The sequence below is a fragment of the Rutidosis leptorrhynchoides genome, chromosome 10, assembly GCF_046630445.1.
Source record: "Rutidosis leptorrhynchoides isolate AG116_Rl617_1_P2 chromosome 10, CSIRO_AGI_Rlap_v1, whole genome shotgun sequence".
Lineage (NCBI taxonomy): Eukaryota > Viridiplantae > Streptophyta > Magnoliopsida > Asterales > Asteraceae > Rutidosis > Rutidosis leptorrhynchoides.
The window spans coordinates 66,846,882-66,918,970 of record NC_092342.1 but is presented as its reverse complement, the minus strand read 5'-3'; the positions used below and the strand labels follow the sequence as shown (position 1 = coordinate 66,918,970).

The 72,089-nt window shown below is 34.8% G+C and overlaps 11 pseudogenes; 1 reads left to right on the top strand and 10 right to left on the bottom strand.

The window, feature by feature from the left end:
- Positions 1 to 30,811: 30,811 nt before the first annotated feature.
- Positions 30,812 to 33,112, top strand: LOC139872588 (uncharacterized; annotated as a pseudogene).
- A 1,536-nt stretch (positions 33,113 to 34,648) lies between these two features.
- Positions 34,649 to 37,424, bottom strand: LOC139873504 (origin of replication complex subunit 2-like; annotated as a pseudogene).
- Positions 37,425 to 37,724: 300 nt separating this feature from the next.
- On the bottom strand, positions 37,725 to 39,742 carry LOC139870353 (origin of replication complex subunit 2-like; annotated as a pseudogene).
- Positions 39,743 to 40,042: 300 nt separating this feature from the next.
- Positions 40,043 to 42,059, bottom strand: LOC139870352 (origin of replication complex subunit 2-like; annotated as a pseudogene).
- A 192-nt stretch (positions 42,060 to 42,251) lies between these two features.
- On the bottom strand, positions 42,252 to 44,324 carry LOC139870351 (origin of replication complex subunit 2-like; annotated as a pseudogene).
- A 300-nt stretch (positions 44,325 to 44,624) lies between these two features.
- LOC139870350 (origin of replication complex subunit 2-like) lies at positions 44,625 to 46,639 on the bottom strand (annotated as a pseudogene).
- A 300-nt stretch (positions 46,640 to 46,939) lies between these two features.
- On the bottom strand, positions 46,940 to 48,955 carry LOC139870348 (origin of replication complex subunit 2-like; annotated as a pseudogene).
- A 288-nt stretch (positions 48,956 to 49,243) lies between these two features.
- LOC139870347 (origin of replication complex subunit 2-like) lies at positions 49,244 to 51,258 on the bottom strand (annotated as a pseudogene).
- A 300-nt stretch (positions 51,259 to 51,558) lies between these two features.
- Positions 51,559 to 53,570, bottom strand: LOC139870346 (origin of replication complex subunit 2-like; annotated as a pseudogene).
- Positions 53,571 to 53,870: 300 nt separating this feature from the next.
- LOC139870345 (origin of replication complex subunit 2-like) lies at positions 53,871 to 55,887 on the bottom strand (annotated as a pseudogene).
- A 308-nt stretch (positions 55,888 to 56,195) lies between these two features.
- Positions 56,196 to 58,236, bottom strand: LOC139870344 (origin of replication complex subunit 2-like; annotated as a pseudogene).
- Between the last annotated feature and the right edge of the window lie 13,853 nt (positions 58,237 to 72,089).

The following is a 72,089-nucleotide window of genomic DNA, read 5'->3' as shown; positions in this document are numbered from 1 at the left end:
ATTAATGTGAAATCTAAATATTCCTCGGGTATTACCTACCCATTAAAATATTTTCACCATTAACAGTTTGTACGAAAGAATTTTTAATTACAATCTTTATGAAAATATACTTACATATATATTTTCTTCAGATATAATCATAGATTTAATGAGTTAATATAATATCAATCTCATTTGATTTACCGTTATAATTAGAATACATAATCTCTAAAACATTAGAGATTACATAATCGCCATGAAGAACGAAGATAATTGATGTAGAACGATACGTAGAACTTTGATTATACTCGAGGTACAGAATGAGATGTTGAGGCGTGTGATGTTGAAACTTGGGTTGTTGGTGGTACTGGTGTTGCCGGTGCTGTTGCTAAAGCTGGTAGGTTTTGCACCACGTTTTCCAAATTGATTTCTCGAGCGTGAAGTTCGTTGACTTCTTCCATTATTCCGGGATGATTGTCGGTTCGGACGAGCGGATGAATAAGATCTAGAATTTTAGATAGAATATAATCGTGGCGAGATACTCTGAAAATGAATATGAGAATGGTGTTTCGAATAGGTTCGCCGGTAAGTGCTTCAGGTTCTTTGCCAAGAGTGCAGGTTGGTGGGTGGAAAGGGTCGCCTTTTTCTCGTCTCCATCGATTAAGTCGACTACGAACCCATCAGATGAATTAGGGATGGCTGGTTGGTTGCTCCATTCTGGTTACACTGCTTTCGGAGTTCGAGTGGAAATCCATATCGGAATAGTTGTCGGAATAACTATCGAATTAGCTATCGGAATCTGAAGGACTCGAACTGGTTGAGGGATTCATCTCATACGATCAGACAAAGGATTTTCGATAAGAAATAGATTATAGGAAGTAGATTAGTACCCTGCAATACATAATTTACATATGCATATATAATACTAAAATCCCATAAGTTACTGAGGAATCTACGGAAGCTATTAGGCAAAGGTAACAATAACAGATACGCTAAGATATATATTTATCTATACACAGTCTATGCAATAGAGGCAGTAAGATGTGTCTAGACTTTAAGGATGATAAGCAAATAATTTTTGACACTAATGATAAGCAAAAACTTTTGACATGCAGACACGGTCAAAGTCCAGACTCACTAATGTATCCTAATGACTATCAGTTAGACACACTAATGCAAGACCTGGTTCGCTAAGACCACCGCTCTGATACCAACTGTAAAGACCCATCCTAATCCATCCAGACGAAGTCCATATCGATTACAAACGAATCACAATAGTTGATTACATTGCGAGGTACTTGACCTCTATATGATACATTTTACAAACATTGCATTCGTTTTTGAAAAGTCAAACTTTCTTTACAACGAAATTTGACATCATGCATACCATTTCATAATACATCCAACTATAATTGACTTAATAATAATCTTGATGCACTCAACGACTCGAATGCAACATCTTTCGAAATATGTCATGAATGACTCCAAATAATATCTTTAAAGTGAGTAAATGCACAGCTGAAGATTTCTTTAATACCTGAGAATAAACATGCTTTAAAGTGTCAACCAAAAGGTTGGTGAGTTCATTAGTTTAACATAAATAATCATTTCATAATTTTAATAGACCACAAGATTTTATATTTCCATTTCTCATAAACATACGTCCCATGCATAGAGACAAAAATATCATTCATATGGATTGAACACCTGGTAACCGACATTCACAATATGCATATAAGAATATCCCCATCATTCCGGGATCCTCCTTCGGACATGATATAAATTTCGAAGTACTAAAGCATCCGGTACTTTGGATGGGGCTTGTTGGGCCCGATAGATCTATCTTTAGAGTTCGCGTCAATTAGGGTGTATGTTCCCTAATTCTTAGATTACCAGACTTAATAAAAAGGGGCATATTCGATTTCGATCATTCATCCATATAATGTAATTTCAATTACTTGTGTCCATTTCGTAAAACATTTATAAAAACTGCGTATGTATTCTCAGCCCAAAAATATAAAGGGTAAAAAGGCAAATAAAACTCACCATTTGTATTTTGTAGTAAAAATACATATAACGACATTACACAACTGAACAATGCAGGGTTGGCCTCAGATTCACGAACCTATATCATTTGTATATATATTAATACAAATAATAGCAATCGAACAAATTTATATATTATGACTTAAATTTTGTATCATATATATTTAAGTTGTGTATATAATTAAAATGACCAATATTTATATAGTTATATCAATATATATATATTAAAATACATAATTTGTAAAAAAAAATTTAATATGATTAATACCTACTCATATATAATATTACTATAAGTATATTTTTATATCCATGATAGTAACAAAGGTTATATTTGTTTATAATGATAATATTAATAATAATAATATTGATAATAATATTAATTATAGTAATAATAGTAATAATAATGATTAAAAATAATAATAATGTCTCTAAAAATAATACTACTAATAATAATGATAATAGTAATAATAATAATCCTAAATGATAATAATAATGCTTATTATAGTATTAGTAGTAAAAATAATAGTAATCTTAATGTTAATGCTAATGATTTCAATAATAATTATAGTTATGATAATAATAATAACAACAATTTTGTTACTTGTAATTATAATTATAATACTAGTAAGAACAATAACAAAAATAATCATAATAATAACAATTATAATCATAATAATAACTAGTAACAATAATAATAATAATAATAATAATAATAATAATAATAATAATAATAATAATAATAATAATAATAATAATAATAATAATAATAATAATAATAATAATAATAATAATAATAATAATAATAATAATAAATATAAATAACATAATGATAAATATAATAAATAAAGACTACCTTTGAAGTTTTTCACAAAAAGATTTGCACCAGACCGGGATTGAACCCATGACCCCTCACTAACCCGCACACCATCTAAACCATTACACTGATTCTGTTTTCCTGATATTACTATCATTTTAATTTTATTTATCTCAGCCATTTTGTTTTCCTTCTTCTTTGATTATTATCCACGATAGCATCCAACCACGATCGACTAAGAAACATATAAGCTGATCATAATACAAATTAAATGTTGTTTTTAGACTTATTAAACCGAAATATTTATCAAGAGGATGTGTTTGAAATTAATTAAAACTGAAAAAAAATAAAAAAATAAAAACAGAAGCAATAACAGCTCGCTGTTTAGTTGTGAAGAACTCCAAATCGATTTCGGATTTTTAGGGTGTTTTAGGTTATGATTTCTAAATAAAACAAGTTCTAAATCTTCTTTATAAACTATCTGTAACATCAATTTAACTTTAAACATCAAAACGTTTTCGAATTACCTCAAGAACAAATCGGTTGACTTTTATAACATTAACTTTGACTCAACAATTTGAATTCGTTAAAAGAAATTGATACTTCAAATCTTGCAGAAAGATTTCTTAGATCATTCCTAGCAAATCTACATTGATACAATTTGAAATCAAATTCGAATTTAAGCTGTTGCTAATCACAGTAACGAATACCATGAACTTGAAATCAATTTCGAAAATCTAGAATGTTTTAGACCATGATTACTGAATGAAAAAGGTCTTAAATCATTTATATAAACTATCTGAATCATTAGTTTAACAAGAAACATCAAAACACATTCGAATTTTACAATGAACACTTCGTTTGACTTTTTAAACATAAACTTTGACTTTAGAATTGGAATTCAATAGATAGAATTGAACCTTGATATTTTCCAGATAGTTTAAGCAGAAAATTCCCAACACAACTGTATTAACACATTTTGAAATTTGTTAGAAAATCAATTTGTTTGAGAAATAGCAGCAAGAACACGGCATTGACTGTGTTTTTAAAAATCATTTGATTTAATTCGATTAATTTGGAGCTGTAAGTGATAATTGTAATTGTAAACTGATAATGTGACTCCTTTTGGTTTCCTTTACAACTGGATTAAATCTGGTTTTATATATAAAATTCCTCAACAGCAGAATAATTCAGTAAAAAAATATATAAAAAATTAAAAGGTGAATCGTGACATTTAATTGAATTTGGCTATTTCTATGGATTGGAAATAGACTTTAAGCAGATTAGAGACAGAGTCAAGATTCAACTACAGTGTGAAATGGACATCAAACAAATTTTGTACCACATCTTGACTTATGAACTCCTATATAATTAACTAAATTAATAATTAGATTATTTAGATATTAATACTGATTCAATATGTATCTGTATATATATTTATATATATATATAAAGCTGTAGTTTATTTATGTATATGTTTTTATATATGTATTTGTATTTATATATCGATTATATAACAGTATATATATATATATATATATATATATATATATATATATATATATATATATATATATATATATATATATATATATATATATATATATATATATATATATATATATCACATTCATAATTTTTGATAAAGACAAATATTAATATAATAATATTAACATTACTACTAATTAATAATACTAATACTAATATTATTAATAATAATATTATTGATAATAATATGATAATATTAATACTAATACTAATAATAATGATAATAAAATAATAAGTTAAATAATAATTTTTAATGATAAAAAATAATTAATGATAATTATCATAATACTATTTCAATTATAATAATGTTTATATTTTTAATGATAATAATATTATTAGTAATAATAATATAACAATCTATATATAACAAGTTTTATGTTTATATGTTATTTTAATAATTCTACTTTTGATATTAATATTGAAAATAATAATAATATTACTATAACAATTAATTTAACTTATATCTATCTTTAATATATTAATATCATATATTATTAATTATGTATTATTTAATAATTACATATATAATAACATATATTGAATATTTTATACACTTTATATTTATATACATATTATAATATACATACTATGTACAGTAATCATATATATATATATATATATATATATATATATATATATATATATATATTAGTTACAAACATTTGTTCGTGAATCGTAGGGAATAGTCAAAAGTCGGGAATAGTCAAAAGTCAATTGAATATATGAACATCGTTTCAAAATTTTCTAGACTCAACATTACATACTTTGCTTATCGTATCGAAATCATATAAAGATTAAGTTTAAATTTAGTCGGAAATTTCCGGGTCACTACAATTAACCACCAGCTGATCGGACTGGGGCTTACCAGAAGTTCCTCCACCACCGTGTGTATATATATAATCCACACGCGACGGATGCGTCATTCACATATATATACACCTCGGTTGTCTAGGCTACCACATGAGGAACCCAACCCGCAGGTTGATCTCTCCTACCGAGGCTACCACACAATAGGGACGCACTAGGCTCCAGCAGACAAGCATCAACTAACATGCAGTCATCACAACGTACTAACTAACCACAATAATAAGTATATCTAACAAGCATGACAATCATAATATAACATGCTACTATATACTATATTCTCCAGTTAGTCCCACTCACCGATACCCGCAAAACTCAGTAGTCTAATGTCACTGAGTCTTCTCCTCGTATGTATCACCTGAGAACAATACTCACAAGTTAGTAAATCGTATCCCAATTACTAACAATACAACATTATATACAATATATATACATACAATTCTCATGATTTCGTAACATTATACATATATATATATATACACTCGTATATATATACATATGTATATACTCATAACGTCATACCAAACGGGTCAATGGGCGATCATATATATATATATATACATACATACACACACAACATATCATATCGATATGGTGAGTCAAACCATACAAACGGGTCAACGGTCAAAACGGGCAATCAACACATATATGCACACACATACATACATATACACTTATATAATTATATAAATCATACAATCTCATATGTGCATACAATTATATTTAATCCGAAACAATATCAAGTTAGTACTAATTAAAAGTCCCAATTTATGCAATCGGGTGAAAGGTTAAACGGGCGAACAAACCAACACATGAACCACAAATATAGAGGCACAATAGGGCTCAAAAACAGCAGCAAATAGCAGCAACAGGGCTGCAAAAACAGCAGCTGCAGCTGCGAAACAGCAGCAGCAAAAGCTAGAAAAAACTGCAGCAGCAAACGCCGCTGTCCAGCCGGGTTTCGACCTCAAAATATGTATTTCGAGCAGTGTTTTGGACAAGAAATATGTTCACGATGATACACTATATATATATATATATATATATATATATATATATATATATATATATATATATATATATATATATATATATATATATATATATACACACACACACACACACACACACTTATGTAAGCATATATATACACACACTTATATATACACAAAACATGTCTAAACGAGCGGGTCATGAGCCATACGGGTGATCAAACAACACATAGGAACCACAAAACAAGTGTACGGGCCATCGGGCTGTGACCACGCCAAGCCGCTGCGCACCACGGTGGGCGAACAGCAGCAAAATAGGGCTGCAACATCAGCAACAGCTGCAAAATTGCAGCTGAAACAGAAACTGAAAGTAGCAGCAGAAGCTGCGCAGTAGCAGCAGCAAAAACATGGGTTTTAAACCCCAAAATATGTGATTCGGGCAGTTTTTGACTAATTTAAAAGTTAATGAACAAATCACAAACATGTATATATCATTAATCTACCATGAATCAAACTAAATAACAACACAGGAAGCAAGATTCAAACACCAATTGCAATTTTCATTAATTCTAGCATGAACCCTAATTTAATCAAGAAATAAACACGAAATTAAGAGATACAAACTTGTTTATAATCAGCTAATTGATACACGAAATCAGTTTCTAACTTGAATTAATCCATGCACACACAAGAATTAAAACACAAAATGCAAGTTTGTGATTTTAGCAAGAACACTAGAAAAGCATGAATTAATCAACAATTTAAGAACACAAACCTGATTGTAATCTGCTTTTTGATGCTAGAAATCGACATGCAAATATGATATAATCCATAAATAACAAGAATTGAAGCTAGGGTTTGTATGTGTGTGTATCGTGGGCGAGAAGGGAGAGAAAGGGAAAAATCATCTGATGAAACAAATTAGAAACATGGGGCGGTTTTGGTCCTTAAATGGGTATTTAAATCCCACTCCTAATAAAACACGGGTATTTATCTGTTTTTCAAAAATTCTTTTTGTATTCGATTCGGCAACCCAAACAAAGTCATAAATAAATAATAAAACCTGTTTTGGGACCCTGATCATAAAACGAACCCAATAGACCATTAAAATTATATTAACAAGAATAAAATATTTATTACATAGAAATTTACTTAAAACAATTGAAGGACAAAAGGTAAATTTCACCTAAGCCCGGTTCGAGGGTGTTACAAGTCCACCCCCTTAAAGAGATTCCGTCCTCGAAATCTGGTCAGTCACGGTCAACTAAGGTTTTGGGTGACTGACATCATTACTTCAAGTCACAACAAAACTTGTGTCCCAACAGGTCATACGGTCATCAACGCTACAAGGTTCAGTTTGTCTCTAAACATCATCAACACAAAACATGTAAAAAAAAAAACAATTTACAACAAGCATACAAGTCACAATGCACACACGAGTCAACAGTCATCACAAACCGGAAAGGTCACTAGGTCACCAACCAAAGACAACTACACACTATAAGTCCATGAATACTAAGGGAAACAAGCCAAACATCTAGTTCTGTCTCCCAACAACAATCAATCAATCTAAAAAAAGGGGTTATTTCTAAGTCAAATCCATCGGATTAGTCAACGTCATAGGTCAAAAGCTAGTACTAACCTCTTAAACACAAGGAAATTTAGCCAATTCCTTAGATGTATAACACTAGGTCAACCCTATTCTCAACAAAAATAACCCGAATTCTGTACTTAAACACCTAGATCAAACTTGGTATTTACGAATTTCGTCATAATCCACTTAACTAGGTCGACACTTATTCGATAATCATTCACTTAAAATCTTCCTCTAATCATTTCATCAATAAAAGAAACACTGACAAACGCAATTTCAACCAAATTTTACTTGTTCAAACACAGATTTAAGTATACATGATCCACTAACACAAGCGATAAGCATCCAACTAGCAATTAAGTCCAATAGAAGTCATCAATACATGTCTCCGGCATTGCTAAAATTGTCTCAACAACGCCTTTATTTTGCTTAAAACTTCATCTAAACTCGCAACTTAAGCTTTTTCGACCCACATTAGCCTAGGGTCTAGCTAAAATACAATCATCAACACTATAGCAGAAAAGTCAACTCTCGGTCAACCTTCACCGAAACTCACATTAACCATCGATCAACATCTGATTCATCACTCGCTACATCACTTCCGACTCTCGAAACTACTGTATGATTTACTACAATGTATTTTCGTTGGCCAGACGTAATACATCATTCTAAATCACACCCTCATTTCGAGAATTTCGGAACAAGATCCTAATCGAGTTCACCACTATAACACAGTCTGAGTTCACGAATCACTGGTAGTTATGTATCTCTAATAAATCCCACATCAAAAGGTTTTACAATCAAAGACTTCTCAAAACCACAAAAGTCCCGAAAGTAAACACCTAATTCAGAACTAGTTCGGTCTTAATTTTTACTAAATCCTCTTTCGAAAACACAATTGCAAATCTAATCGCGATTCCAATCACTTCTACGGATCTATCCAGGACTCATCATAGTCCAAGTCTAAAAGAATTCCTATACGGGTTAAGGTTTCTTCCCTACTTTCCAAGAAAGCCACTAAAGGAGCACCTACACTTATATTTTATACTTATATTTTATGGGCCACATCAGTTCACAAAAGGTATCAGTTTCATAGGAAAACTCTACGGGTCCTACAAAACTAGTCAAATCCTGTAACGGTACAGTCAGGCTTGCATTACACATCTCATGACAACACAACTAATTTTTTCCTATCTCTTAGTTAAGATAACACGGAAATCTCCAATAAAGCTTACTTTCTAAAGGTCACCACAAACTCGCATGAGTTTATGGAAGGAAAACAATTCCCCAAAGTTTTACTACGGTCACACATCTAGACTAATCACGTACAACCGTACAGTAGGGTAATCATCATACATGACACACATAGCACACACTCACACGACAGGAACATACAGGGTATGAGTCCTCTATTAAAAGACAAGGAAAGTACAACTCTATTCCAATCCTTATGGGCCACTACGTGTGTCCCGTGGGTCCAGGGAAAGGAACTGCAATTCACATAAGTCCAACACAACAAGTCCAATCATACTATGAAACCACAAGGCCAGTCATATCTACTAGTTCAAGTCATATTTACTGGTTCAGTCACGGTCTATAAGCATGCAGACTACACATCACACGACCACAAAATAAGGTTCGGGCCTTTTTATCAATAAACAAAGGGACATTACCCTAACCGGTCTCTATGGATCTCTACGTGTGTGCCATCAGTCCACGATAAAGAAACAGACTTCATACCAGTCTAGTTTAACACTAACAAATCATGTACAATAACAGTCGGCTCACATTCAGTATAACAGACCATTTACTACTAGCATAACACCATAACAAGTCTAGCATATAAAACATGTCACAGGCTATAACAAACAAATCACAAAAGCATGATAATATAACACATGTGCCATATCTTAGCCATATCTTTCAGGTTTCACGAATCATGGCGGTCAGTCTAAGGAAGTAAAATCCCGATCATGTCAGGGGTAGCTCCAGACACAACCGTTGTAACTAAAGTCGTCAAACTATTAACTACTTCTATGAAAGAAGGACTTAATCACCAGTAATCGCAACTAATTACCATAAATCATCAATATATCAGACACGAAATTCGAAAAACTCAAGAGCACAATATACAGGTACACTAGTAATAATTACAATAATGTAACAAGAATGTACCTTTATTAATAAGAAGACATCTTCTGTATCTATCAACAGCTCGATCTCACCCGTACCCTTGACCCTCTTCCACTCTGCAACTGGATCCTCATCCTTGAGGCCATGATAACTGATACTCATCAAATCCTTTACCCGACTCAGTATGGAACCCGTCAACTGAAGTTCTGTCAGCGCTGAGGGTCTACGGGGCACCAGCAGGGTGGAATCGATCTTCAAACATGTCTTATCACAACAACTCACACACAAAAGCTTAGTAGATAACCTGTTAGTGTCGAACGACTAACACATCAATACCTACTTCATTCACTTAACCCATCCCCCAAGATATGTTTGACTCGACACACGGTTTGGGAACATGTCACTTTCATGCACATGTTGCCAAACCTACGCTCTGATACCAAGTTTTAACACCCCAGATTTTTTTTTAATTCAGCGGAAGACCAATTTACAATTTACAGATACATAATATAATCATGTATATATATAAAATCCCATTAATAATAAACACGTTAATAAATAAATGACCGGGTGTTATATTAAAACATTAGTACAGCTTTAATAGAAAAGACGTGACATCAGAGTTCCGACTAGTTAAACATATCTCCCAACAATCCGTCTCCCTGTAATCTATCAAGCATGCAACAGTCAATCTGCAGGGAAAAGGAGGGGAGTTAGCACGAAGCTAAGTGAGTGCAACTAACTACAGTTAATAGCATACAAAGCTGTTATACTAATCATGTCACAAAGGCTAACACATAATCATCACCCAAGTGCCGTCTACAGAGAATCTAGCGGCTCGGCCAAACCATTAACTACCAGCTGATCGGACTGGGGCTTACCAGAAGTTCCTCCACCACCGTGTGTATATATATAATCCACATGCGACAGACGCGTCATTCACATATATATACACCTCGGTTGTCTAGGCTACCACATGAGGAACCCAACCCGCAGGTTGATCTCTCCTACCGAGGCTACCACACAATAGGGACGCACTGGGCTCCAGCAGACAAGCATCAACTAACATGCAGTCATCACAACGTACTAACTAACCGCAACAATAAGTATATCTAACAAACATGACAATCATAATATAACATGCTACTCTATACTATATTCTCCAGTTAGTCCCACTCACCGATACCCGCAAAACTCAGTAGTCTAATGTCACTGAGTCTTCTCCTCGTCTGTATCACCTGAGAATAATACACACAAGTTAGTAAATCGTATCCCAATTACTAACAATACAACATTATATACAATATATATATACATACAATTCTCATGATTTCGTAACATTATATATATATATATATATATATATATATATATATATATATATATATATATATATATATATATATATATATATATATATATATATATATATATATACACACTCGTATATATATACATATGTATATACTCATAACGTCATACCAAACGGGTCAATGGGTGATCATATATATATATATATATATATATATATACACACACACACACACACAACATATCATATCGATATGGTGAGTCAAACCATACAAACGGGTCAACGGTCAAAACGGGCAATCAACACATATATGCACACATATACATACATATACACTTATATACTTATATAAATCATACAATCTCATATGTGCATACAATTATATTTAATCCGAAACAATATCAAGTTAGTCCTAATTAAAAGTCCCAATTTATGCAATCGGGTAAAAGGTTAAACGGGTGAACAAACCAACACACGAACCACAAATATAGAGGCACAATAGGGCTCAAAAACAGTAGCAAATAGCAGCAACAGGGCTGCAAAAACAGCAGCTGCAGCTGCGAAACAGCAGTAGCAAAAGCTGCGCAACAGCTAGAAAAAACTGCAGCAGCAAACGCCGCTGTCCAGCCGGGTTTCGACCTCAAAATATGTATTTCGAGCAGTGTTTTGGACAAGAAATATGTTCACAATGATACACTATATATATACACTTACATATATATACATATCTACACTTATATATATATATATATATATATATATATATATATATATATACACACACACACTTATGTAAGCATATATATACACAAAACATGTCTAAACGAGCGGGTCATGAGCCATACGGGTGATCAAACAACACATAGGAACCACAAAACAAGTGTACGGGCCATCGGGTTGTGACCACGCCAAGCCGCTGCGCACCACGGTGGGCGAACAGTAGCAAAATAGGGCTGCAACATCAGTAACAGCTGCAAAATTGTAGCTGAAACAGAAACTGAAAGTAGCAGCAGAAGCTGCGCAGTAGCAGCAGCAAAAACATGGGTTTTAAACCCCAAAATCTGTGATTCGAGCAGTTTTTGACTAATTTAAAATTTAATGAACAAATCACAAACATGTATATATCATTAATCTACCATGAATCAAACTAAATAACAACACAAGAAGCAAGATTCAAACACCAATTGCAATTTTCATTAATTCTAGCATGAACCCTAATTTAATCAAGAATTAAACATGAAATTAAGAGATACAAACTTGTTTGTAATCAACTAATTGTTACACGAAATTAGGTTCTAACTTGAATTAATCCATGCACACACAAGAATTAAAACACAAAATGCAAGTTTGTGATTTTAGCAAGAACACTAGAAAAGCATGAATTAATCAACAATTTAAGAACACAAACCTGATTGTAATCTGCTTTTTGATGCTAGAAATCGACTTGCAAAGATGATATAATCAATAAATAACAAGAATTGAAGCTAGGGTTTATATATGTGTGTATCGTGAGCGAGAAGGGAGAGAAAGGGAAAAATCATCTGATGAAACAAATTAGAAACATGGGGCGGTTTTGGTCCTTAAATGGGTATTTAAATCCCACTCCTGATAAAATATGGGTATTTATCTGTTTTCAAAAATTCTTTTTGTATTCGATTCGGCAACCCAAACAAAGTCATAAATAAATAATAAAACCTGTTTCGGGACCCTGATCATAAAACGAACCCAATAGACCATTAAAATTATATTAACAAGAATAAAATATTTATTACATAGAAATTTACTTAAAACACTTGAAGGACAAAAGGTAAATTTCACCTAAGCCCGGTTCGAGGGTGTTACATAAAGTCTTCCGAGGAAAAAGACACACGCTTCTTGATTTAGGTCAGGAAGTTGTCGTCCAGACCAGCTGTAGGTTGATGAAAAATCTAGAAAAGTCATCTCTAAAATCAGCAGGAAATCCACGGACCTCAGCATCAAACAGGGTCGCCAAGTGGTCAGACTTATCCTAATCATGAGAGGATCTGTCTCGTACAATGGGGGCACCGTGCAAATTAGCTTGAAAAGACTAATGAATCAGACCCCCAGAAAGGATAATCTTCTTAAAGATTAAAAATCAGCATTTAAGCCTGATATTACTCAATCCTAGAGATTGACCTTAAAGATTGAGAATTACAAACTCATGGAATTCGATGATATCTAAACTCGAGCTTGAACGAGAAAATATTTTGATCAAAATTACAAACCGATTTGTTTTCTAAAAACCCATTTTCAATGCGCTCATTACCATTGAACGTAAAATCCTAAGAATTCACCGAAATTCATTAGGTCACCTGAACCAAATTGGGTGTCAACCGTAAGAACGGTGGTTGCATAACATGGTCAAAGACAGGACCTTGTGCCAGACCAAAAAACTATAGGGTGATCTTTACTATTGCTCCTACAAAGGATAGTAATTGCATCCGACACGTTATAGACCATAATCAAAAGCATGTCACGGGACATTGCCTTAACAGTTGCTTGTTCAACGCTTTCCTTTACAACCGGACGGTAGTTTACCGAAAGGTAATATACGAAGCAAGTATACTGGACGTGTTGCTTTCCTAATACAAGGTTAGCAAGTGGGTGACACAAAACCATAAGTTTTGAGCTAAAATTTACAAATCTGAAACCCACAAAACCCATAAAAACATTTCGCAAACACCGGTGAAGGGTTATTCAAGTATGTTTTTATTCAAAGTTCTATATTGCTTGAGGACAAGCAACGCTCAAGTGTGGGAATATTTGATAATGCTAAAAACGAACATATATTTCATAGGTTAATTTGATGTTATAGCGAGGGGGTACGTAATAGTTATTATTTTACTATGAAATAATATTAAATACGATACAATTTTACACAAGTTATTTATTTATTTAAAGAATGGATATACCTAAACCTTGCTACAACACTTATAGGCAGTGTACCTAATCGTAGAGTAGTGTAGTTTTTAGTAAGTACGGTTCGTTCCACAGGGAGCTAATTGAAAACGTACTATATTTTTATACAACTATATTTATATAAATATATATAATTATATATAAGTAGTATTATTATTATTATAAAAAGAGGGTTTTACCGTTTAATGACCGGTTTGTCGATTTTATATTTTTAGGTGTAAAGATAGATGACAATAATTAAAGTGCGTTGCGTAAAATAAATAACGATAAATAAAATGCGATATATAAAATTGCGAGTAATAAAATGACGGTAAATAAAAGTACGATGAAATATGAAATAAAAGTATTATGCTTATTTAAACTTCCGTAATCATGATGTTCGGTTGATTTTAATTTATTATCATGGGTTAATTGTCCTTTGTCCTGGTTTATTCGATATGTCCATACGGTTTTTGTCCATAACGGTCCATCGGTCATAAATATAAAGTGCGAGTGTCCTCGTCAAATTAATCTTATACCCGAAGTCAAATATTCCAACTAATTGGGGATTCGAACTGTAACAAGGTTTTAATACATAGTTTAATGAATACACCAGGTTATCGACTGCGTGTAATCCAAGGTTTTAATACTTTGTTAACAATTACACCAATTATCGTTGTATGTAATCCACTTCTGTTTTAATGAGATATGAATATTAATTTATCCAATTGATCAGTTTGAATAATCAATTATCCAACCCGAATAATTAATTAAATGATTGTAAAGGATGTCGTATAAACGTCACTAAATAGGACATTCGTAATCATTTTAATAATTATTAGATTAACTAATTTGAAGATAGGTTCAACAGATTCCAATGAGTTGTCGCTCAATTAGACAATACCCCCCATCTATTAATAGTCATAGTCCAATGTCCACAAGTGTCGGTCTTTTGTCCAAACCCGAATTATGGTACAAAATCCAATAACCCCATCTTAATATTTAGCCCAACATCACGATTACTTCGATTTAAATAAGCATAATAATAACTTAGTTACGAGACATTAAATTAAAAAGGAAGAACATAGCTTACAGTGATTATTAATAGCGTAGCGTTACACGGACAGAGTTTCGACTTACAAACTTAAAACATTCGCCACTATAACCTTATTATTATTAACTTAAATTAAAATTAAAATTATAAATATAAATATATATATTTTACGTAGATAGAAAGAAAGAAAAAGGGATGGTTCATCGAGCAGAATTCGCGAGTTTTTATAGGCCCACTTTGAACTGTACAGCTCCGCGAGTGCGGAGGTTCACATTCCAGCTCACACAAATTGGATCCTAGGCTGCCGACGTTTATTTTTATAATATATAAATATAATATATATATAATTTACATAATTAATTGTATAATATATTATATTTATGTGCATAGTTGACTTGTAATTTTAGGTCCGTTGCGTCGTGCATTGAAAGTTGGTTCATGTCTCGGTTCCGGATTTTCGATTCGTACGATTTAATATCTTGTACTTTACATTTCACGGCTTGTACTCTTGTCATTTTTAGGCGTTTCTCATCAATAATTTGAACCTCTTTGATTGTACTTTGTACTTTTTGGCGTTTTGGTCATTTGCGTCTTCAATTCGTCGAATCTGCCTTTTGTCTTCACCTTTTATTATTTAAACGAATACCACTTGTAAATAGAACAATTGCAACCAAAAGCTTGTCTTTCTTGAGGGATAATGCTATAAAATATATGTTCGTTTTTAGCATTATCACAAGGTCAAACACTATATGTTATTTTAAAAATAAGTTTGCATTCATAAAAAGAGGTGATGTCTTAACCAACATCAAAAGTTTTACAATCGATAGTATACTTCTATGAATAGAAGCAATTAACATAAGTACGAGACACAATGGTCATTACAAATTCATTGTTTCAAAAGTAACATAGTTTGTGAATGCAAAGTAAACGTTTCATGCAGAGACATCTCTAACAAAAGCAGCGGGAGTCTACACAGCAAGATTACTATAGCGGAAGCATCATACCTCTAAGCACCTGAGAAAACATGCTTAAAAATGTCAACACGAATGTTGGTGAGCTATAGTTTAAATGTAACAGTAATGTAAGGTAGGCCACGAGATTTCGTATTTCAAAACAGCATGAAAAGTATATGTTCAACCGTGGGCACTTGGTAACTAACTTAACGTAAATATCACCCCCTAAAAGTACACTTGGCGATTGCGTAAGTTTACGAAGTATTAATCACCCGTTAAATGCTAGCGCTACTAGCCCGAGTGGGGATGTCAAACCCTATGGATCCATATCTAAGATTCGCGTTCACCGGTTCAAAAACCAATGACTAAACGTTACCGAGCTAAGGGGAAAGTTTATGCCGTTGTATAACCCACACATATATAAAGTTTAAGTACTCGTGCCTAGTATGTAAAATGTAAAAAGCGCATGTAGTCTCAGTCCTAAAATAGTTAAAGTAAAAAGGGATGCTATAACTCACAGTGAAAAGTAGTAAAGTCGATACGGAATAAGTAAGCAAGTAGTTGGTCCGAAAGGTCCTCAACCTAAGTCAAAAGTTACTAAGTCAGTAAATCGTTCCCAAAGGTTTAAAAGTATGTAAATTAAGTCTTAAGTATCATCATCATCAACAACATAAGTAAAAAGTAAAGTAAGTTTTCAATCAAGAATAGAGATCGAAACAAAGGCTGACTTCGTTCAGTCACCACGACCTCTATACAAACTGAAATGAGGTGAGACCAGTGGTCATGGCTCCGTATATGAGTCCCCTAGTTTCTGACCAATTTCCAGAACCAAACTCGTCTTTGTTTGACTGTGGCGATGGTTTAAGTTCGAGTAGGTCAGAAATTTCAGCACAACGTTACAAGGGTGTAGTGACTTTCAGAAGGCTATAAATCCTAAACCGTAAATCAGATTAATACGATTCTTAAACGAAAAGTCATCTACTCAAACCTAAAAATATAAAAATCAAATTTTCCAATAGCCCAGGAGCCTGATCAGACCCATAAGACAGTAAGAAAAGTGCTCCGGTGGGTTCTTAGTGCTTGATGCTCATCACGGTTCTCATCCTTGATGCTTATAGCTTCAAGTGTACAACTCGTTGATGTGTTTGCATCATCTTTACCAAGTTTTAACCATCATGACACTAGTGTATGTCTAAGATAAATAGCACAACTCATTTAAGGGTTGTAAGTAGGTTGATGAACCAAAGTTACATCAAGATCTTAGATCCGACACATACATGAGTTCTAATAGTAATATTAAGATATAAATTTAGATGTAAACTAAATAAACAAGATCTTAAGTTGTAGAACTTAGATCTTAGTTAGATCTTGAAGATCCTAGACTAAAAAGTCTAGATCTAGTGTTCTTATGTTAAACCCTAAGTTATAGAACTTGGATCTTCACTTTAATAAAACCATAAGTTATGAAACTTAGATTTTAATCTTGTAGAATGTATATAAGCTTATAAGCTTTTGTTTTAGACAAAATTGGAAGACCATAAGTTATAGAAACTTAGATCCAACATAAGTGTATGAAGTTATAACTAGAAAGTTAAACTTCCATGTTCTTGAACTTACAAAGTTTAATCTTTAGTTTCAAGAATAATGAGATCAAGTTTAACTAGTAACACTTGACCAAAATAATAAAGTCACGAATTTAAGTACATACAAAAGGAAGAAATAAATTAAAGCTACAAGTAACAAGTTCATGTTTGTTTCATACTTAAGAAGATTCAAGTCAAAGCTTGGATCTTAAGAAAGTAAACCTTAAGTTTCCAAAACATGAACACAAGTAAGATCTTAAAGCTTATGAACTTTAGATCTTTATAATATCTCAAGTGTAGAACCATAAGCTAACAAGCTTAGATCCTTGTTCTTGATTCCTCATCAAATAAAGGATGGAAGAAGCAAGATTACATGAAGATACAAGTTATGAAGCTTGATCTTTAACAACAAACAACAACAAGTTAAATGATGATGATACTTGGTGATTTTTAAAGGAAAAGGAAGAAAGAAAAATAAAGATTCTTACTTACAATTTAGAGAGAAAAGTTGAGAGTAAAAGAAGTGGTGTAGGAAGATATGTGTAAAATGAAGTTCAAACTAGCAATAAGTAACAAAAAAAATGGATCTCCCTTCACCCATGCCCAAACCGTCGGCCTAGGCCTCCAAAAGGGGGTAATCAACTTCAACTTTCATGTGTGGGAGGGTGGTGAATGCTAGGAAGAGGTATAAAGTTAAATGCATGGGAAGATGGTGCATGCACGCTTGAAATATCTTTGTCTCCTCACTTAATTAATCTTGCTTAATCTTAATGAATCATTAGCATAATGATGGGCTCACTAGTTAGTCCATTAAGTGGTGTAGGGTGGGCCTTGATAGCCCAAGTCCAATAATAAAAGCCCATATAAGTGTGCAACAATTTAGTAAAAAACCCAAGTAATTAACTACTTGTATTAGTTAATTAGAAATAATTAATATTAATTAATTATGAACGTAAATAATATTTAAAATATTATTCGTGAAAAGCACGTGTCGAAAACAAGAGTCGGGACATGGAAAGTCAAGTACGGTGACAAGGAAAATGTATATGAATACATTTATTAAAGCGCAAGTATTAATAATAAATATTAATAATATAAGTTGGAAAATCCAGGGTCGTTATATTATCCACCTGTTAAAGAAAATTTCGTCCCGAAATTTTAAGCTGAGGTAGATGGAGGAGTTGGAAAAAGGTGAGGATACTTCTGCATCATTTGATCCGCTCGTTCCCAGGTAAACTCAGGTCCTCGTTTGGCATTCCATCAGACTCGGATGATCGGAATCTTGTTGTGTTTCAATGTTTTGACCTCACGGTCCATAATTTCGACAGGTTCTTCTACTAAGTGGAGTTTGTCATCAATCGTAAGTTCCTCCAGTGGTATGACAAGTTCCGGTTCAGCAAGACACTTCTTCAAATTCGATACATGGAAAGTAGGATGAACGGAGCTCAGTTGAGTCGGAAGATCCAAACGGTAAGCAACGGGTCCAACACGCTCCAAGATTTCAAAAGGACCAATGTATCGGGTTGAGCTTCCCACGTTTTCCAAAACGGATTACACCTTTCCAAGGTGTGACTTTCAACATTACACGGTCACCCACGTTGAATTCAAAGTCTTTACGTTTAAGGTCAGCATAACTCTTTTGGCGATCACGGGCCGTCTTGAGTCTCGCTTGAATTTGGACAATCTTCTCGATTGTTTCATGGACTACCTCGGGTCCGGTGATTTGCTTTTCGCCTACTTCGGCCTAACAAATAGGAGAACGACATTTGCGGCCATACAACGCTTCGAAATGTGCGGCATTAATACTCGAATGATAGCTGTTGTTGTAAGAAAATTCGGCTAGTGGTAAATGCTTCTCCCAAGCCTTTCCGAAATTAATGACACAAGCACGCAACATGTCCTCCAAAGTCTGAATCGTGCGTTCGCTTTGTCCGTCAGTCTACGGGTGATACGCAGTGCTCATGTCGAGATGGGTCCCCAAGGCTTCTTGCAAAGAATGCCAAAATCTAGAAGCAAAACGGGCATCTCGGTCTGAAATAATCGATAAGGGTACACCATGACGAGACACAACCTCTTTTATGTATAGTTGAGCGAGTTTCTCCATCGTATCCGTTTCCTTCATGGCTAAGAAGTGTGCAGATTTGGTAAGACGGTCAACGATAACCCAGATGGTATCGTATCCGCCCACCATCTTTGGTAGTTTCATGATGAAGTCCATCGTTATCCTTTTCCACTTCTATTGCGGGATTTATGGTTGCTAAAGTAACCCAGATGGCCTTTGATGTTCGGCCTTAACCTTTGAACAAGTCAAACACTTTCCAACGTAAGTAGCAACGTCCTTCTTAAGATTAGGCCACCAATACTATTCCTTGAGATCGTGGTAAATCTTACTAGCCCCGAGATGAATCGAATATCTTGACTTGTGGGCTTCGTCTAGAATGAGGCTTCGTAAATCCCCATAACGGGGTACCCAAATTCTTCCGGAGAAGTATCAGAGTTCAATCTCCTTAACCTCGAATCGAGAGATGAGAATGTTCAGGTGTTCATGAGATATATTCTCCTCTTTGAGAGCCTCATCTTGGGTTACTCGGATCTGGCTATTGAGATTTAAATGAATGGTGATGTTCAAGGCGCGGACACGAAGAGGTACCGTTCTTTCCTTTCGGCTCAAGCATCGGCTACAACATTTGCCTTGCCATGATTGTAACGAAGTTCACAATCATAGTCGTTCAGCGTCTCGATCCATCGTCGCTGTCTCATGTTCAGTTGTTTCTGATCGAATATGTGTTGGAGGCTTTTGTGGTCGGTGAAGATAGTACTTTTAGTTCCATAAAGATAGTGTCTCCAAAATTTGAGCGCAAAGACAACGGCTCCAAGTTCGAGATCGTGAGTAGTGTAGTTTCGCTCGTGAATCTTCAGTTGACGAGAAGCATAAGCAATGACCCTTGTTCTTTGCATCAATACGCAACCGAAACCATTTTTCGAGGCATCGCAATATACGACAAAATCGTCACTGCCTTCAGGAAGTGATAATATAGGTGCGGTGGTCAATTTTCGCTTCAAGGTTTGAAATGCTGATTCTTGTTCGGTTTCCCAAACGAACTTCTTCCCTTTGTGAGTCAGCGCGGTCAAAGGACGCGCAATCAGAGAGAAACCTTCAATAAATCTTTGGTAGTAACCGGCGAGGCCTAAAAATTGGCAGATATGAGTCGGAGTAGTGGGGGTTTCCCACTTGCTGATAGCTTCGATCTTCGCGGGATCAACTTTGATACCCTGGTCGCTCACAATATGACCCAGGAATTGAACTTCCTTCAACTAAAACTCACACTTGGAGAATCTAGCATAGAGTTACTCTTGTCTCAAGAGTTCAAGCACTAGTCGAAGATGTTGCTCATGTTCTTCTTCGCTTTTGGAGTAGATGAGGATATCATCTATGAAGACGATAACAAACTTGTCCAGGTATGGCTTGCATACACGGTTCATGAGATCCATAAACACGACAGGTGCGTTGGTTAATCCGAATGGCATCACGAGAAACTCATAGTGACCATAACGAGTTCTGAACGCAGTTTTCATCACATCGCTCTCCTTCACCCTTAACTGGTGATAACCTGATCGCAAATCGATCTTAGAGTAAATGCTTGATCCTTGCAACTGATCAAAAAGATCATCAATTCTGGGAAGGGGATACCAATTCTTGATCGTCAATTTGTTGAGTTCGCAGTAGTCGATATACATGCGGAAAGATCCGCCCTTCTTCTTCACAAACAAAACAGGAGTGCCCCAAGGCGACGAACATGGTTGGATAAATCCACGGTCTAACAATTCTTGTAGTTGACTCTGCAACTCTTGCATTTCAGAAGGTGAGAGTCGATAAGGTGCGCGAGCTACAGGTGCAGCTCCTGGCACTAAATCGATCTGAAACTCCACTGCTCTCAATGGTGGTAATCCAAGCAATTCTTCTGGAAAGACATCAGGAAATTCGTTCACAATTCATACATTATCCACACACTTCACCTCGGTTTCTAACGTTTTCACATGTGCTAAAACAGCAAGACGTCCTTTCTTCATGGTCTTTTGTGCCTTCATGCAACTAATGAGGTTCAGCTTCGAGTTACATCTCTCCCCGTAAATAATCAGTGGCTCACCATTCTCGTGAGGTATTCGGAGAATCTTCTCCCCACAGACAACCTTGGATCTTACCTTGGACAACCTGTCCATACCGACAATCACATCAAAGCTTCCTAATTTGATAGGTATTAGATCAATCTCGAAATCTACACCAGCTAAGTTGATAACAGCTCCTCGACCAACTTGGTCAACTTTCTCAATTTTCCCATTGGCTACCTCAACAAGCATACTCTCCTCTAAAGAAACTAACGACCAATCTATCTTAAAGCAAAAGTGACTACATACATAACTCCTGTCGGCACCAGTATCAAATAAGACAGAAGCAAGTAGATTATTGACAGTGAATGTACCTGTGACCAAGTCAGGATCCTCACGGGCATCCCTGGCGTTCATGTTGAAAACCCTTCCACGTGCCGGTCCGCCAACCTTTTTCTTGTTCGAGCACTCATTCTTGAAGTGGCCCTGTTGACCGCACTCAAAACACTTTCTTGGTCCAGTAGGGTTTGTCTTCACAGTTGGGGTGGTGATCTTACAGTCTTTGCCAATGTGCTCAGTCCTTTTACACTTTTCACATACCACGTTGCAGTACCCGGTATGATGCTTATAGCATCTCTTGCACTGCGGAAGACTACCCTTGTAGTTAGGGTTCGAGCTAGGGTTCGGGTTGGGGTTCCTCCAGTCGTTGTTTCCCTTAAAACTCTCATGCCTCTTAGCTGGGTTTTGATCAAAGACCCTTCCCTTGTTGCTGTCCCACTTACGTTTCTCATTACTAGCTCCCAATTCTGATTTCGCCTTCTCGGGTTCCTTGCTGGCAATTTGGTTCATCAGGGTGTGCGCCATACGCATAGCTTCCGGGACATTTGCTGGTTTTGAAGAGGTGACATTTCCCTGAATGGTCTTGGGAAGTCCCCACAAATACCGTTCCATTCGCTTAAATTCAGGGGTAACCATCGTGGGGCACATCAGAGCTAATTCCAGGTACCTTCGGTTATAGCCATCAAGATCGGTTCCCACAACCTTCAACTCCCAAAACTCAGTTTCCATTTTCTGAATCTCCGTTCTGGGGCAGTATTCCTCGATCATAGCCCCCTTAAATTCCTCCCACGGTGTAGCATATTCCTCGTCAATTCCCTTAGCCTGAGCAAGTGTATTCCACCAGGTTAAAGCGCCGCCCGACAGCGTACAGGAGGCATACTTAGTTTTATTCATTTCTGAGCAGTTACTCACACGGAACACAGCTTCCAACTTCTCATACCACTTTATCAGTCTAACTGGCCCCTCGGTGCCACTGAAATTGTGGGGCTTGTAGCTTTGAAATTGCTTATAGGTGCACCCGTTATGATTGTTCTGGTTAACCGGTGGAACTCGGGGGTTCATATCCGCTATAGTTGCGGCTACTCGTTCGGCTATCTTTTCCTCAATTTGTGCTGCTGTGGGCGTTGATCTTCCGTTTGCCATTGATCTTCTAAACAAAATTTTTGACTTAAGTCAAAATCCAGCAATCAATAAATAATAATATAGTATATGGTAACCAACATGGAATCAACACAACACATGTTAATTAAGTAATGCAACTAGATATAGATACCACAAAATCGTCTCACAGTAACGTAAATATAACACCGTACAAGAATTAAACAACACTAAGTTCCATTCATTAATAAGAAAGTTGCATACATCCGCATAAGGTTCATACAATACATGAGTAAAACATGAAACTACAAATGAGATTACATAATGAAATCTAATACAATAGCCCTATGGTGACGGTGGGTATAGGATGTCCATTATTTGGGACACCTGGTCCTCGAGCTCAGTTACCCGAGCACAGAGGGCATGCACTTCCCTCATCAGTTCCTCGAAGACGGGGGATGCTGGTGGGGCAGGCGGTGCCGATGGTGCTGGTGGTGATGGTGGTGCAGACGGTCCAGCAACCGAAGTAGATGGTACGTAATGTGAAGCCTTATGCACGAATGGATCAGCAGGATACGACACAACCCGCTTACGGGCGGTAACCCTAACCAACTGTCCACGTGCGTCCAAAAACGGTCTACCTCAGTTAACCCTGGGAATAACAGTACCATCGAAACGATACCACTTCTTCGGCGGGGTAGAGGGCGGCTGTACGGCTCCTCCTCAGGGTCCTCGTCGGAATCCTCCTCGCTGGAGTCATTGAATAATGAGTCATCTGAATCATCTGAAGGTGGATGTGCTCGGCCGGTAATCATAAGTCGGTATCTGCCCGGTGGAATCGGCACGACACGTCCATCAGGAAGGCGTCTAGCCCAATGTCCATGCTCATTACGGAAAGGACCGTCCCCATTTCCCCCAGGAATCACAGCACCACCGGAATGGTGCTGTGGCTCCGGGAGTCCTGGGCTAGGCGAAGCTGGAATCTCCTCTGGATCCTCGTCTTCGTCTGAGATGATCATCAGGTCAGGTACGTGGCTACTGTCCCCAGAAGACGAATCGCCAGAGTCGCTGGAGGGTAGCGATGACGGAATCTGTGAGTCAGCAGCAATAGCAGGCGAGGTGGCAGATGAATCTGAGTCGCTCTCCAAATCAATGATAATGGGCGGAATGTCCGACATCTGAACAAGGAAAAATAACCTTTTCCATGTCAGTAAGTCATATAGCAAGCACGTATTAGGAAAAGTAACTACGCCAGTCTAGATCATCTATAGCAGTAAATAGTATGGCAATAATAACAAATCCTACAGAAGTATCATGCAATCGAAAGCAGATAGTATCATGCAGTAGTGAAAGCAAGTAGCAGTATACGACATATAGCAGTAAAAGTAAGCAGCAGCATGCATCAAGTTCCGCAGAAAAAAGTAAACTAGCAAGTTGTAGATTAGTCCTATTAGTGAATCCTACTTGGCTCGGTCTAGACTCACTAATGTAACCTAATTCCCTACAACCAATGCTCTGATACCAAATATGGCACCCCGTACAAAATCAACGTGTACGGATCATCAACAACAGGATCATTACAAGGTCAAACACTATATGCTGTTTTCAAAATAAGTTTGCATTCATAAAAAGAGGTGATGTCTTAACCAACATCAAAAGTTTTACAACCGATAGTATGCTTCTATGAATAGAAGCAATTAACATAAGTACGAGACCCAATGGTCATTACAAACTCATTGTTTCAAAAGTAACATAGTTTGTGAATGCAAAGTAAACGTTTCATGCAGAGACATCTCTAACAAAAGCAGCAGGAGTCTACACAGCAAGATTACTACAGCGGAAGCATCGTACCTCTAAGCACCTGAGAAAACATGCTTAAAAATATCAACACGAATGTTGGTGAGCTATAGTTTAAATGTAACAGTAATGTAAGGTAGGCCACGAGATTTCGTATTTCAAAACAGTATGAAAAGTATATGTTCAACTGTGGGCACTTGGTAACTAACTTAACGTAAATATCACCCCTAAAAGTACACTTGACGAGTGCGTAAGTTTACGAAGTATTAATCACCCGTTAAATGCTAGCGCGACTAACCCGCGTTCACCAGTTTAAAAACCAATGACTAAACGTTACCGAGCTAAGGGGAAAGTTTATGCCATTGTATAACCCACACATATATAAAGTTTAAGTACTAGTGCCTAGTATGTAAAACGTAAAAAGCGCATGTAGTCTCAGTCCCAAAATAGTTAAAGTAAAAAGGGATGCTATAACTCACAGTGGAAAGTAGTAAAGTCGATACGGAATAAGTAAGCAAGTAGTTGGTCCGAAAGGTCCTCAACCTAAGTCAAAAGTTACTAAGTCAGTAAATCGTTCCCAAAGGTTTAAATGTATGTAAATTAAGTCTTAAGTATCATCATCATCAACAGCATAAGTAAAAAGTAAAGTAAGTTTTCAATCAAGAATAGAGATCGAAACAAAGGCTGACTTCGTTCAGTCGCCACAACCTCTATACAAACTGAAATGAGGTGAGACCAGTGGCCATGGCTCCGTATATGAGTCCCCTAGTTGCTGACCAATGTTCAGAACCAAACTCGTCTTCGTTTGACCGTGGCGACTGTTTAAGTGACTTTCGAAAGGCTATAAATCCTAAACCGTAAATCGGATTAAGACGAGTCTTAAATGAAAAGTCATCTACTCGAACTGAACAATCTGGAAATCAACTTTTCCAGTAGCCCAGGAGCCTGATCAGACCCAGAAAATAGTAAGCAAAGTGCTCCAGTGGGTTCTTGGTGCTTGATGCTCATCACGGTTCTCATCCTTGATGCTTATAGCTTCAAGTGTACAACTCGTTGATGTGTTTGCATCATCTTTACAAAGTTTTAACCATCATGACACTAGTGTATGTCTAAGATAAATAGCCAACTCATTTAAGGGTTGTAAGTAGGTTGATGAACCAAAGTTACATCAAGATCTTAGATCCGACACATACATGAGTTCTAATAGTAATATTAAGCTATAAATTTGAATGTAAACTAAATAAACAAGATCTTAAGTTGTAGAACTTAGATCTTAGTTAGATCTTGAAGATCCTAGACTAAAAAGTCTAGATCTAGTGTTCTTAAGTTAAACCCTAAGTTATAGAACTTGGATCTTCACTTTAATAAAACCATAAGTTATGAAACTTAGATTTTAATCTTGTAGAATGTATATAAGCTTATAAGCTTTTGTTTTAGACAAAATTGGAAGACCATAAGTTATAGAAACTTAGATCCAACATAAGTGTATGAAGTTATAACTAGAAAGTTAAACTTCCATGTTCTTGAACTTACAAAGTTTAATCTTTAGTTTCAAGAATAATGAGATCAAGTTTAACTAGTGACACTTGACCAAAATAATAAAGTCACGAATTTAAGTACATACAAAAGGAAGAAATAAATTAAAGCTACAAGTAACAAGTTCATGTTTGTTTCATACTTAAGAAGATTCAAGTCAAAGCTTGGATCTTAAGAAAGTAAACCTTAAGTTTCCAAAACATGAACACAAGTAAGATCTTAAAGCTTATGAACTTTAGATCTTTATAATATTTCAAGTGTAGAACCATAAGCTAACAAGCTTAGATCCTTGTTCTTGATTCCTCATCAAACAAAGGATGAAAGAAGCAAGATTACATGAAGATACAAGTTATGAAGCTTGATCTTTAACAACAAACAACAACAAGTAAAATGATGATGATACTTGGTGATTTTTAAAGGAAAATGAAGAAAGAAAAATAAAATTTCTTACTTACAATTTAGAGAGAAAAGTTGAGAGTAAATGAAGTGGTGTAGGAAGATATGTGTAAAATGAAGTTCAAACTAACAATAAGTAACAAAAAAAAAAAAAAAAAAATGGATCTCCCTTCACCCATGCCCAAACCGTCGGCCTAGGCCTCCAAAAGGGGGTAGTCAACTTCAACTTTCATGTGTGGGAGGGTGGTGAATGCTAGGAAGAGGTATAAAGTTAAATGCATGGGAAGATGGTGCTTGCATGCTTGAAACATCTTTGTCTCCTCACTTAATTAATCTTGCTTAATCTTAATAAATCATTAGCATAATGATGGGCTCACTAGTTAGTCCATTAAGTGGTGTAGGGTGGGCCTTGATAGCCCAAGTCCAATAATAAAAGCCCATGTAAGTGTGCAACAAATTAGTAAAAAAGCCCAAGTAATTAACTACTTGCATTAGTTAATTAGGAATAATTAATATTAATTAATTATGAACGTAAAGACGAGTCGGGACATAGAAAGTCAAATACGGTGACAAGGAAAATGTATAAGAATATGTTTATTAAAGCGCAAGTATTAATAATATAAGTTGAAAAATCCAGGGTCGTTACAATTTCCCTCGCATCTCCAAACTTTGGTACCCAAATTCTTTCAGCCCTATACCGAGTTCCATCTTCCTGAATATTAAGATGTTTCTCCGATCCTTTGGGTATTTCATTCCTTAGATTTCCTTCTTTTAAAACCCCTGTTGTGCCTCTTTTATTCGGGTAGTGAGGTTAGTATGAATAATTATATTTATAGCTTTTACTCGAATAGGTTCTCTATCCTTTCTGCTCAAAGCGTCGGCTACCACATTTGCCTTCCCCGGGTGATAACGAATCTAAAAGTCGTAATCATTTAACAGTTCAATCTACCTACGCTGTCTCATGTTCAATTGTTTTTGATTAAATATATGTTGGAGACTTTTGTGGTCGGTATATATAGTACATTTGACCCCATATAAGTAATGCCTCCATATCTTTAATGCAAAAACAACAGCGCTCAATTCCATCGTGAGTCGTATAATTCTGCTCGTGAATCTTCAATTGTCTAGACGCATAAGCAATTACCTTCTTTCGCTGCATTAGCACACAACCGAGGCCTTGCTTTGATGCGTCACAATAAATCACAAAATCATCATTCCCTTCAGGCAATGACAATATGGGTGCCGTAGTTAGCTTTTTCTTCAACAATTGAAACGTTTTTTCCTGTTCATCCTTCCATTCAAATTTCTTTCCTTTATGCGTTAATGCAGTCAAGGGTTTTGCTATTTTGGAAAAATCTTGGATGAACCTTCTGTAATAACCAGCCAATCCTAAAATTTGACGTATGTGCGTTGGAGTTTTCGGGGTCTCCCACTTTTCAATGGTTTCAGTCTTTGACGGATCAACCTGAATACCTTCTTTGTTCACTACGTGACTGAGGAATTGAACTTCTTTCAACCAAAATGCACACTTTGAAAACTTAGCGTACAGTTTTTCTTTCCTCAGTAATTCTAACACTTTTCTCAAATGTTCTTCGTGCTCTTGATCATTCTTTGGGTAAATAAGTATGTCATCGATGAAATCAATGACAAACTTGTCAAGATATGATCCACACACTCGGTTCATGAGATCTATGAACACAGCTGGTGCGTTAGTCAAACCAAACGGCATAACCATAAACTCGTAATGACCGTAACGCGTTCTAAAAGCAGTATTCGGAATGTCATCTTCCTTCACCCGCATTTAATGATAACCAGAACGTAAATCAATCTTCGAGTACACAGACGAACCTTGCAGTTGATCAAATAAGTCGTCGATTCTAGGTAGTGGATAACGATTCTTGATGGTAAGTTTGTTCAACTCTCGGTAGTCGATACACAACCTGAATGTACCATCCTTTTTCTTGACAAACAAAACAGGAGCTCCCCACGGTGATGTACTTGGTCGAACGAAACCACGCTCCAGAAGTTCTTGTAATTGACTTTGTAATTCCTTCATTTCGCTGGGTGCGAGTCTGTATGGAGCACGAGCTATTGGTGCAGCTCCTGGTACAAGGTCTATTTGAAATTCGACGGATCGATGTGGAGGTAGTCCTAGTAATTCTTTCGGAAATACATCGGGAAATTCTTTTGCGACGGGAACATCACTGATGTTCTTTTCTTCAAGTTTGACTTCCTCGATGTGTGATAGAATGACATAACAACCTTTTCTTATTAGTTTTTGCGCCTTCAAGCTACTAATAAGATTTAACTTCGCGTTGCTCTTTTCTCCGTACACCATTAAGGGTTTTCTTTTTTCGCGCATAATGCGAATCGCATTTTTGTAACAAACGACCTCTGCTCTCACCTTTTTCAACCAGTCCATGCCAATTATTACGTCAAAACTCCCTAACTCGACTGGTATTAAGTCAACCTTAAACGTTTCGCCAGCCAGTTTAATTTCTCGGTCTCGCCAACCAGTTTATATGAGATCTAAGTATGGTGTTGTACAGTATGAACATCTTTTTGATAGCTCATTGTAGTATTATTAGTTATAGCAACAACAAAGCAATTCTATTTTAGACTAGAGCACATAAAAAAGACAACAAAAAATTACATAGTACAACTCATCTCTATCGAAATCTTCATATCCTTAAAAAATCTTTATGTTAAAATTCAAAGAGAAATTTCTCTATTCAACTCTCCTTTTCCTCTTTTGTGACAAGAACTAGAATTTTATTAACATATTTGATAGAGTCGATCCACGTTACCAATGAAGTAACAACTAAGGTTGATTAGGCCGTCTTTTTTCGGCTCACTGCCCACTACAACGCCTCAAAGACACCTCACAGTAGTGTGTGCAATTTTAATAACCATCTTGACTTGAATGCCCCATGCCCAGGGCATAACGAGTAGTCTTACTACTACACCGAAACTCACATCATTTCAACAATTATTTGACATCATCCACCACATTTTCACAACAAATTTCTACCTTATCATTTTTTTTGCTAAGATAATGCGTACTATAATAAAGTCAATTCATCGAAAGTTGAAAAGACGAACAAAGATACAACTAAAGAACGTGCGGTAAGGCTCAGTAAAACAAACTCAACCTAACGAAGTGGATTCTAACTACAACCGAGCCGTACCCATCAGAGCATTAAACAAGCCCTGAAGCCCACAATAAACAATCAAGCCTAAACACAAAGAAACAACTAAACCTAATGCACGCGGTTGACTTTTTAAGTTCTACATTGCCACATGTGGTCTTAGGTCTATAGCAGTTTCTAGTAGGGAGTCCAATGGGCCCATAGTACAAGTTCGGAGTAATTCATTTCCCTTTGAGTCGTTTAACTTCTTTTTTGACAGCGATTGGGATCACTCGAGGGTGACTAAATCACTCGTTGCGATCATCTCCCGTTTTGACTATGCTAATGCAGCGATAATAACCCCGCCTCCATCGCTGCCCAGGAGGAAACCTTGAAACCGATCCAAGGGCACGGCCAAGTAAAACCCCCTCCCTTTACCCCCAAACGATATTGGAAATGTGCCATGTGTAAATATTTTATGGCAGAGATGAAATTGTGTTTTTAATATGTAGCGGTATTTTTAACTGATCACAACTTACACGTTTGACTTCTGATTCAACCTTCAACCTTATGATTGATTACAAGGGCATTTTTAACTGAATTTTTAACTGGCAAACAACGGGAATCGAATTATCGAAACCAGCGGCGTTGAATTATGAAAGTATTAGTGACCGGTGCTTCCGGTTACTTAGGTGGTAGACTGTGCCACACGTTACTCCGTCATGGCCACTCCTTCCGCGCATTCGTTCATCGCACCAGCGATTTCTCCCTCCTTCCTACACTTTCCAACGACATACCTCTACAACTTGCGTACGGTGACGTCACCGATTATCCGTCACTACTCGCCGCCTGCTCTGGCTGCCACGTCATCTTTCACGCCGTTGCTTTAGTTGACCCCTGGCTTCCAGATCCTTCTAAGTTTATCACTGTGAGTTAAATAGGTTTATGATTGAAGTTAATTTAGTGTTATAATTAAATCAGGTTTAACTATTGAATTTAATTATTTATATTTATAATTTTAATGATTTAATAGGTTAATGTTGGAGGTTTGAAGAATGTAATTAGAGCGTTTAAGGAGACGGCGATGATTGAGAAGATTATTTATACGTCGTCGTTTTTTGCTTTGGGATCAACTGATGGATATATTGCTGATGAGACTCAAGTAATAATTCTGCAATTTTATTTTGAAATAGTATCATATCATATATTGTTTAAACATCTTACTATCAATTACTGTATATTAAGTTGACCTTTTAGGTTTTTAAAGTTGTTAGGTTTTATTGTAGTAATGCTTTAAGTTAATGTAATTCTTAGGCTAGTTATAGTTATGAGTCATTCGTTTCATCCAAACATTGTGAATTTAAAGGTGAATTCTAATGTATTTGACCATTCACACAAGTCTTCATAGGGTTTGGAATATAATTTGAAGCTGATGAACTATCTATGTGGTCAATTCGTGTATGATTTGAACTGATCTAGTACAGTTGTTTCTGTAAATACGGAATAGTTTTAATGTACTTCTTTCTTCAAAATACAATAACACTCTTCTTTTGAAATCGAATATGGCTTCTACCGCCAAATTTTCATTTATTTCTTGTAGACTTTTTAAGCCATTTTTAGATAAATATACTTGTATTTAATGATAGATGCATTCCACAAAGTTTTTCTGTTCCGAGTACGGAGAAATCAAAGGTTATTGCTGATAAGATTGCTCTAGAAGCTGCTAAGGAAGGAGTACATATAGTAGCTGTTTATCCTGGAGTCATATATGGACCTGGTAAACTCACCATGGGGAACATTGTGGCCCAAATGGTAATTTTTATTCTACAAAAATTTGTACCCATACCTATCCACTATTAGTATATTTGTATATATTTTTATTAATATTAATTACATATTCAAACACTATTGATTGTTCTGAACTTGCTAAAAGTGTAAAATCATCTATACCTTGTCATCACATTGTTGAACGGTTTAATGGACGCTTGCCTGGCTACATTGGTTAGAGACACGATAAATTCTCTTCTAGTCATGTTGATGATGTGGTAGATGGCCACATTTCAGCTATAGACAAAGGTCAACCAGGTCAAAGATATCTTCTTACAGGAGAAAATGCATCATTCAATCAAGTTTTTGATATAGCTGCTGCTATTACAAACATAAAAACATCTTGGTTTCACATTCCCTTATTTGTAATCGAAATATATGGCTGGTTATCCGTTCTTTTCTCTAAAATAACTGGAAAACTTCCACTTATCAGCCCTTCGGTATTTTCAATTTCATCTTTATATTAAATCTAATTTTACAATACTATAATCTTCAAGGTGTCAACGGGACAGTTTGTTTTGAATTAAAACAGGTTGTGTATGTATTGAGACACCAGTGGGCTTATTCTTGTGATAAGGCGAAAAGAGAATTGAACTATCAACCGAGAAGCTTAACTGAAGGTCTAGAAGAAGTTCTTACATGGTTGAAGAACTTGGGTGCTATTAAATATTAACAAGAATACTAATGAGGTAAATTGAAGGTCTAAAAGAGGTTTATGTCTTAGTTTCGTTTAATATGTAAATAGAAATCTAGAAACCAGTTTGACCATCTAACATTTGAACCATATTATGTAGCATAAAGTCGCAACAAATTCTGACACCTTTCTTGCACGTATTTCAGGTCTCATATCTCAGGAGGCTAAAGTTCAAAATCATCATCGCACTATATTATCTTGATTGCTTTTTCACATCCCACATTCACAAATTTATTGTGTCAATCACTCAATCTCACTACATCTAAATGGGCATTAATTGTGAGTAAATTGACCCAACTTGTATTGACATCATTTGATTTCAAACCCATTATCCTAGCTGGCTATTTTGCCACCTTACACCGTGTTATAATATCGCTAATATCATATTTAAATTGTGTACGTCTTTTTGGGGCGAAAGGAGATGATTGTGGCCTTTTATTTCCTTGCCAAGTCTGACATTTGTCAATGGCCATATGCTTAGTTGACCTATTTACTTTTTGTAGGCAATTTGGCTTCATTTTAGCTTTATTTATCTTATTATTAACTCTGCGTATCTCTGCTTTTGTAAAATGAAATCCCTTCTCGAAAATATTACTCACTCTTTCTAGTTTTTACATTCTACTTACTACTATTTAGTAGTGCGTGCTTAACATGACAAAAAGACCTTCAGTTAAGCTTCTTGGCTTGTAGTGAAGTTCTCTCTCTGCCTTTCAAAAGAATAAACCCACTGGTGTCTCACAACATAAGCAGCCTGTTTTAAGTTGGAACAAATAGTTTTATATACTTATATAGTAGGCAAAAAAGACATCAATGAGAAAAAACTATCTGGATGTGTCAACTCGCTGGATTGTGTAATGGGTTGAAACATTCCTGGTTCAAAACGGATAGCTTTTGATGATCATGCAGGGTTGAGCTGAATTGTCAACACTTTTTGTTCTATTTCACAATTCTATTTAAAGGGACATTACCTTTTTGAGCGATTGGAGATCACGCACATCTACCACATCGTCTACCGTCTATAGTCTGCATGACAAAGACAACTTGATTACATTAAATCCTTCAACAGGCTGATAAGAATGAACAAGTATAAAACCAACAAATGCTGCATTTTTTGTACTAATTATCAAGAAGTGCATAAAAACAAAAGATATGATCACAATATCATCAATCTATTCAATCAGACGCACCAAAAATTAACATGAATAGAATGATCTAAGAGGTGTAAATATGAATGTGGTATTGCCCAAAATATATTTTTACATGTACATATACCTACACTACAAGCTTGTGAAAGAATTTGAAGTGTGTATAATCAGTTTCATTTTAGGATGGTTAGTATGTTTCCACAAGATCCTCATCACAGTTTCTAGTTAGGTGATTAAACCAACCCAAACCAGTACATGAATAAAAAAGAAATTACAAGTAATCTATTCAATCCGAAGCCAGATAACCGTACACCTAATTCATACAAGCGAGCTTAGCTTTTGTTGCTTAAAAATTATGCTGTATTATATAGATTAAAAAAACTGGTTTCTCTTGTGATTGAAAAATAAAAAACTTTTCCAGTAAAAAAATGAGTTCCAATAAAAGTAGGAAAGTGACTAACAAATGGTCCATCTATTAATGACTCATCAAAGTAGCAATGTAACTAACACATGTTCCCTCTAATGCTCAATAGATGACTTAATAGTTTCCATCGTTGGCCACTCTATGATTTGGTACAATAAATGTTACTCAATTTACGTACCAAACCTAACTGTTACATTCATTTTTGTCGTATCACAATCATTTCCCGCCAATAGTTTCGCTTCAAAGATTATTCCCCATACTCAATCCTAATAAACAATGATACCTAATAACCTCAACCAAGTGTTTTTCCAGAAAATGGCCCAATGGCTCGTATCCATTAAAGTGATTTGCTGAGGTGTCAACCTCCTATTGGTTGATCTCTTGTACTAGCTTTTCAAGTGCATCTTTCGAGAGAGGAAAGTGCAGGCAGTCCTGTCCATCAGAGTGTCTTCTTATCTTGACCAGTTCGTGATCTTTAAATTCTGTCAAATGGGAAATCAATGTGACCTGGTTACTCACCAAAAACCGCTCTCTGCAACTTGTGAACAACGCATCAATAGGCATTCTTGAATATAACCAAAAAAGCTTTTTAATATATGATCACACATTTTTTGATAAAATGCTTAGTAGGTTCAAATATGAAATCACTTGTCGAGTAACTTTGGTCAAGTACCAATTTATTAATTATCATATTTTTGTTTTTTTCGTATACCTAGGTTTCCGACCCGTTTTGCGGGTCAATCCCTGGTCCTGCTTTGCGAGCAGCCCAGAGTCATCGCGGGTTAACCTCCGTGACCACGAGAAGATTAATTTTTTCAGATTCGTGGATTCGAACCCATTACCTTCACTTTTGAAGGGTACACTCCTCTTAAGAAAATTGTAGCCTAACCATTTTTGGTAATATGTAAAAAAGTAAAGATTTACTATAAGATATTTTTGTTCAATTTCAGTATGGGCTAATTCAAGTAGTTATCAAAACAAATTACGACATATGGGTTCATTCACTTACTAAAATCCAACCACCGTAAATGAAGGTAACAATTTTAACCCACTTATAAACGGTCAATTTGGGTAATACTCTATTTCTGATGTGCCAAATGGGTAAAAAACAATTTAAACCCACTTATAAACGATCAATTTGGGTAATATTTTGTTCAATTTAAGAGTCATAAGTCACGCAACGTACATTGTATCCTACTAAATTGCTTCATTCAAAAAATCAATTAATATTTTAATCATATATAAAGTGAAAAACTTGCAGCAAAAAAATAATTTACAATTTCGGAACAAAAAGTCTTTCTAATAAACCCATCCCAGCCCTTCTATTTTGACTTTTGACCCTTACTAAAAAGATTAATCTGTTCTGATTCGAATCTGTTTTGACCTGCTACCTAACCCACTCATTTTGCCACCTCTAACCATAAAGAAAATTTTTTAACAGGTACCTTCTTCATCGGGATGGGCTAATTGATGTTCTACAAGAACTTTGAAGACGCTATGAGCATTTGGCGTCAAACTCTGTAAGACGATCGAGGCCGTCTTGACACTTTGTGATGTTCCACTATGAGCAAGTATAAGCGGATGGAACACGCCTGCAACGTTGTACGGAGCAAATGTAGGAACATGATGCCAACACCAATTGAATTGTACATGAACCATTTTCTTGTCCCACACTGTCAATGTTATTATGTTACATAATCAGTTTCAAATAAACGTAGCAATTATGACCCATTTACATATCTTTTTAAATCATGAATGAATTATTTGTCTATTAGATGGATTTCACTTACAAAGAGGTGCATTCACATGGTCTATAGAAGCAACAATGCGAACATGAGAGCAAGCGGTGATTCTTGCCAGAAGATGCTGACTATCAGAATCTCGTAACCCGGGCCCATCAATATTGTGAATGACAAGACAGACTAAGCATTCGTTTTCTGCTGCGGGGGGTCCATCAAGAAATGCAATAAGATCATCCATTGACCGAGAATTAAAAGGTTGTTGATCTTTTTGCAAGCCCCCAGAAGACGATCTTTAACACGCTTTCAGTTGATCCCATAATACTTCAGCCATTGCTGTAGCTACCTGCATATTGGTCCTTCATTAAAAGGTAGATAAATACGAGTAAACTGCATATACCCATCAACGAAAGCAAATTAGCAAGACATCATGTTATGTAACTGAAGATTGATAAGAGTGTATTATCTGATCCACAACAATTAATCACAAAGGTGAACACAATTAGGATGATAAGAAAAAAAAAAGTAAACAAAAATGTCCGATGTTACATTTGCAGTTATGTAATTTAAACAACATACCTGTTTAAGATTAATTGACTGAAGATAACCATTAACAACAATCACGCTATAATCAGTTAAGGATGTTGCGGCAAAATCTTCAATCAAACTCTTCTTAGATCCAAAACCATACATCAAAAGACCAAAACCATACCTGCATTCAGTTACAAAAGGACATTTCAATGATTTTCCATCTTTCATTTATTTAACAACAAGACTGAATTGAATGAACCTCTTTTTCAAACAGGGGAAGATTAACAACATATGAATTAAGAATATATACATACCTCAACTCAAAAACCCACTCATTATACAAACTTTTTTAACTACTTATCAATAAAGCAATTTAGACAACTCAGCTCGAAGATCCTGCAGTTTTCGAATTCCAAAAAGAAAATGTTATGACTTAAGACCTCCCTCTTTTACAAATTGTCATATTTTTAAGGTAATATATTTTTCTACTCCTATGTTTATCGATATGCACTCAAAAATCACCTACAACTTAATAAAAACAATTACTAATAACCATTTTCACACCAATGTTTCTTTGAAATAAACAAGTATTATAAATATATATTCATCGGAGTAGATGAGTATATATTATATATTATATTTATATTATATTATATATAGCATTTATAAGAAGGTTGTAGAAAAGATTAAAATTAAACTAAATTACAAAAATAATGAAATAATTGAGATTATTATATAATAACCTGTTCATAAACGAGATCGATATCTGATAGTTTACGAGCAGATTTCTTCCCCGATTTTCCAGATACTTTTGATAAAAAATAGTGTCTTGAGAATTCAAATTCCTCTTCATCGATATCATTTTCATCCATTTTAGATGAAACTAAAATATATCTCTGCACTTGCAATGAGAATAGCAGAAGATCAATTTGGTAAGGAATACGAGTTGCATTTTCCGTGATTGTGCCCAAACTACACTAATTTTCCCGCCAATTTTCCCGCTAAAAGTAACCCGGAGTATTACAGACTTAAGTACTGGTAGTAGCTTTTTATGTAATTTACAAGTTTAGGTTTGCTCAATTCTCAATTTTTACGTTTTGGTTTTTACTATTCATCCTTGTAAAGTAGTACGGCATCAATATTTCAAACTTTGTACTTGGTACTACCATAGGTTAAACGAGTTGGCAGTCATGTCCATCAGAGTGTCTTCTTATATTGACCAGTTCGTGATCTTTGAATTCTGTCAAATGGGAATTCAGTGTGACCTGGCTACTCACCAGAAACCGCTCTCTACAACTTGTGAACAACGCATCAATGGGCATTCCTAAATATAACCAAAAAAAGTTTTTCAATATATGATCACACATTAAAAATATTAAACCGTTCTGATCCAAACCTGTTTTGATCTGCTACCCAACCCACTTATTTTGCCACCTTTAACCATAAAGAAGATATTAAAAGGGTACCTTCTTCATCAGGATGGGCTAATTGATGTTCTGCAAGAACTTTGAAGACGCTTTGAGCATTCGGTGTAAAACTCTGTAAGACGATCGAGGCCGGCTTGACACTTTGTGATGTTCCACCATGACCAAGTATAAGAGGATGAAACACGCCTTCGACGTTGTAAGGAGCAAATGTAGGAACATGATGCCAACACCAATTGAACTGTACATGGATCATTTTCTTGTCCCACACTGTCAATGTTATTATCTTACACAATCAGTTCCAAATAAACATAGCAATTATGACCATTTACCTATTAATAGACCATTATCTAGTTTTATTAAATTAATTAGATGGATTTCACTTACAAAGAGGTGCATTCACATGGTCTATAGAAGCAACAATGAGAACATGAGAACAAGCAGCAATTCTTGCCAAAAGATGCTGACTATTAGAATCTCGCAACCCGGGCCCACCAATATTGTGAATGACAAAACAGACTAAGCATTCGTTATCTGCTGCGTGGGGCCCATCAAGAAATGAAATAAGATCATCCATTGACCGAGAATTAAAAGGTTGTTGATCTTTTTGCAAGCCCCCAGAAGACGATCTTGAACACGCTTTCAGTTGATCCCATAATACTTCAGCCATTGCTGTAGCTACCTGCATATTTGTCCTTCATTAAAAGGTAGATAAATACAAGTAAACTGCATATACCCATCAAGGAAAGCAAATTAGCAAGACATCATGTATTGTAAATGATGATTGATAAGAGTGTATTATCTGATCCACAACAATTAATCACAAAGGTGAACACAATTAGGATGATAAGAAGAAAAAAAAGTAAACAAAAATGTCCGATGTTACATTTGCAGTTATGTAATTTAAACAACATACCTGTTTAAGATTAATTGACTGAAGATAACCATTAACAACAATCACGCTATAATCAGTTAAGGATGTTGCGGCAAAATCTTCAATCAAACTCTTCTTAGATCCAAAATCATACATCAAAAGACCAAAACCATACCTGCATTCAGTTACAAAAGGACATTTCAATGATTTTCCATCTTTCATTTATTTAACAACAAGACTGAATTGAATGAACCTCTTTTTCAAACAGGGGAAGATTAACAACATATGAATTAAGAATATATACATACCTCAACTCAAAAACCCACTCATTATACAAACTTTTTTAACTACTTATCAACAAAGCAATTTCTTTCTCGTGCTTTGGCTCGATCTTAGACAACTCAGCTCGAAGATCCTGCAGTTTTCGAATTCCAAAAAGAAAATGTTATGACTTAAGACCTCCCTCTTTTACAAATTGTCATATTTTTAAGGTAATATATTTTTCTACTCCTATGTTTATCGATATGCACTCAAAAATCACCTACAACTTAATAAAAACAATTACTAATAACCATTTTCACACCAATGTTTCTTTGAAATAAACAAGTGTTATAAATATATATTCATCGGAGTAGATGAGTATATATTATATATTATATTATATATTATATTATATATAGCATTTATAAGAAGGTTGTAGAAAAGATTAAAATTAAACTAAATTACAAAAATAATGAAATAATTGAGATTATTATATAATAACCTGTTCATCAACGAGATCGATTTCTGATAGTTTACGAGCTGATTTCTTCCCCGATTTTCCAGATACTTTTGATAAAAAATAGTGTCTTGAGAATTCAAATTCCTCTTCATTGATATCATTTTCATCCATTTTAGATGAAACTAAAATATATCTCTGCACTTGCAATGAGAATAGCAGAAGATCAATTTGGTAAGGAATACGAGTTGCGTTTTCCGTGATTGTGCCCTAACTACACTAATTTTCCCGCCAATTTTCCCGCTAAAAGTAACACGGAGTATTACAGACTTAAGTACTGGTAGTAGCTTTTTATGTAATTTACAAGTTTAGGTTTGCTCAATTCTCAATTTTTACGTTTTGGTTTTTACTATTCATCCTTGTAAAGTAGTACGGCATCAATATTTCAAACTTTGTACTTGGTACTACCATAGGTTAAACGAGTTGGCAGTCCTGTCCATCAGAGTGTCTTCTTATATTGACCAGTTCGTGATCTTTGAATTCTATCAAATGGGAATTCAGTGTGACCTGGCTACTCACCAGAAACCGCTCTCTACAACTTGTGAACAACGCATCAATGGGCATTCCTAAATATAACCAAAAAAAGTTTTTCAATATATGATCACACATTAAAAATATTAAACCGTTCTGATCCAAACCTGTTTTGATCTGCTACCCAACCCACTTATTTTGCCACCTTTAACCATAAAGAAGATATTAAAAGGGTACCTTCTTCATCAGGATGGGCTAATTGATGTTCTGCAAGAACTTTGAAGACGCTTTGAGCATTCGGTGTAAAACTCTGTAAGACGATCGAGGCCGGCTTGACACTTTGTGATGTTCCACCATGACCAAGTATAAGAGGATGAAACACGCCTTCGACGTTGTAAGGAGCAAATGTAGGAACATGATGCCAACACCAATTGAACTGTACATGGATCATTTTCTTGTCCCACACTGTCAATGTTATTATCTTACACAATCAGTTCCAAATAAACATAGCAATTATGACCATTTACCTATTAATAGACCATTATCTAGTTTTATTAAATTAATTAGATGGATTTCACTTACAAAGAGGTGCATTCACATGGTCTATAGAAGCAACAATGCGAACATGAGAACAAGCAGCAATTCTTGCCAAAAGATGCTGACTATCGGAATCTCGCAACCCGGGCCCATCAATATTGTGAATGACAAGACAGACTAAGCATTCGTTTTCTGCTGCATGGGGCCCATCAAGAAATGCAATAACATCATCCATTGACGTAGAATTAAAAGGTTGTTGATATTTTTGCAAGCCCCCAGAAGACGACCTTGAACACGCTTTCAGTTGATCCCATAATACTTCAGCCATTGCTGTAGCTACCTGCATATTTGTCCTTCATTAAAAGGTAGATAAATACAAGTAAACTGCATATACCCATCAAGGAAAGCAAATTAGCAAGACATCATGTTATGTAACTGATGATTGATAAGAGTGTATTATCTGATCCACAACAATTAATCACAAAGGTGAACACAATTAGGATGATAAGAAGAAAAAAAGTAAACAAAAATGTCCGATGTTACATTTGCAGTTATGTAATTTAAACAACATACCTGTTTAAGATTAATTGACTGAAGATAACCATTAACAACAATCACGCTATAATCAGTTAAGGATGTTGTGGCAAAATCTTCAATCAAACTCTTCTTAGATCCAAAACCATACATCAAAAGACCAAAACCATACCTGCATTCAGTTACAAAAGGACATTTCAATGATTTTCCATCTTTCATTTATTTAACAACAAGACTGAATTGAATGAACCTCTTTTTCAAACAGGGAAAGATTAACAACATATGAATTAAGAATATATACATACCTCAACTCAAAAACCCACGCATTATACAAACTTTTTTAACTAGTTATCAACAAAGCAATTTCTTTCTCGTGCTTTGGCTCGATCTTAGACAACTCAGCTCGAAGATCCTGCAGTTTTCGAATTCCAAAAAGAAAATGTTATGACTTAAGACCTCCCTCTTTTTACAAATTGTCATATTTTTAAGGTAATATATTTTTCTACTCCTATGTTTATCGATATGCACTCAAAAATCACCTACAACTTAATAAAAACAATTACTAATAACCATTTTCACAGCAATGTTTCTTTAAAATAAACAAGTATTATAAATATATATTCATCGGAGTAGATGAGTATATATTATATATTATATTTATATTATATTATATATAGCATTTATAAGAAGGTTGTAGAAAAGATTAAAATTAAACTAAATTACAAAAATAATGAAATAATTGAGATTATTATATAATAACCTGTTCATCAACGAGATCGATTTCTGATAGTTTACGAGCTGATTTCTTCCCCGATTTTCCAGATAATTTTGATAAAAAATAGTATCTTGAGAATTCAAATTCCTCTTCATCGATATCATTTTCATCCATTTTAGATGAAACTAAAATATATCTCTGCACTTGCAATGAGAATAGCAGATGATCAATTTGGTAAGGAATACGAGTTGCGTTTTCCGTGATTGTGCCCTAACTACACTAATTTTCCCGCTTAAAGTTACACGGAGTATTGCAGACTTAAGTGCTGGTAGTAGCTTTTTATGTAATTTACAAGTTTAGGTTTGCTCAATTCTCAATTTTTACGTTTTGGTTTTTACTATTCATCCTTGTAAAGTAGTACGACATCAATATTTCAAACTTTGTACTTGGTACTACCTTAGGTTAAAAGAGTTGGCAGTCCTGTCCATCAGAGTGTCTTCTTATCTTGACCAGTTCGTGATCTTTGAATTCTGTCAAATGGGAATTCAGTGTGACCTGGCTACTCACCATAAACCGCTCTTCACAACTTGTGAACAACGCATCAATGGGCATTACTAAATATAACCAAAAAATCTTTCAATATATGATCACACATTAAAAATATTAAACCGTTCTGATCCAAACATGTTTTGATCTGCTACCCAACCCACTTATTTTGCCACCTTTAACCATAAAGAAGATATTAAAAGGGTACCTTCTTCATCAGGATGGGCTAATTGATGTTCTGCAAGAACTTTGAAGACGCTATGAGCATTTGGCGTCAAACTCTGTAAGACGATCGAGGCCGTCTTGACACTTTGTGATGTTCCTCTATGAGCAAGCATAAGCGGATGGAACACGCCTTCAACGTTGTACGGAGCAAATGTAGGAACATGATGCCAACACCAATTGAATTGTACATGAACCATTTTCTTGTCCCACACTGTCAATGTTATTATGTTACATAATCAGTTTCAAATAAACGTAGCAATTATGACCCATTTACATATCTTTTTAAATCATGAATGAATTATTTGTCTATTAGATGAATTTCACTTACAAAGAGGTGCATTCACATGGTCTATAGAAGCAACAATGCGAACATGAGAGCAAGCAGTGATTCTTGCCAGAAGATGCTGACTATCAGAATCTCGCAACCCGGGCCCATCAATATTGTGAATGACAAGACAGACTAAGCATTCGTTTTCTGCTGCGTGGGGCCCATAAAGAAATGCAATAAGATCAACCATTGACAGAGAATTAAAAGGTTGTTAATCTTTTTGCAAGCCCCCAGAAGACGATCTTGAACACGCTTTCAGTTGATCCCATAATACTTTCAGCCATCGCTGTAGCTACCTGCATATTGGTCCTTCATTAAAAGGTAGATAAATACGAGTAAACTGCATATACCCATCAAGGAAAGCAAATTAGCAAGACATCATGTTATGTAACTGATGATTTTATCTGATCCACAACAATTAATCACAAAGGTGAACACAATTAGGATGATAAGAAAAAAAAAGTAAACAAAAATGTCCGATGTTACATTTGCAGTTATGTAATTTAAACAACATACCTGTTTAAGATTAATTGACTAAAGATAACCATTAACAACAATCACGCTATAATAAGTTAAGGATGTTGCGGCAAAATCTTCAATCAAACTCTTCTTAGATCCAAAACCATACATCAAAAGACCAAAACCATACCTGCATTCAGTTACAAAAGGACATTTCAATGATTTTCCATCTTTCATTTATTTAACAACAAGACTGAATTGAATGAACCTCTTTTTCAAACAGGGGAAGATTAACAACATATGAATTAAGAATATATACATACCTCAACTCAAAAACCCACTCATTATACAAACTTTTTTAACTACTTATCAATAAAGCAATTTAGACAACTCAGCTAGAAGATCCTGCAGTTTTCGAATTCTAAAAAGAAAATGTTATGACTTAAGACCTCCCTCTTTTACAAATTGTCATATTTTTAAGGTAATATATTTTTCTACTCCTATGTTTATCGATATGCACTCAAAAATCACCTACAACTTAATAAAAACAATTACTAATAACCATCTTCACACCAATGTTTCTTTGAAATAAACAAGTATTATAAATATATATTCATCGGAGTAGATGAGTATATATTATATATTATATTAATATTATATTATAAATAGCATTTATAAGAAGGTTGTAGAAAAGATTAAAATTAAACTAAATTACAAAAATAATGAAATAATTGAGATTATTATATAATAACCTGTTCATCAACGAGATCGATTTCTGATAGTTTACGAGCTGATTTCTTCCCCGATTTTCCAGATACTTTTGATAAAAAATAGTGTCTTGAGAATTCAAATTCCTCTTCATCGATATCATTTTCATCCATTTTAGATGAAACTAAAATATATCTCTGCACTTGCAATGAGAATAGCAGAAGATCAATTTGGTAAGGAATACGAGTTGCGTTTTCCGTGATTGTGCCCAAACTACACTAATTTTCCCGCCAATTTTCCCGCTAAAAGTAACCTGGAGTATTGCAGACTTAAGTACTGGTAGTAGCTTTTTATGTAATTTACAAGTTTAGGTTTTCTCAATTCTCAATTTTTACGTTTTGGTTTTTACTATTCATCCTTGTAAAGTAGTACGGCATCAATATTTCAAACTTTGTACTTGGTACTACTATAGGTTAAACGAGTTGGCAGTCCTGTCCATCAGAGTGTCTTCTTATCTTGACCAGTTCATGATCTTTGAGTTCTGTCAAATGGGAATTCAGTGTGACCAGGCTACTCACCAGAAACCGCTCTCTACAACTTGTGAACAACGCATCGATGGGCATTCCTAAATATAAACAAAAAAAGTTTTTCAATATATGATCACACATTAAAAATATTAAACCGTTCTGATCCAAACCTGTTTTGATCTGCTACCCAACCCACTTATTTTGCCACCTTTAACCATAAAGAAGATATTAAAAGGGTACCTTCTTCATCAGGATGGGCTAATTGATGTTCTGCAAGAACTTTGAAAACGCTTTGAGCATTCGGTGTCAAACTCTGTAAGACGATCGAGGCCGTCTTGACACTTTGTGATGTTCCACCATGAGCAAGTATAAGAGGATGAAACACGCCTTCGACGTTGTAAGGAGAAAATGTAGGAACATGATGCCAACACCAATTGAACTGTACATGGACCATTTTCTTGTCCCACACTGTCAATGTTATTATCTTACACAATCAGTTCCAAATAAACATAGCAATTATGACCATTTACCTATTAATAGACCATATCTAGTTTTATTAAATTAATTAGATGGATTTCACTTACAAAGAGGTGCATTCACATGGTCTATAGAAGCAACAATGCGAACATGAGAACAAGCAGCAATTCTTGCCAAAAGATGCTGACTATCAGAATCTCGCAACCCGGGCCCATCAATATTGTGAATGACAAGACAGACTAACCATTTGTTATCTGCTGTGTGGGGCCCATCAAGAAATGCAATAAGATCATCCATTGACCGAGAATTAAAAGGTTGTTGATCTTTTTGCAAGCCCCCAGAAGACGATCTGGAACACGCTTTCAGTTGATCCCATAATACTTCAGCCATTGCTGTAGCTACCTGCATATTTGTCCTTCATTAAAAGGTAGATAAATACAAGTAAACTGCATATACCCATCAAGGAAAGCAAATTAGCAAGACATCATGTATTGTAACTGATGATTGATAAGAGTGTATTATCTGATCCACAACAATTAATCACAAAGGTGAACACAATTAGGATGATAAGAAGAAAAAAAGTAAACAAAAATGTCCGATGTTACATTTGCAGTTATGTAATTTAAACAACATACATGTTTAAGATTAATTGAAAGAAGATAACCATTAACAACAATCACGCTATAATCAGTTAAGGATGTTGCGGCAAAATCTTCAATCAAACTCTTCTTAGATCCAAAACCATACATCAAAAGACCAAAACCATACCTGCATTCAGTTACAAAAGGACATTTCAATGATTTTCCATCTTTCATTTATTTAACAACAAGACTGAATTGAATGAACCTCTTTTTCAAACAGGGGAAGATTAACAACATATGAATTAAGAATATATACATACCTCAGCTCAAAAACCCACTCATTATACAAACTTTTTTAACTACTTATCAACAAAGCAATTTATTTCTCGTGCTTTGGCTCAATCTTAGACAACTCAGCTCAAAGATCCTGCAGTTTTCGAATTCCAAAAAGAAAATGTTATGACTTAAGACCTCCCTCTTTTACAAATTGTCATATTTTTAAGGTAATATATTTTTCTACTCCTATGTTTATCGATATGCACTCAAAAGTCACCTAAAACTTAATAAAAACAATTACTAATAACCATTTTCACACCAATGTTTCTTTGAAATAAACAAGTATTATAAATATATATTCATCGGAGTAGATGAGTATATATTATATATTATATTTATATTATATTATATATAGCATTTATAAGAAGGTTGTAGAAAAGATTAAAATTACACTAAATTACAAAAATAATGAAATAATTGAGATTATTATATAATAACCTGTTCATCAACGAGATCGATTTATGATAGTTTACGAGCTGATTTCTTCCCCGATTTTCAAGATACTTTTGATAAAAAATAGTATCTTGAGAATTCAAATTCCTCTTCATCGATATCATTTTCATCCATTTTAGATGAAACTAAAATATATCTCTGCACTTGCAATGAGAATAGCAGAAGATCAATTTGATAAGGAATACGAGTTGCGTTTTCCGTGATTGTGCCCTAACTACACTAATTTTCCCGCCAATTTTCCCGCTAAAAGTAACACGGAGTATTGCAGACTTAAGTACTGGTAGTAGCTTTTTATGTAATTTACAAGTTTAGGTTTGCTCAATTCTCAATTTTTACGTTTTGGTTTTTACTATTCATCCTTGTAAAGTAGTACGACATCAATATTTCAAACTTTGTACTTGGGACTACCATAGGTTAAACGAGTTGGCAGTCCTGTCCATCAGAATGTCTTCTTATCTTGACCAGTTCGTGATCTTTGAATTCTGTCAAATGGGAATTCAGTGTGACCTAGCTACTCACCAGAAACCGCTCTCTACAACTTGTGAACAACGCATCAATGGGCATTCCTAAATATAACCAAAAAAAGCTTTTCAATATATGATCACACATTAAAAATATTAAACCGTTCTGATCCAAACCTGTTTTGATCTGCTACCCAACCCACTTATTTTGCCACCTTTAACCATAAAGAAGATATTAAAAGGGTACCTTCTTCATCAGGATGGGCTAATTGATGTTCTGCAAGAACTTTGAAGACAATTTGAGCATTCGGTGTCAAACTCTGTAAGACGATCGACGCCGTCTTGACACTTTGTGATGTTCCACCATGAGCAAGTATAAGAGGATGAAACATGCCTTCGACGTTGTAAGGAGCAAATGTAGGAACATGATGCCAACACCAATTGAACTGTACATGGACCATTTTCTTGTCCCACACTGTCAATGTTATTATCTTACACAATCAGTTCCAAATAAACATAGCAATTATGACCCATTTACCTATTAATAGACCATTATCTAGTTTTATTAAATTAATTAGATGGATTTCACTTACAAAGAGGTGCATTCACATGGTCTACAGAAGCAACAATGCGAACATGAGAACAAGCAGCAATTCTTGGCAAAAGATGCTGACTATCAGAATCTCGCAACCCGGGCCCATCAATATTGTGAATGACAAGACAGACTAAGCATTCATTTTCTGCTGCGTGGGGCCCATCAAGAAATGCAATAAGATCATCCGTTGACCGAGAATTAAATGGTTGTTAGTCTTTTTGCAAGCCCCCAGAAGACGATCTTGAACACGCTTTCAGTTGATCCCATAATACTTCAGCCATTGCTGTAGCTACCTGCATATTTGTCCTTCATTAAAAGGTAGATAAATACAAGTAAACTGCATATACCCATCAAGGAAAGCAAATTAGCAAGACATCATGTTATGTAACTGAGGATTGATAAGAGTGTATTATCTGATCCACAACAATTAATCACAAAGGTGAACACAATTAGGATGATAAGAAAAAAAAAAGTAAACAAAAATGTCCGATGTTACATTTGCAGTTATGTAATTTAAACAACATACCTGTTTAAGATTAATTGACTGAAGATAACCATTAACAACAATCACGCTATAATCAGTTAAGGATGTTGTGGCAAAATCTTCAATCAAACTCTTCTTAGATCCAAAACCATACATCAAAAGACCAAAACCATACCTGCATTCAGTTACAAAAGGACATTTCAATGATTTTCCATCTTTCATTTATTTAACAACAAGACTGAATTGAATGAACCTCTTTTTCAAACAGGGGAAGATTAACAACATATGAATTAAGAATATATACATACCTCAACTCAAAAACCCACTCATTATACAAACTTTTTTAACTAGTTATCAACAAAGCAATTTCTTTCTCGTGCTTTGGCTCGATCTTAGACAACTCAGCTCAAAGATCCTGCAGTTTTCGAATTCCAAAAAGAAAATGTTATGACTTAAGACCTCCCTCTTTTACAAATTGTCATATTTTTAAGGTAATATATTTTTCTACTCCTATGTTTATCGATATGCACTCAAAAATCACCTACAACTTAATAAAAACAATTACTAATAACCATTTTCACAGAAATGTTTATTTGAAATAAATAAGTATTATAAATATATATTCATCGGAGTAGATGAGTATATATTATATATTATATTTATATTATATTATATATAGCATTTATAAGAAGGTTGTAGAAAAGATTAAAATTAAACTAAATTACAAAAATAATGAAATAATTGAGATTATTATATAATAACCTGTTCATCAACGAGATCGATTTCTGATAGTTTGCGAGCTGATTTCTTCCCCGATTTTCCAGATAATTTTGATAAAAATAGTATCTTGAGAATTCAAATTCCTCTTCATCGATATCATTTTCATCCATTTTAGATGAAACTAAAATATATCTCTGCACTTGCAATGAGAATAGCGGATGATCAATTTGGTAAGGAATACGAGTTGCGTTTTCCGTGATTGTGCCCTAACTACACTAATTTTCCCGCTAAAAGTAACACGGAGTATTGCAGACTTAATTACTGGTAGTAGCTTTTTATGTAATTTACAAGTTTAGGTTTGCTCAATTCTCAATTTTTACGTTTTGGTTTTTACTATTCATCCTTGTAAAGTAGTACGGCATCAATATTTCAAACTTTGTACTTGGTACTACCTTAGGTTAAACGAGTTGGCAGTCATGTCCATCAGAGTGTCTTCTTATCTTGACCAGTTCGTGATCTTTGAATTCTATCAAATGGGAATTCAGTGTGACCTGGCTACTCACCATAAACCGCTCTTCACAACTTTTGAACAACGCATCAATGGGCATTACTAAATATAACCAAAAAATCTTCCAATATATGATCACACATTAAAAATATTAAACCGTTCTGATCCAAACCTGTTTTGATCTGCTACCCAACCCACTTATTTTGCCACCTTTAACCATAAAGAAGATATTAAAAGGGTACCTTCTTCATCAGGATGGGCTAATTGATGTTCTGCAAGAACTTTGAAGACGCTTTGAGCATTCGGTGTAAAACTCTGTAAGACGATCGAGGCCAGCTTGACACTTTGTGATGTTCCACCATGACCAAGTATAAGAGGATGAAACACGCCTTCGACGTTGTAAGGAGAAAATGTAGGAACATGATGCCAACACCAATTGAACTGTACATGGACCATTTTCTTGTCCCACACTGTCAATGTTATTATCTTACACAATCAGTTCCAAATAAACATAGCAATTATGACCATTTACCTATTAATAGACCATTATCTAGTTTTATTAAATTAATTAGATGGATTTCACTTACAAAGAGGTGCATTCACATGGTCTATAGAAGCAACAATGCGAACATGAGAACAAGCAGCAATTCTTGCCAAAAGATGCTGACTATTAGAATCTCGCAACCCGGGCCCATCAATATTGTGAATGACAAGACAGACTAAGCATTCGTTTTCTGCTACGTGGGGCCCATCAATAAATGCAATAAGATCATACATTGACCGAGAATTAAAAGGTTGTTGATCTTTTTGCAAGCCCCCAGAAGACGATCTTGAAAACGCTTTCAGTTGATCCCATAATACTTCAGCCATTGCTGTATCTACCTGCATATTTGTCCTTCATTAAAAGGTAGATAAATACAAGTAAACTACATATACCCATCAAGGAAAGCAAATTAGCAAGACATCATGTTATGTAACTGATGATTGATAAGAGTGTATTATCTGATCTACAACAATTTACCACAAAGGTGAACACAATTAGGATGATAAGAAAAAAAAAGTAAACAAAAATGTCTGATGTTACATTTGCAATTATGTAATTTAAACAACATACCTGTTTAAGATTAATTGACTGAAGATAACCATTAACAACAATCACGCTATAATCAGTTAAGGATGTTGCGGCAAAATTTTTCCATCAAACTCTTCTTAGATCCAAAACCATACATCAAAAGACCAAAACCATATCTGCATTCAGTTACAAAAGGACACTTCAATGATTTTCCATCTTTCATTTATTTAACAACAAGACTGAATTGAATGAACCTCTTTTTCAAACAGGGGAAGATTAACAACATATGAATTAAGAATATATACATACCTCAACTCAAAAACCCACTCATTATACAAACTTTTGTAACTACTTATCAACAAAGCAATTTCTTTCTCGTGCTTTGGCTCGATCTTAGACAACTCAGCTCGAAGATCCTGCAGTTATCGAATTCCAAAAAGAAAATGTTATGACTTAAGACGTCCCTCTTTTACAAATTATCATATTTTTAAGGTAATATATTTTTCTACTCCTATGTTTATCGATATGCACTCAAAAATCACCTATAACTTAATAAAAACAATTACTAATAACCATTTTAACACCAATGTTTGTTTGAAATAAACAAGTATTATAAATATATATTCATCGAAGTAGATGAGTATATATTATATATTATATATTATATTATATTATATATAGCATTTATAAGGAGGTTTTAGAAAAGTTTAAAATTAAACTAAATTACAAAAATAATGAAATAATTGAGATTATTATATAATAACCTGTTCATCAACGAGATCGATTTCTGATAGTTTACGAGCTGATTTCTTCCCCGATTTTCCAGATACTTTTGATAAAAAATAGTATCTTGAGAATTCAAATTCCTCTTCATCGATATCATTTTCATCCATTTTAGATGAAACTAAAATATATCTCTGCACTTGCAATGAGAATAGCAGATGATCAATTTGGTAAGGAATACGAGTTGTGTTTTCCGTGATTGTGCCCTAACTACACTAATTTTCCCGCCAATTTTCCCGCAAAAAGTAACACGGAGTATTGCAGACTTAAGTACTAGTAGTAGCTTTTTATGTAATTTACAAGTTTCGGTTTGCTCAATTCTAAATTTTTACGTTTTGGTTTTTACTATTCATCCTTGTAAAGTAGTACGGCATCAATATTTCAAACTTTGTACTTGGTACCACCTTAGGTTAAACAAGTTGGCAGTCCTGTCCATCAGAGTGTCTTCTTATCTTGATCAGTTCGTGATCTTTGAATTCTGTTACATGGGAATTCAGTGTGACCTGGCTACTCACCAGAAACCGCTCTTCACAACTTGTGAACAGCACATCAATGGGCATTAATAAATATAACCAAAAAAAGCTTTTTTCAATATATGATCACACATTTAAAATATTAAACCGTTCTGATCCAAACCTATTTTGATCTGCTACCCAACCCACTTATTTTGCCACCTTTAACCATAAAAAAATATTAAAAGGGTACCTTCTTCATCAGGATGGGCTAATTAATGTTCTGCAAGAACTTTGAAGACGCTTTGCGCATTCGGTGTCAAACTCTGTAAGACGATCGAGGCCGTCTTGACACTTTGTGATGTTTCACCATGAGCAAGTATAAGAGGATGAAACACGCCTTCGACATTAAAAGGAGAAAATGTAGGAACATGATGCCAACACCAATTGAACTGTACATGGACCATTTTCTTGTCCCACACTGTCAATGTTATTATCTTACACAACCAGTTCCAAATAAACATAGCAATTATGACCCATTTACCTATTAATAGACCATTATCTAGTTTTATTAAATTAATTAGATGGATTTCACTTACAAAGAGGTGCATTCACATGGTCTATAGAAGCAACAATGCGAACATGAGAACAAGCAGCAATTCTTGCCAAAAGATGCTGACTATCAGAATCTCGCAACCCGGGCCCATCAATATTGTGAATGACAAGACAGACTAAGCATTCGTTTTCTGCTGCATGGGGCCCATCAAGAAATGCAATAAGATCATCCATTGACGTAGAATTAAAAGGTTGTTGATCTTTTTGCAAGCCCCCAGAAGACGATCTTGAACACGCTTTCAGTTGATCCCATAATACTTCAGCCATTGCTGTAGCTACCTGCATATTTGTCCTTCATTAAAAGGTAGATAAATACAAGTAAACTGCATATACCCATCAAGGAAAGTAAATTAGAAAGACATCGCATTATGTAACTGATGATTGATAAGAGTGTATTATCTGATCCACAACAATTAATCACAAAGGTGAACACAATTAGGATGATAAGAAAAAAAAGTAAACAAAAATGTCCGATGTTACATTCGCAGTTATGTAATTTAAACAACATACCTGTTTAAGAATAATTGACTGAAGATAACCATTAACAACAATCACGCTATAATCAGTTAAGGATGTTGCGGCAAAATCTTCAATCAAACTCTTCTTAGATCTAAAACCATACATCAAAAGACCAAAACCATACCTGCATTCAGTTACAAAAGGACATTTCAATGATTTTCCATCTTTCATTTATTTAACAACAAGACTGAATTGAATGAACCTCTTTTTCAATCAGGGGAAGATTAACAACATATGAATTAAGAATATATACATACCTCAACTCAAAAACCCACTCATTATACAAACTTTTGTAACTACTTATCAACAAAGCAATTTCTTTCTCATGCTTTGGCTCTATCTTAGACAACTTAGCTCGAAGATCCTGCAGTTTTCGAATTCCAAAAAGAAAATGTTATGACTTAAGACCTCCCTCTTTTACAAATTATCATATTTTTAAGGTAATATATTTTTCTAATCCTCTGTTTATCGATATGCACTCAAAAATCACCTACAACTTAATAAAAACAATTACTAATAACCATTTTCACAGCAATGTTTCTTTGAAATAAACAAGTATTATAAATATATATTCATCGGAGTAGATGAGTATATATTATATTTATATTATATTATATATAGGATTTATAAGAAGGTTGTAGAAAAGATTAAAATTAAACTAAATTACAAAAATAATGAAATAATTGAGATTATTATATAATAACCTGTTCATCAACGAGATCGATTTCTGATAGTTTACGAGCAGATTTCTTCCCTGATTTTCCAGATACTTTTGTTAAAAAAAAATAGTGTCTTGAGAATTCAAATTCCTCTTCATCGATATCATTTTCATCCATTTTAGATGAAACTAAAATATATCTCTGCACTTGCAATGAGAATAGCAGAAGATCAATTTGGTTAGGAAAATGAGTTGCGTTTTCCGTGATTGTGCCCTAACTACACTAATTTTCCCGCCAATTTTCCCGCTAAAAGTAACACGGAGTATTGCAGACTTAAATACTGGTAGTAGCTTTTTATGTAATTTACAAGTTTAGGTTTGCTCAATTCTAAATTTTTACGTTTTGGTTTTAACTATTCATCCTTGTAAAGTAGTACGGCATCAATATTTCAAACTTTGTACTTGGTACTACCTTAGGTTAAACGAGTTGGCAGTCCTGTCCATCAGAGTGTCTTCTTATCTTGACCAGTTCGTGATCTTTGAATTCTGTCAAATGGGAATTCAGTGTGACCTGGCTACTCACCAGAAACCGCTCTTCACAACTTGTGAACAACGCATCAATGGGCATTCCTAAATATAACCAAAAAAGCTTTTCAATATATGATCACACATTAAAAATATTAAACCGTTCTGATCTAAACCTGTTTTGATCTGCTACCCAACCCACTTATTTTGCCACCTTTAACCATAAAGAAGATATTAAAAGGGTACCTTCTTCATTAGGATGGGCTAATTGATGTTCTGCAAGAACTTTGAAGACGCTTTGAGCATTTGGTGTCAGACTCTGTAAGGCGATCGAGGCCGTCTTGACACTTTGTGATTTTCCACCATGAGCAAGTATAAGAGGATGAAACACGCCTTCGACGTTGTAAGGAGCAAATGTCGGAACATGATGCCAACACCAATTGAACTGTACATGAACCATTTTCTTGTCCCACACTGTCAATGTTATTTTCTTACACAATCAGTTCCAAATAAACATAGTAATTATGACCCATTTACCTATTAATAGACCATTATCTAGTTTTATTAAATTAATTAGATGGATTTCACTTACAAAGAGGTGCATTCACATGTTCTATAGAAGCAACAATGCGAACATGAGAACAAGCAGCAATTCTTGCCAAAAGATGCTGACTATCAGAATCTCGCAACCCATACCCATCAATATTGTGAATGACAAGACAGACTAAGCATTCGTTTTCTGCTGCGTGGGGCCCATCAAGAAATGCAATAAGATCATCCATTGACCGAGAATTAAAAGGTTGTTGATCTTTTTGCAAGCCCCTAGAAGACGATCTTGAACACGCTTTCAGTTGATCCCATAATACTTCAACCATTGTTGTAGCTACCTGCATATTTGTCCTTCATTAAAAGGTAGATAAATACAAGTAAACTGCATATACCCATCAAGGAAAGCAAATTAGCAAGACATCATGCTATGTAACTGATGATTGATAAGAGTGTATTATCTGATCCACAACAATTAATCACAAAGGTGAACACAATTAGGATGATAAGGAAAAAAAAAAGTAAACAAAAATGTCCGATGTTACATTTGCAGTTATGTAATTTAAACAACATACTTGTTTAAGATTAATTGACTGAAGATAACCATTAACAACAATCACGCTATAATCAGTTAAGGATGTTGCGGCAAAATCTTCAATCAAACTCTTCTTAGATCCAAAACCATACATCAAAAGACCAAAACCATACCTGCATTCAGTTACAAAAGGACATTTCAATGATTTTCCATCTTTCATTTATTTAACCACAAGACTGAATTGAATGAACCTCTTTTTCAAACAGGGGAAGATTAACAACATATGAATTAAGAATATATACATACCTCAACTCAAAAACCCACTCATTATACAAACTTTTGTAACTACTTATCAACAAAGCAATTTCTTTCTCGTGCTTTGGCTCGATCTTAGACAACTCAGCTCGAAGATCCTGCGGTTTTCGAATTCCAAAAAGAAAATGTTATGACTTAAGACCTCCTTCTTTTACAAATTATCATATTTTTAAGGTAATATATTTTTCTACTCCTATGTTTATCGATATGCACTCAAAATTCACCTACAACTTAATAAAAACAATTACTAATAACCATTTTCACATCAATGTTTCTTTGAAATAAACAAGTATTATAAATATATATTCATCGGAGTAGACGAGTATATATTATATATTATATTTATATTATTTTATATATAGGATTTATAAGAAGGTTGTAGAAAAGATTAAAATTAAACTAAATTACAAAAATAATGAAATAATTGAGATTATTATATAATAACCTGTTCATCAACGAGATCGATTTCTGATAGTTTACGAGCTGATTTCTTCCCCGATTTTCCAGATACTTTTTATAAAAAATAGTTTCTTGAGAATTCAAATTCCTTTTCATCGATATCATTTTCATCCATTTTAGATGAAACTAAAATATATCTCTGCACTTGCAATGAGAATAGCAGAAGATCAATTTGGTAAGGAATACGAGTTGCGTTTTCCGTGATTGTGCCCTAACTACACTAATTTTCCCTCCAATTTTCCCGCTAAAAGTAACACGGAGTATTGCAGACTTAAGTACTGGTAGTAGCTTTTTATGTAATTTACAAGTTTAGTCCCCCTAGTTTGCTCAATTCTCAATTTTTACATTTTGGTTTTTACTATTCATCCTTGTAAAGTAGTACGACATCAATATTTCAAACTTTGTACTTGGTACTACCTTAGGTTAAACGAGTTGGCAGTCCTATCCATCAGAGTGTCTTCTTATCTTGACCAGTTCGTGATCTTTGAATACTGTCAAATGGAAATTCAGTGTGACCTGGCTACTCACCAGAAACCGCTCTCTACAACTTGTGAACAACGCATCAATGAGCATTCCTAAATATAACCAAAAAAAGCTTTTCAATATATGATCACACATTAAAAATGTTAAACTGTTCTGATCCAAACCTGTTTTGATCTGCTACCCAACCCACTTATTTTGCCACCTTTTACCATAAAGAAGATATTAAAAGGGTACCTTCTTCATCAGGATGGGCTAATTGATGTTCTGCAAGAACTTTGAAGACGCTTTGAGCATTCGGTGTCAAACTCTGTAAGACGATCGAGGCCGTCTTGACACTTTGTGATGTTCCACCATGAGCAAGTAAAAGAGAATGAAACACGCCTTCGACGTTGTAAGGAGCAAATGGTAGGAACATGATGCCAACACCAATTGAACTATACATGAACCATTTTCTTGTCCCACACTGTCAATGTTATTATCTTACACAATCAGTTCCAAATAAACATAGCAATTATGACCCATTTACCTATTAATAGACCATTATCTAGCTTTATTAAATTAATTAGATGGATTTCACTTACAAAGAGGTGCATTCACATGGTCTATAAAAGCAACAATGCGAACATGAGAACAAGCAGCAATTCTTGCCAAAAGATGCTGACTATCAGAATCTCGCAACCCGAGCCCATCAATATTGTAAATGACAAGACAGACTAAGCATTCGTTTTCTGCTGCGTGGGGCCCATCAAGAAATGAAATAAGATCATCCATTGACTGAGAATTAAAAGGTTGTTGATCTTTTTGCAAGCCCCCAGAAGACGATCTTGAATACGCTTTCAGTTGATCCCATAATACTTCAGCCATTGCTGTAGCTATCTGCATATTTGTCATTTATTAAAAGGTAGATAAATACAAGTAAACTGCATATACCCATCAAGGAAAGCAAATTAGCAAAACATCATGTTATGTAACTGATGATTGATAAGAGTGTATTATCTGATCCACAACAATTAATCACAAAGGTGAACACAATTAGGATGATAAGAAAAAAAAAAGTAAACAAAAATGTCTGATGTTACATTTGCAGTTATGTAATTTAAACAACATACCTGTTTAAGATTAATTGACTGAAGATAACCATTAACAACAATCAAGCTATAATCAGTTAAGGATGTTGCGGCAAAATCTTCAATCAAACTCTTCTTAGATCCAAAACCATACATCAAAAGACCAAAACCATACCTGCATTCAGTTACAAAAGGACATTTCAATGATTTTCCATTTTTCATTTATTTAACAACAAGACTGAATTGAATGAACCTCTTTTTCAAACAGGGGAAGATTAACAACATATGAATTAAGAATATATACATACCTCAACTCAAAAACCCACTCATTATACAAACTTTTGTAACTACTTATCAACAAAGCAATTTCTTTCTCGTGTTTTGGCTCGATCTTAGACAACACAGCTCGAAGATGCTGCAGTTTTCGAATTCCAAAAAGAAAATGTTATGACTTAAGACCTCCCTCTTTTACAAATTGTCATATTTTTAAGGTAATATATTTTTCTACTCCTATGTTTATCGATATGCACTCAAAAATCTCCTACAACTTAATAAAAACAATTACTAATAACCATTTTCACAGCAATGTTTCTTTGAAATAAACAAGTATTATAAATATATATTCATCGGAGTAGATGAGTATATATTATATATTATATTTATATTATATTATATATTATATTTATATTATATTATATATAGCATTTATAAGAAGGTTGTAGAAAAGATTAAAATTAAGCTAAATTACAAAAATAATGAAATAATTGAGATTATTATATAATAACCTGTTCATCAACGAGATCGATTTCTGATAGTTTACGAGCTGATTTCTTCCCCGATTTTCCAGATACTTTTGATAAAAAATAGTATCTTGAGAATTCAAATTCCTCTTCATCGATATCATTTTCATTCATTTTAGATGAAACTAAAATATATCTCTCCACTTGCAATGAGAATAGCAGATGATCAATTTGGTAAGGAATACGAGTTGCGTTTTCCGTGATTGTGCCCTAACTACACTAATTTTCCCGCCAATTTTCCCGCTAAAAGTAACACGGAGTATTGCAGACTTAAGTACTGGTAGTAGCTTTTTATGTAATTTACAAGTTTAGGTTTGCTCAATTCTAAATTTTTACATTTTGGTTTTTACTATTCATCCTTGTAAAGTAGTACGGCATCAATATTTCAAACTTTGTACTTTTTTAACTACTTATCAACAAAGAAATTTCTTTCTCGTGCTTTGGCTCGATCTTAGACAACTCAGCTCGAAGATCCTGCAGTTTTCGAATTCCAAAAAGAAAATGTTATGACTTAAGACCTCCCTCTTTTACAAATTGTCATATTTTTAAGGTAATATATTTTTCTACTCCTATGTTTATCGATATCCACTCAAAAATCACCTACAACTTAATAAAAACAATTACTAATAACCATTTTCACAGCAATGTTTCTTTGAAATAAACAAGTATTATAAATATATATTCATCGGTTATGTGTAAATTGTGCGTGGTACATACGTTTGGGTTTTTTTCGTAAATCTTTAGAAACTACTAGGTTAGACTATTACCAAGTATGTCTTCACTTCTCACTTTAACACTGATGGGTTAGACGTGACTAATGATGTGTTTTGAATTGTGAAATTGTACACTTTGAGCACTTGACAACAAGATATTTTTAACCTATTTTTTTAATCTTTTAGCTTTTTTGAAAAAGCTCAAGTAAAAAGTTTTTCAATTATAAAAGTTCAAAGCTTTTTGAGAAAAGGAAAAAGTTAAAAGCTTGTTGAACTTTAGTTTTAAAAAGCTCTTAATTTAATTTTATTTTTTGTCATTTTACTATTTATTTTAACAATTTCAGCTACTTTTCCAAAACCTTAACACATATAAGAAGCTAACAACTACGAGATATCAGTTACAAGTTACCATCTACAAGCTAGTTTTGTCAAACATACTGTTGGTGATTTTAGTGTCATTAAACATTCATTTCGATTAATTTGGATTTGCTTGAATGCAAGAGTTAGCTAGTTTTTTTTTTTAACGGCAAGAGTTAGCTAGTTATATTTAACAATGGGTTCGAAAAGTTTGAAGTAATGTTCGTAAGAGTTGGCTAGTAATTGTCGCGTAAATTGCGGGGTCAAGTGGGTCACGCCCCCTTGCGAGGTCAAGGGACAACCCCCCTAGCTGAGGTAATTTAAAGGCACAATAATTTATATCAAAATGTTGTGTTCCAACATATTTTTATGCCAAACAGAATATATCTTTTAGTCAACCGATTTTCCCTCAAAAATAAAGACTTGCATCTCTTCATGAAAATTGTTATAACTGATTAATTTTTCGGTCTATGGACATACCGTATTCATTCAAAAAACATACACATAAACATACATACTCTATAATAATTGATTTTGATTTCTCCTTGTCTGAAAACAAAATTTGTGATTGTCTTATCCCAGCTGAGATTTCGTGTAAGCCTGAGGCTTGTGAAGCGAAAGTTACTTAATTGAAAAGTGTTTCACGATTCAAGAACCAGATTATCTGTTTCTTACCCGTTTTCTAACACATACCCTTTATTTATTAAAGCAAATTACTTGGATATATTTTTGTGTATCTTAAGTTTATGGAGATGTGGAGATTTAGAACGTAAGATGCTAAAACGTGGTGATTTTACTAATCGAGCGCATTGTTAAAGTTTTAATTGTATATCTCTCATACGAACTCGGAATTAAACGATTTAAAAGCACAAACGTTCGTGATTCATAGTACTATAACTTTCATTTTTATGTTTTCGTGAGATTCTGAACGAGCTGCATTACAAACGAGCAAAAAGTCGGCTATTAAAATGGACAACAAAGCAAGTGACCTGAAATTAGGGATGGCATCGGGCCGGGTTTAGGTAATCCCTATCCCGAACCCGATTAAAAAATTAGTCTCAAACCTGGATCCGGACCCATCGGGTCCCAATTTAATTACTAACTAGCGTGTAAACGGGTTTCACCACGGGCATCCAGGTCCCCATTTACTTACGAATTATCGAGTAAATGGGTTTTCTCTAGGGTATCCGAGTCTTTTGTTTTTTGGTATTCGGGTCGGGTAATTGGATTTACGGAACGGGTTATCGGGTTTACGGGCCGAGTATATGGCCGGGTAATCGGGTTAGTGTCTTAAATCATCCTCGGACCCGGACCCGGGGAAAAATTAAAAACTATCCTCATACCCGGCCCTAGACCTATTTACCCGGCCCTAGACCTATTTAATCGGCCCAAACTTGGTCGAAAAACATCGGGTTTCAGATTTTTCCATTGGGTTCAAGTTTTTTTTGTTATACCTATATAAAATGATCTTGACTTCAAATTGGATCGAAAATGAACTGGATATTAAAAATAAATGCTAACCTAATGATAGTAGGCTAGTCCGCTAGTGAAAAGGATTAGAACCCAGTGATGGGTTATAAGAAGTCGACGACATGAAAGAAAAAGGGAGACTCATGAACTAATTAGGTTGGTGTACGGCCACTTTTGGGGTTTGCTACGATAGACAACACAATTTGGTGTTGTAATTTATGTGATAGTAGTATGCCTATCTTAGGAGTTCGACTCCCGTGGGGTGCAACATTGCTCACAAGGTTGCCCCTAAATTATTGAATTCCACCAAATGGTGCCTTCAGCACATTGTGTTACGGGGGCAGTAGGGAAGGCGTTTTTCCGCCTAGTACATTCCCTCGGATTGGGCTGAGTTTCCTCCTGGGCAGCAGTTGGGAGCGGGTTATGCAACTGCGTGAGATAAAAGCGTGAGTTGTTTAGTCCCCTGAGTGATCCCGAACCAATGTTAAAAAAAAGACAATAAATAAATTTGAAACGGCGTATGATGCGGTCACGATTATTATACAATAAAACATTTGTAAAATTTTGGTTTGATTACTTTTTTTTTTTTTTTTTTTTTTTTTTTTTTTTTTTTGTGAATTATGATTTCCTTGTATTTTATTTGTTTCATTATGTGTTTAACTCGAATTATGGTTGTTGAATAGTTTATTATATTTATTATCTAGACAAGATACAGGTGATGTTGGATTGATGTATATTATTAATCGTAATTAATTGTGTGATGATTTGATGTCTAGATCACGGCCCATCAAAACCTCTTTCATCAATTCTAACGTGTCTTTTGCAGATAAGGTCAATGAAAAACCTCCATCGCCCTTGAAGAATTCCTCTTACGCCTCTTTTAAAGCTTCACATTCTGATTATGATAAGGGTAGTAGGGAAGCAATTTTAAAACCAATTGTTCCCCCTAAAAAAACTGATAAGAATAAATCCTATGAGTGGATCAACAAAATTTCAAACATGACCGATATGTTCGACACAACGAGCGAAATTAATCATCTCACTGAGCAAGGTTTGGATTCAACTCAAATTATTTTTTGCAACAAGAAGATCCCTTATAAAGAGGAATTGTACAACTTCGGTGTTTTTATGGAGAACATGCATGATGACACTCCAGAAAAAGTCACTAAGCCATGAGGATAGCCTCGTGGAACATTCGTGGCCTCGGTAACAAGTCAAGTGGGCGAATGGCCAGTTTAATTGTTAATCGGTTCCAAATCCAATTCCTTGCAATTCAAGTGACTATGGTGAATGAGGTAAATCAACTCGTCTTTTATGAAATTTGGGAATTTCTAATTTGATTCTATACAATCTCAAGCAATAGGTAGTTCCGGAGGTTTTTTGGCTTGTTCGGTAATGAGGATAATATTCTATTTTGGCTTGATCCATGGATTGATGACGTACTTTGAAAGATGAGTTTTCTTCATTGTATTTTATTTGTGAGAAAAACAAGTTGTGTTTAAATGTTTTAGATTCCCTTTTGATATCGGAAATTTTCAATTGGGTTGGAATCTCCACCTTGCTCTTCCATTTTTCGATTTTAGCAGATTCAAAGCTCAAGAATTCCACGTTTAACTGGCTCGGTTTTCGATATATGTCCATGTTTCGCTTCAGTTGGTATGGGCCGTAGGCCCTTCGGGTGACTATGTTGTGGCCGATGCTATTCGGCTTATGGTCCAGTCTAGTTATTTTGTTCCTCCCGTGTGGCCGAAAGTCGTTTGGGAAGTTGAATCCGTGGTCCATTTGTTGCTACATTGCAAATGGTCTTTTAGGATTTGGTCGGATCATTTTCAATGGTTCTTCTTCCTCTCGGGTTTTAGTGGTTTGCTATATCAAGTTGAAAATCTTTCTTCGGGCGACGATTCTCAAAGTAGTTCATGGTTTGCAAGCTTATTTGTGGGATCAAGACCCTTTTCTTCTTTGTCTTTAATTCCGTCAAGCTAATCTTTGTAATTTAGTTGTTTTTGTAATCGTTCCGTTTACCTTCATCGCTTTGATGGAGTATTCGGTTTTAATAAAATTCATCTTTCGCCGTAAAAAAAAAGAGATAAGAAAACGATTATTTTTTAATGTTATTTTTCAATTTAACCGATTACTATATTTAATGGATCAAACTAACAATTTGATAATTTAGATATAGTTATTTACAATTGCTTAGGCTGGCACTAGGGATTGTGCGTAACTTGACCATGAAGTCGAGTTAGATTCATTAAAGAGATTATGCAGGGGTGGATTGTGCGTGGTGCATATTCGGTACAAATGTTGGCGTCCTGTGACCATACAAAGCTACAGTGTAGGTCGTTAAGTTATTTGATGATATTGTACTATTACAAGTTGATGGTTTTTCTGATAGTTTTGCCTATTGGTACAACAGTTTAGGTGGTCTGTTATCACGACTGCGTCTGAAATTTGTAGAAAGTCCGTGAATTCACGCATAATTAATTATTAACCTATCTTTTATTTTAAATATCCAACATTTGAAATGAATATTGTATAAATAAGCATATCTATTTTACTCTGATATTTTCTTCTACCGTCTGCATCGTTTATTGTTTCTAAGTTATTTGTATTATTAAAACACTTTTCTCGACATTCCAGTGTTTAAACGAAAAACCTTCATATCTTGCTTTGTCTTTTTATCTTATTTAATCACATTTTAGCTGAATTCTTAAACATATATGTTACACTGTCTCGTGGAACGAACCCTGCTTACATTTACTGGTTAAATGTAATTAGCTTATTTCTTATTTGTTCTTCTACGCCGATCACATATTCAGATTCATATCCATTTAATTTTTTCTCATACACATTCGTACTGTTTAGTTTTATTTCATCAATCCATATTAATATCCAATAGATTAAGCGGGTTATTGGATATCTATTGAATATTCAATAAAATATTAAATTGACGATTTTGAAAATTAAATATAGATTATAACAAATATAAACGTATAATCTTTATGTTTTTATTTATTACACATTTTGATTGTAATTTGTCGCCGAATGTGACTTCAATCGAGAAAAATACGTTATAATACAAATAAATATATGTTAAAAAAACCAACATAAATGTATAACGTTAAATTTTGTTAGCGACAATTTTTTAATTGTAACTTTTATAACCTTTATTTTTGTTAATAACTTTAAAATTTAAAGGTTATATGTATATGTATATGAATATGTATATCGATACGTAGATGTATATGCATATATTTTAGTAGGTATGTACGTATGTATAGATGTATTTTGTAACGACCCGGCTTTTTCGACTTGCTTTTGTGCCTTGTGTTTTTGCGAAACTGCGTATTTGTGCGTACTGTGTTACTTTATACTCTGGAAACTTGATTTACGTGGTTTACTTCCATTTATATGTTAAAACGTGCCTTAGAGTACGTAGGATACATAACTTGATCATTGGAAGCCTTTATAACCGTTAGTGTTATTTGACGTTTCGAATAAACCGCGAACTTGTGCGCACGTTTAACTTTTGTCATAATCGGAATATTATGACTGCGAAATATTAATTATTATTTTATAATAATAATTACCTGGGTTTTTGGATGCTTAATTACGCGTAGTAATTTAATTATGCACAATAGTTAGTCTTGTTGGACTTTCTACCTTGTTGGGCTCAAGCCCACCCTACTCTAGCTAGTGACCCAATTAATTAGCCCTTGTCCATGTCATCAATCCTTGTCAAATTCCTTGCTTATAAATACTAGCCCTTGTCCATGTCATCAATCCTTGTCAAATTCCTTGCTTATAAATACTAGCCCTTGTCCATGTCATCAATCCTTGTCAAATTCCTTGCTTATAAATACTAGCCCTTGTCCATGTCATCAATCCTTGTCAAATTCCTTACTTATAAATACTAGCCCTTGTCCATGTCATCAATCCTTGTCAAATTCCTTGCTTATAAATACTAGCCCTTGTCCATGTCATCAATCCTTGTCAAATTCCTTGCTTATAAATACTAGCCCTTGTCCATGTCATCAATCCTTGTCAAATTTCTTGCTTATAAATACTAGCCATTTACCTCTCATTCAAATCACTTGCTCATTTTGGTTTTCACACACACTTGTTCTTTCTTTCTTTCCTTTCTAGTATTGCTTGTTGACGACCTTTCGGACCGACTTACTACTTGCGTACTTTCATTACCGACTTTACCGCTTTTATCACTGTGAGTTATAGCATTCCCTTTTTACTTTAACTTATTTTGGGAACTGAGAATACATGCGGATTTTATGTTTTACATACTAGGCACGAGTACTTAAACTTATATATGTGTGGGTTATACAACGGCATAAACATTCCCTTTAGCTCGGTAACGTTTAATCATCGGTTTTTGAACCGTGAACGCGAATCTTAGATATGGATCCATAGGGTTTGACATCCCCACTCGGGCTAGTAGCGCTAGCATTTAACGAGTGTTTAATACTTCGTAAACATACGCACTTGCCAAGTGTACTTTCAGGGGGTGATATATTATTTAAACGTTAAGTTAGTTACCGAGTGCCCACGGTTGAGCATATACTTAAACATACTGATATGGATTACTATTTTGAAACGCTCGTTGTAGCACTGAAATCTCGTGGCCTACTTACATTACTGTTATACTTAAACTATAGCTCACCAACCTTTGTGTTGACGTTTTTAAGCATGTTTTTCTCAAGTGCTTAAGGTTGCTTCCGCTGTTGTACTAGTCTTGCTGTAGACAACCCGCTGCTTTAGAGATGTCCCGCATGAACGTTTACTTTTGCATACAAACTTTATTACAATTATTATTTGCTTCTACTTAGTGAAGCATGCTTTTGGGTTGTAAAACATTCGATGTTGGTTATGACATCACTATTTATATGAATGCAAACTTCTTTTGAAATCGCATATAGTACTTAACCTTGTAATGATCCTGTTGTTGATGGTCCGTACATGATGATTTAGTACGGGGCATCACATTTGGTATCAGAGCATTGGTTGTAGGGAATTAGGTTGCATTAGTGAGTCTAAGACTGACCCGAGTAGGATTCACTAATAGGACTAATCTACAACTTGTTAGTTTACTTGTTTCCGCTGAACTTACTGCATGCTGCTGCTTACTTTTACTGCTATATGCCGTATGCTACTACCTGTTTTCACTACTGCATGCTATTATCTGCTTTCGATTGCATGCAACTGTGTTATATTACTGCATATTACCGTTTACTACTACTGCCTGTCACTGCTTACTTCTACTGCTGTATGAACTTACTGCATGCTACCGTTTTCTTTTACTGCTATGTAAACTCGCTGTATGCCTTTGTTTACTCTCGCTACTGCAAACTACTATATGCTTTTAACATGTTACCTCGGTATGATACTGTTACTATTGCCATGTTACGTGATGTCGTAAACGATCTAGGCTGCTGTAGTTGATATGTCTGATTACACTCTTGCTACATGCCTATTGTTCGCTATATCGACTTGGAGAACTCATCCTTCCGAGTTCAGATGTTTTCCCGAACTACTTTCCCACTCATCTAACCATAAGAACTAATAGTGTAATCGACCTGTTACTACTGCTCCACCATTCCAGAGATCGAAACATTACTTCACGCGATCTAGAAGATTGTACAGTTGACACATACCCTGTACACTTTTGTGACCGTCACTTAACTCTTTCATTCCTTACCACAGCTCGACGGTCTAACGACACTTCTGGACTTAGGTCCCTAACACTTCTATATTTAGGCATTGAAGAAGTCGGGAAGGCATTCCCTTTAACGAGGTCATAGTGTCTTCTACTGATGCTCAGCCATACCCACGGACTTGGGAGTCGCCTCGAGACATATCGTATCACTACTTGCTACACGTACAACTCGGCACGAGACCCAGATTGAATTTCTAGAAAGGAATCTAACGATGTTGCTTGAATCCGAATATTTTGAAGAAATTTCGGAGCACTTAGGCATTGATGCATGACCTATGGAGCTTACGCATCCACACCGAGAAACTGTGAGATTGATTATGTAGATTTTATTTTAAGACAACACAGGTAAAGCACCGTTAGATGAAATTGAGTAGAACTTGAAGTGATCACGTCACATTGACAATATGAAGTGATATTGGAATGAACGTACGATTTAGTACAATATAATGACGCCAGGCCAGCGTGATTATATTGAAGTAAATCATGCAGAAGTTCCAATGTTACTACATGAAGAATATGAGGTGGTCCAGGGAAAATTTTGGCAGGGATCACTTGAGCATACGCATTATAGTCTGTTAAGGGTAGGGAAGGAATAACCACGTAGCCCAGATACTGTACAAGAGGGGCCTTGATTACAGAATTGATAACCCGAAAATTTGTTATAGATATCGACACCCTGGGCATTTAATGAAAAAGTTCTCATATAGGAAAAACTTTAAACTTACCTGCGGTAAAGAAATCATTATGGAAACTTGCATGGATCCTGATTCTTGTTAGGGTACGTTTCGGCACAACGTTTTATTGTTTCGGAGTTGTTTAATACTAGAATGATAGAAACCTTACATCTAAGAACCTTAGCATTATCATGAATAGTAAACCATCAACAACAATGGGAATTAAGTACTCTATAGGACACAAGCAAATGGTAAACTATAGGACACAAGCAAATGGTAAACTGAGGAAGATAGAGGAATAATTTAAGGTAGTACTTTAAGATTAACAGGTGGGTCATTGGAGATGACCTCGTATTAACCAAACTTGGAAGTTTTAATGTAGTAGTTAAAAAGGGATTAGTTACCTACGTACAGGCATACGCTATTCGAAAAGATTGATAGAATTTTTCACAGTAGTACAGTAAGATTTGATTTGGGATGAACTTTAAGCTTAACCTAATACTCATCGAGCCAGGAAGCTTTGATGAAATAGTTGGAACGAACTGACTTTCAAGGAGGAAAGCGGAATTTATTTATAATGGGAAAAATTTATTTGTATACCTCGCAAGAATGGTGAAACTATTATGGGGAGAGATGTAGCCCGAAAACGGAACCTTATTAGTTACATGACAACACCCCGAAATCCCACAATGGAAATGGGAAGAAATTCATCATTAACTACCAGAGACGGTATGCGGATAGGACATCATCTGGGTTATTATTGACCATCTCGCCAAAACTGCTCACTTTCTAGCCATGAAAGAAACCGATACAATGGACAAACTTGCACAGCGATACTTAAAGGAAATTGTATTCCGTCACTTCAGCAATTCAAATTCTATATTGAGGATTACCCAAGAATCTCATTTGATACTCATTCTTACGCAACTCTAAATCCTAATTTATTACGAGGAATTTCTTATTCGATGATAACCACAACCTCATCCTTCTCACTTCAATATTAGTCATACCAGTTCGAAATTTTCCTAAAATCAATGAGTGGTTAACCCTCATCCTCATACTGTCCCATTTGTACCTCACTCATAAGCAACAGCTTCACACTTAGGCATTTTTGGTCAAGGGACTTATGCCCTACTAATAGTTGTCAATCTCATCTAAATTTAATGGTTTTTATTACCTCAAATATCACTCGAAATTTTCAAAAGTCTTTTACTCGATTCTCATCAATCTTTTCCAACTTGTAACCTCCGAAATATGAAAATTTTGTTTGCCAAAATTTTACACACATTATTTTACTGTGCTATCCTCTCAAAGCTTTATAAAAATAAATTTATTTTATCTGCCATTCATGAAAATTTTTGAAATCGTATCCGTTATGTAAAATAAAGTAAATGATTACTTATTTTTGACAAATACATATGAAACTTTACTTTCACTTTTACAAATCAAATCTTTTATTCAGAAGATATTATACTTTGAACGGTACGTGTTGTACATAAACCTAATTTACTAAGAACTTCGTTTCTTCTCTTGCATTGTCACCATAAACAATTTCTATAAAAGTTTCGTTGCGTATTATACAAAACTTTTCGTGTTATTCGTATCCAAGTCATCCTAAAAGCTTTATAACCGTCGAAATCGAAAGATTCATGTGTATGTGATAAAGGCACTGACTACCACGTCATGCAAGGCCTTCGGGCATCCGCTAACACTTAAACCATTCAAAACTATTACGTTACCCCATGTATTTATTTCACCACACGTGTTGGAACAATGCTCTTTCTTACATGGCTCTAAGTCCTGACTCATTCCAAGGAATTCTCATTTAGTGGTATTAATACCATCATTATTCCAGCTTTAATACTAGTCATAACCTGTTTGGCACTTTGCAAATTCAAGAAGCAATTAACTTCTCATCCTCGTGCTTTATCCTTCGTACCTCACTTTTAGCAACGGCTTCGCACGTAAATATTTTTGGCCCAAAGACTTGTGTCCTGATAATTACCAAAACTACATTTATGTCATTAGTTTTCATTACCTAGTAACTGGTCACCCGAGGATTCCAAGCTTTTTTTTTTTCACTCAATCTTTTTCAACTCGTAACCTTTGAAATACGAAAAACTATGTTTATCAATTTTTTTTATTACACGTTGTTTATTTGTGCTAAAAACTTTTCGGTCACAAGATTTACAGACAATGAAAGTACTAAAAACTTTTCGGTCACTTAAACGATTTATAAAATCATATATGTATAAATTTATACTTACTTATTTTGATACTAAGTTATATCTTCAAGATATTTAAAAACCGCTCCTTTATCGAGTTATTCAACTTAAGTCAAATAGTTTTAAGCAAAATGGTACATGTTGTACCTACTCCTAAATTTACTAGGAACTTCGTTCCGTCTACGTTGTCACAACAAGCGTTTAAAGGTTTTGTTTTTCAAAACCCCCTTAGTTGATTTTATTAAAGGTTTTCATATTAGACTACACCATGTATGGATCACACTTTTCTCGCCCTCTGTTAGAGATGAAACTTACTATTAAGATCTTTGTTAAAAAAAAAAAAAAAAAACCCTTGAGCCACTTTGGATGGCGGTTTTATAAAATTTGTGAGAAAATCTTTGCGCCCATAAAATGTTCTTTTAAAAGCTAAACATGACAAAAACGCAGGCCGATAAATCAATTTTTTTTAGGTACACTCATTGGCCACCCTATTGTAGGAAAGGTACTAGGTGGGTTACTGTTCTCAATACTTCACGGCAAATCACAACGCCCTCTTAAACCTCATCTCTATGAATCAGTATGTTGAGACACAAGAATCATATTTGGAGATTCTTTTCACTCGGAGTAAACCATTCGATAGAACCAAGGGTTCACGTATCTTCTCATCCGCACAACCCCTTAAGTACACGGATAAATTCGGAACAAACCACTCGAAGAGTTCACTCTCGATTCAAAGACCACACCTTTCATGCAACTTTCCTTCGGAAATGTAATATAAGATACTTTGAAAACCTATGAATCTTGTTATCCCTTGGGAGGGGACTGCTTAAAACATTTACGACACTGATGTGGATACTCTATATGTTCCTTCCTTCATTGGTTGCAACTGTATGTTGCTCTAGTTAACGTTAACCCTACTTCAACATGTAACTGAAAGGATGAAGTTATATTACAGAACTGTGCTTTCATTTCATCCAAGGGTAGGTTCACCTGCAGTATGGTAAACTAGGTGATATTCCTCATCGTTCGTTCAGACCGTTCTGAAGGCACTATGAATAATTATGGCTTGCAAGTCCGATTGATCACTTTTAGCTAAAATCTAAATTCACTTATTCAAATGAAACATTCTTAAATATCGAGTTCCTATGCCTATGGCCTCCTTCCGAAACCAAGAGATTGGTAAAATCCGTGGCTAACGCTATCCAGACATCAAATCGCATGGTTGTAATCACTATGTTTTCCATTCTACCGTCAGCTTATATTACGACATTCACGCTCAATGTTTTAGATGAGCTTAGAATCATTCATGATGCATTTCACGCATCCAACTTACCGAAGATGCCTGTAAGCCTAGACACACCATCTTTCTTTTTGTAGATATACATTCAGATGACATACTCAGGTTAATCGGAAACAGAATCGATTTGTTGATCTCTTAGGACAAGAGACTTAATTAATGGCATGTACTCATTCTTACTTTCATACACCGAAATACCTTTCAGGGTAAATAACTTACTTCTGAGCCCACGGGTCTCACGGAACTTTGATACACCCCTCTTAATCGATTACGGCACCATTTTTTTTTCACTCCTCAAATTTCGGGACGAAATTTCCATTAACAGGTGGGTAATGTAACGACCCGGCTTTTTCGACTTGCTTTTGTGCCTTGTGTTTTTGCGAAACTGCGTATTTGTGCGTACTGTGTTACTTTATACTCTGGAAACTTGATTTACGTGGTTTACTTCCATTTATATGTTAAAACGTGCCTTAGAGTACGTAGGATACATAACTTGATCATTGGAAGCCTTTATAACCGTTAGTGTTATTTGACGTTTCGAATAAACCGCGAACTTGTGCGCACGTTTAACTTTTGTCATAATCGGAATATTATGACTGCGAAATATTAATTATTATTTTATAATAATAATTACCTGGGTTTTTGGATGCTTAATTACGCGTAGTAATTTAATTATGCACAATAGTTAGTCTTGTTGGACTTTCTACCTTGTTGGGCTCAAGCCCACCCTACTCTAGCTAGTGACCCAATTAATTAGCCCTTGTCCATGTCATCAATCCTTGTCAAATTCCTTGCTTATAAATACTAGCCCTTGTCCATGTCATCAATCCTTGTCAAATTCCTTGCTTATAAATACTAGTCCTTGTCCATGTCATCAATCCTTGTCAAATTCCTTGCTTATAAATACTAGCCCTTGTCCATGTCATCAATCCTTGTCAAATTCCTTACTTATAAATACTAGCCCTTGTCCATGTCATCAATCCTTGTCAAATTCTTTGCTTATAAATACTAGCCCTTGTCCATGTCATCAATCCTTGTCAAATTCCTTGCTTATAAATACTAGCCCTTGTCCATGTCATCAATCCTTTTCAAATTCCTTGCTTATAAATACTAGCCCTTGTCCATGTCATCAATCCTTGTCAAATTCCTTGCTTATAAATACTAGCCCTTGTCCATGTCATCAATCCTTGTCAAATTTCTTGCTTATAAATACTAGCCATTTACCTCTCATTCAAATCACTTGCTCATTTTGGTTTTCACACACACTTGTTCTTTCTTTCTTTCCTTTCTAGTATTGCTTGTTGACGACCTTTCGGACCGACTTACTACTTGCGTACTTTCATTACCGACTTTACCGCTTTTATCACTGTGAGTTATAGCATTCCCTTTTTACTTTAACTTATTTTGGGAACTGAGAATACATGCGGATTTTATGTTTTACATACTAGGCACGAGTACTTAAACTTATATATGTGTGGGTTATACAACGGCATAAACATTCCCTTT